General features: G+C 36.7%; 1 protein-coding gene across 1 annotated transcript; it reads right to left on the bottom strand.

The window, feature by feature from the left end:
* Positions 1-28621: 28621 nt before the first annotated feature.
* On the bottom strand, positions 28622-35599 carry LOC114293189 (glyceraldehyde-3-phosphate dehydrogenase, cytosolic). Its single transcript, XM_028237220.2, has 12 exons — positions 35216-35599; positions 35079-35102; positions 34870-34970; positions 34356-34471; positions 34092-34191; positions 30412-30558; positions 30245-30305; positions 30074-30171; positions 29717-29859; positions 29417-29500; positions 29158-29247; positions 28622-28913 (listed from the first exon to the last, which is right to left on the bottom strand). Exons 1-12 carry the CDS (start codon positions 35217-35219, stop codon positions 28868-28870), a joined length of 1014 nt encoding a protein of 337 aa, XP_028093021.1. The 5' UTR covers positions 35220-35599; the 3' UTR covers positions 28622-28867.
* Positions 35600-72089: the final 36490 nt, after the last annotated feature.

Consider the following 72089-nt stretch of genomic DNA (forward strand, 5'->3'; position numbering starts at 1 on the left):
CAAAGCAGTCCATGTTTGGCACTTCTTTCTAAAAATTTGTATTTCAAAACGATTTACCGGATTTGGACTCTTTGATGATTTATCAATCTTGTATTGCACTTTGCGAGATCAGATTAAGAATCGTGACATTGAATCCAAACTGTAGTGAGCCCAATGGACAAAGCGGGATTCTCCCGAGACGTTCGGCCGCGTCTACAGTCGCTTGAGCAGACTACTCAGTCTACAAAAGTACTGGATGTACAAAATCTAGGCTCTATGGTTGCTCGAGCCAAGTGTTATGAAAACTGAAGTCGCTCGAGTAGACTTTGGGTCGGTCGAGCAGTTAGCAAACTTCTATAAAAACTACTGGATGCATGAAATGTGCGCTCGAGCGGTGACTTCATTGCCTGAGCGATACGATCGAATTCTGTGTTTCAAAACAGAATTTTGAGTTCCAAAACTTGAGTCTTTAAATCAAAAACTAGCATGGCTTGTACACAATCTTGCAAACACTTATAAAAACATAAATATATACCCAATTTCAAGTCCTTAGCTCAAAATTCGATGATTTCATCAAATTGAAGCTTGAAACTTTATAAATTCTTTAAAAATGGAACTCAAACCTTCATGCATGTAGAAATCACTTTCAAATTCTTTTCCATAACACTCAAAACATGAAATTGAACTTCAAAACTCTTTAAATCATGGATGCGTGTATTATTTTAACTTTTAATTCAAACATAGATAACAAAACTCATGCTCAAAATGATGAAACTTCATAAAATTATGCATATATGTATGCTAAACTTCAAATTCATCATCTTTAAGCTATTTTTTATGGTTAATCTCAAATTCTTCCATAATTACGCAATTAGATGATTGATTACTTGAATTAAGGATCAAACTCTTACCTAGACTCTTGATTAAGATGAGTTCTTGTAAAACCTTGGTCTTCTCCTTCCAATTCTTTCATTCTCCAAGCAAATCTTCAAGTTCTCAAGCTCTCTCTCTCTCTCTCTAAAATGATCTCACTCTCTCTCTCTAGAATGTATTTCCAACAAATTTTAAGGTCAAATGCCTTAACTCAACTCTTCTCTTATCATATATATAGGTTAGATTAGCTTAGTTCACTAATTAAGGATTAAGCTTACTAAATTAGGACTTAAGACTAATTAATCAAGACTTAAATTTTGTAAACTGAATCAATTTTTAATCGAACTTTCCAAAAAGTACTAAAAATTATGATAACCTAATTAAGCTCATCAATTTCGGTTTCTGAAGTCATTAAGGCTTTCGATTTCAAATTCAGAACATAAATCATACTAGATAATTTACAAATCAGACAAATACATGCAAATTAAACACCAAACACATAATGAACATTCAAAATTAAAGCAATATATCTTACGAGTTGGGGTTATCACAGAAACACCCGGAGGCAGACGCAACGTGTCACTTAAGGGGAACAACCTAGCATTTAATCAATTCAAAGTAGGATTCATTTTCATAAGAGATTCGAGCGGCTTTTTTACGTGTTGGCTATCGACTACCTAACATACAACCTCCTTCTTCACCTGGGCTTGAGATTGGCAAAGTTGTTAAACAACCCCGGCGGAGTTAAATTACTATTCAGTGGTGGTAGCAAAAAATTATAATAAATTCATAGTAAAGTTTATAGTTTTAATTATTAATATGTATATTGTTTATCATCTATTTGGAATTACTTTTTCTTGGTGTGATTTTCCAACAAAAAAAAAAAGATTTTTGACAAACCGACACTTTGATTATTATTATTATAAAAGGGGTTTTAATTTTCGTAAAAATAGTTTACTTTAAAGTTAGGGTAAATTACACTCATCTTCTTGAAAGTTTGCAAAAAAAAAAAAAAAAAAAAAAATTACAGTTAGTACTACACATTTGACATAATTATATTTACCTTCTTTGAAGTTTTAAGTAACATAATATATGAGTCATTTTTTATCAATAATTTATTAGTTGTGTAAATGAAAAAATGTTATTGTGATTTATTTTTAACTAAAACATATATATTTATTTTTGTTTATTTCAATATCTAACCACTATATGTAATAGTTTTAGTCTCTTTAATCATACTAAAAGGGAGATCAATGTAATTTTGTCAAAAGTATGGGTCCAATTGTATGGGAAGGTCAGTGTAGTTTACTATGTAAAAAAAAAAAAAAAAAAAAAAAAAAAAAAAAAAAAAATTGAATTAGAGTTAAAATTAAACAAATGGGTAAGATAATAAATTTTTAATAAATCATACTTAGGTTGATTAGACAAGCAGTATTAGAGCGTAACTGATTTTGAATATCGAATTGAATCAATTTTGAATATTGTATTGAGACTAACGCCTACATAGGCCAGTATAGATTCGGGACAGATTTGACAAAATCTGGTCCGACCTAACTGCATCGAAATTTGAATCCGCTTACATAAATTCGCTAACAAACATCCGATATACGGATGTCTGACCCAACACGATGTTGTTGTAACTGGTGGTGGTGGTAGTGGTGGTGGTGAGAAAAATTGATGGGTCTTGAGAGTTGAAAGAATCAAAGTGAAATTCTATTGTATACCCCTTACTTCTACACTCTTCCTCTTTCAATATAGGGTTTATAGTTTCTCTACATATGTATGTATGAATAATGATACATTCCTCTAATTTTAGAGTTCTAATTGAGCTCTAATGATGTGGGAGAGAATAAAAAAAATAAAAATAAAAATAACCAAGGTCAAAACATCACATTACAGTGGGGTCCACTCCTATTAGAGCTCCCAATCATTTTTCATGTATGTATATTATAGTTACAATGATATTATGTATAAATTTCAATCCTCACAGATGAAGAACAGTGATGATCGAACTCCAGCCCATCTTATCTCTTCAAGATCTATATCCATTAGCAAACGAACCTCAGATCTTGGCTCTAATTATTAGTTCTCGATAGCAAATTAGGTGGAGCAAAGTTCTGAAACTGCATAGCTAACGAATTGGGCTCCGCCGAAGGACCTATTGGTAAGAAAGACTTGATGGTGTCGGCAATGGCGTCGGAGTCCATCGATAGTGGCAAGAAACCCAAGTTGTTTACATTTTCATTGTTGGGCATCTGCTGATTTTGAATCTCACATCTTGCAACAATCCGTTTTGTACCCATCAAAGCATTTATCTCCCTTCTAGAAGAAGAAGAAGAACCGCCAAGTTGTTGTTATTGCTCGTGAGGCTCTTGATTTTGCCCAAAACTCACATTTGTTGATATGGGTTTCCAAGTGAGAAACTCAGTGAGCTCGTCAATGGTGTCCTTGGCTTTTTTGATGAGCCAATCAATTGCATTGCTAGTTCAGTCGTAGCTGAGGTGGTATAATCGATCACTTTGCTAGGTCAGTTGTAGCCGAGGCGATCCTGAATGTCGTAGAACTGAATGGAGTATGGGCAACCAAATGGACATGATCGGATTTATTTGAATCTGGTCCGTTTCAAATCAGGCTATGCAGATATGGATTAAACGAATATTCAAATTTGGATTTGTATAATGGACCGAGTTAATCGGATTGAATTCGAATCAGATTCGGGTTAAACCCAATTCGTTGACAAGCCTAGTGTGATGACCCCACCATGTAACATACTTATATTTATTTAATTTTAAATGCTTATTATGTGTTTGGTGTTTAATTTGCATGTATTTGTTTAATTTGTGAATTATCTGTTATGATATGTCCTGAATTTGAAATTGAAAGCCTTAATGACTTCAAAAACCAAAATTGACGAGTTTAATTAGGATACCATAATTTTTAAAACCTTTTGAGAATTTTGATTAAAATTTGACTTAGTTTAGTAAATTAAGTTTTGATTATTAATTTTCCTAACCTCTAATTAGTAACTAAGCTAATCAACACACACACACACACATACACACACACACACACACACAGATATATATATATATATATATGAGCCTTAAGAAGAAGAATGAATTTGTTTGTACTAAAAAATCTACTGGAGCAAGTTTTAGAGAGAAAGAGATAGATAGATAGAGAGAGAGAGAGAGAGAGCGCTTTAGAACTTGAAGTTTTTGCTAGGAGATTGAACGTCTATGACGAGGAGACCAAGAATTTGCAAGAATAAGTATAGTTCAAGACACTAGGTAAGAGTTTGATCCTTAATTCATGTGATCAAGCCATCTAGCTAATGAATTCAAGAAGAATATGAGTTTAAACACAAGAAATAAGCTTAAAGATGATGAATTTGAAGCTAGGCATACATACATACAAGATTTTATGAAGTTTTGTCATTTTGAGCACAAGTTTTGCTATTACGTTTGAATTGAGAGTTGCATCATACATGCACCTATGGTTCTTAATGTTTTGAGGTTCAATTTCATATTTTGGAAGTTATGGAAAAGAGTTTGTGAACAATTCATACATACATGAAGATTTGAGTTTCATTTTTAAAGTATTTATGAAGCTTTGAGCTAAGGATTTGGAATTGGTCATACATTTATGTTTTGGAGGTGTTTTCATGGTTTGGTGCGTGTCATGCAAAGGTGTTACACTTTGGACTATGTTTTGAAGCTCAAAATTTTATTTTGAAAACTCAGATTTTGACTGCTTCGCTCTAGTGGTGAAGTTACCTCTTGAGCGCACTTTGCGTGCATCAAGTAGTTTTGCAGAGTTTTGCATACCGCTCGAGCGACCAAGTGTCCGCTTGAGCAACCTCAATGTACTCTACACTTGGTTCAAGTGGCCATTGAGCCTAGATTTTGTGTATCCGGTACTTTTGCAGACTATGTAGTCTGCTTGAGCGACCAATTGTATGCTCGAGCGAACGACCCTCTTCCAGTACAATTTTGAAAGTTATATTTTGCTCATAATTGCATTCTCATTTCTTTCCAAGAATTTTTAGGCATGAATTAAGACTCATAAATGAACTAATAATCTAGAAATGAATTTAAAGGAATTGATTAAGGAATGAATAATTCGATTAAGTAATGTGTTCCAATGTGTGTACATGTCTATGTATTCTGTAGGTTGATCCACGGAGACGTGACAACAATCTAATCACTGTGAATAATATCTTAGTAAAGATATTTTTGTATAAACTATTTTCTAATGTTTCATTGTGATAAGCTTTTCCGAACTTATGATTTTGTGAATATGAACGAGTTTCTATCTGTCCGATTAACATGATATCTGTTAATGGAATTGATTAAGTACAAACGTGTGAGATAGACCCAAGGTCGTTCTGTGTATTTGATATGGTAGACCTAAGGTCGTTCTGAATATCTGAAAAGTTTGTGATATCTGTTGGTCATTGTAATGATCTGATACAACTATAACAAATTGAACCTAAGGTCATTTTGTCAAGTTATGATCTGTTCTATTTTGTACTTCTGTTATATGTTAGACTAGAGGTCGTTCTGTCATATATTGGACCAGAGGTCTTACCGTTATGTAATGAATATGATATGGTAATAATTATGATTAAAATTTGGAACTCATTCATGAAACCCTTTACTTAGATATTATTCATTAGGCTCTAACTCACTCTTATATATATGTATGTAAGTGAGCAGCGAGATGTTCGACCCTAGAGTTTGCCTGGAAGTTTACCCAAGCTTTGTGATGTCCACCAAGGAATGCCTCGCAGATGAGGCTTTTGTCTTTTTGTTTTTGTTAGTCATGTTTGACCATCTTTTGTTTACAACAAGTTTTGTAAGATGATGAATTGTACTTGTACATATAAGTTTTTGAATATGCAATTTGTAATGAATGTGTGTTTGTACGAATGTGAGTTATTAACGTATAAGATGTTTTGTTTATGCCATATATGCACAGCTCGTTGGACAATTTTATTATTCTACTTCCGCTTTTAGTTCCATATACTTATTTATGTTTTGAATTTATGTCCGAGGCCGTAAGTAATCTCATGATTTTTGGCAGGTTTGATCCAAATCTCTAGGGGTGGGTTCGGGTCGTGACAAAGTGGTATCAAAACATGAGTTAAAAACTCACACACTTGTCCAATTGAGCATTAAGGTATCTAGAAAAGACTTAAGGTTTCATTCATTTGATATGTATATGCTTATATGCATTAAGATTATGCAAATATGAGAATATGTGAAATATGAATTGTTGTGCCTATGTGTATATGTTCTGTGTCTATTATAATATGAGTTTATCTAGATCATGGTGAGGACAGTAGCTAAAGAGATAGAAGAATATTCTACCGCCCGTTTGGATATAATGGAAAGAATGATCCGGGATATGGCCAAAACAATAGCAACAACTGCCACCACCGCCACCAATCAAACAGTAGCTGAATACGAGGCACAGTTCATCGAGTTATCTAGATTTACATTGCACATGGTCGACACTGACAATAAAAAGGTGAGAAAATTTAAAGGTGAGAAAATTTGAAGGCGATCTTCATGGTTCAATCCAAGAAAAAGCGAATGTTTTGAAGTTGTCCAAATATGTGAATGTGTTAGACAGGGGTTCTGATGTCTGAATCAAATATGGCTTCACACAACTGACCATTTGAATGGAAAATGAAGAGACAAGGCCCTTATTCAAATACGGGGTCAGCATCTTTTAAGAAGCAAAATTTGGGAACCTCAAGTACTTTGAATTCCACAAGGGATTCGGCACTAACATGTACTGAATGTGGTAAGAAACATCGAGGAGTTTGTTACCATACTTCTGGGGCGTGCTTTAGATATGGTAAGATAGCAAACATTGTGAGAGATTGTCCTCAAAATGAACAAAGTGGAGGAAGACCAGCCACTAGTTCAACCAGATCGATTCCTATGCCAAAAAATACTGCTGGACCCATTGCTACAAGAGATACACTCAAGCAAGGGAGAGTTTTTACACTCGTCCCAGGACATACTAAGACTACCGAGGCCGTTGTCTCAGGTGCTCTTTCTAGTTTCAATCAAGATGCGTATGTGTTAATTGACTCGGGTTCAACACAATCCTTTGTTTCTAGTTTATTTGCTCATAAACTGAATAGACCTATGGAATCATTGGATTGTGTTATATGTATCTGGATATGCTACTTGTGAAATTCTTGTTGGGAATGCTACGTTGTATGTGAATTTACTACCTCTTGATATGAGGCATTTTGATATGATTTTGGGAATGAACTGATTGTCTAAATATTGTGGTATCATTGATTGCGTAACAAAATGAGTTTTGTTTAGACCTCCGGGACAAGATGAGTTTTTGTTTGAGGGTAATGGTATAGTACCTCCACCTTATTTACTTTCAGAAATGAAAGCATGTAAATTACTTAAGATGGGATGTCAAGGTTATCTATGTAGTATTTTGAATGTTGAATGTACATATGCTACTTTGATACTATTCCAGTGGTTAAAGAATTTCCAGATGTGTTTTTGAAAGAATTGCTAGGGGAATTGATTGAGCGGGAAATTGAGTTTACAATTGAAGTTATGTCGAATACTCAACCTATCTCAAAGACCTCGTATCGAATGCTGACAACGGAAATGAAAGAGTTGAAGGTTCAATTGCAAGAATTGCTTGATAAGGGGTTTATTCGACCTAGTACTTCACCATGGGGTTCATCGGTTCTATTTGTGAAAAAGAATGATGGAACGCTTCAATTGTGCATTGATTATCCGGAATTGAATAAGGTAACAATTATTTGACCAATTACAGGGTTTGCAAGTGTTTTCAAACTTGATTTGAGATCCGGGTACCATCAATTAAAGGTGAAGGCTGAAGACATTGAGAAAATAGCATTCTGAACAAGGTATAGACACTATGAATTTTTGGTTATGCCGTTTTGGGTTACAAATGTGCCTGCAGCTTTTGTGAACCCAATGAATAGAATTTTCAAATCTTACCTTGATGAGTTTGTAGTTGTGTTTATTGATGACATTTTGATTTATTCAAAAAGTGGAGAAGAACATGAACAACATTTGAGAACTATTCTGCAAACACTAAGAGAGAAGAAATTGTATGCAAAATTGAAGAAATGTGAATTCTGGTTGGATGAAGTTGTATTTTTAGGGCATGTGATTAATAGAAATGGAATTTTAGTGGATCCGCAAAAGATTAAGACAATAGTGAATTGGCCTACACTAACAAATATAACAGAAATCTGGAGTTTTATGGGATTGGCAGGGTACTATAGACGGTTTGTGAAAGACTTCTAAAAAATAGACGTACCGCTGACTCAACTTACTCGGAAATGAGAATCATTTGAATGGACAGATAAAAAAGAATTTGTATTTCAAGAACTAAAGACAAGGCTAACTACAGCATCGGTCTTGACTTTGCCATTAGGTACGGAAGGTTTTGTAATTTGTAGTGATGTTTCATTTAAGGGTTTGGTTATGTGCTTACGTAGAATGGAAAGGTGATAGCTTATGCATTCAACAACTAAAGCCACATGAAAAGAATTACCTGGCTTATGGTTTGGAGTTAGCTGTTGTTGTGTTTGCTTTGAAAATTTGGTGCCGCTACCTGTATGGAGCTACTTGTGAAGTTTATATTGACCACAAAAGTTTGAAATACTTTTTTCACACAAAAGAAGTTAAACATCTATCAGAGGAGATGGTTGGAATTGATTAAAGACTATTACTTACAGATTCAGTATCATCCGGGCAAATCCAATACCGTAGCCGATGCTCTTAGTAGAAAGTCAACAGGAAACTTAGCGTGTTTACTTACCAAACAAAAAGAATGATTGAAAGACTTAGAAAGATTTGAGATTGAAATGATGTTACATGAACAAGGCAGAGTGTTAGCCGCAATTTTACCACAACCGGCAATAATTGAAGATATCAAGCAAAAACAAATGGAGGAAGAATTTCTCAAGAAAGTGTGTTTGAGATAGAATCAAATCCAAGACCAGGGTTCAGTGTTGATAATCAAGTGTTGAGATTTTAGGGAAGATTGTATGTTCTTAATGTTTTTGACCTTAAAAGAAGAATCATGGAAGAAGCTCACAAGTCCAAGTTTACTCTGCATCCGGACAACACTAAAATGTATCAAGATCTGAAGCAAACTTATTGGTGGCCTAACATGAAGAGAGAAATTGTTGAATTTGTGTCCAGATGTCTCCAATGTCAACAAGTTGAAGCTGAACATCAAAGACCGGCAGGGTTGCTTTAGCCTCTCCCTACTTCGAAATGGAAATGGGGGCACATAACTATGGACTTCATTGTTGGACTACCTCAGACACCTAGAGGTATGAATTCCATTTGGGTTATCATGGATAGATTGACAAAGTCTACTCATTTCCTTCCTGTTAGATCTTTCTATAATAGTTATAAACTTAATACCATTTATATCGATGATATTGTTCATTTGCATGGAGTTCCAGTATCTATTGTTTCAGATAGGGATCCTCTAAGTTTGTGTATAGATTTTGGAAAAGTCTTCAAAAGGCGATTGGAACAGAGTTGAGATTTAGTATTGCTTTTCATCCGTAAATCAATGGACAGTTTGAAAGAACCATTCAAACTCCGGAAGATATGCTTCGGATGTGTGCTATAGATTTTTAAGGTAGTTGGGAAACCTATTTGACGTTGATGGAATTTGCATACAATAATATTTTCCACACTATTATTGGTATGGCATCTGTAACAACCCCGACCTCTAATTAACGTTAAGCCATGATTAATTATGCCTAATAAGTAATTAAGATGAAATTTTTGCATTCATTACATGTGTTATGTGTTATATGAGTTTTTATATGTTCTATGTAAGAACATTTGTCTTTGATTTTGTTCTATTTTGTAAATTGAAGGCTTTATCGGTATCCGATCACGAAATTGACTTGATTTATGTGTTATTTAGGATTTTTGGAAAATTATGGTAGGTTTAATTAAAATCCGATTCGGAACGATTAAATTAAAATAATTTAATGTCTAATTGATTAGTTGATCAACAATTTAATTAAACCATTAGCCAAGCCTATATAAGGCTCCCATATGTGCCTTTACTCATTCTTTCCTTCATCTCAACACATTTTTGAGCTCACACACAAACCAAACGTGAGAGAGAGAGAGAGAGAGAGAGAGAGAGAGAGAGAGAGAGAGAGAGAGAGAGAATAGAGATTTGAGCTCAAATTAAGGAGATTACTAGAGAACTTAGAGAATTTGGCTTGGAACTTCCAAGAATTGATCATCTAGAGCATCATTGACAAGCCTAGGTAAGAATTCAACCTTTAGATTGTATAATTATGATGTGTAAGACATGAACTCTAGAGAATTATGATGGATAATGCAAGAATTAAACTAGAAATGAAGAAGATTGAACCATGTCATGCATACATGCATATATCAAACCATATTGAGTTTGAATTTCACTCAAGTCATACATGCATGTGTCCTTCTTGACTTGGTTTAGAGAATTCATCACATTTCTTACCATTTGACCTTCATTGATCATGTTTTGGAGAACCTAAGTTCATATCAATTCATGCATGTTATCTTCTAGTTATGCTCTTTGAGCTTCAAGCTTAGTTTTGTATAATTTACTTATCTTTGGACCTTGATTTTGTGAATTTATTTTGAATTCAAGTTGTTTTGCATGTTCACACTAGTTTCCTTTAGTTTTTGGCCCAAAGGATCATGAATTTCAGTTTACAATTGGAGTTTTGAGCATGGGAGCAAATCTAGAAATTCCAGAATTCTGCTCCTACGCTCAAGCGGAGGAACCTATGCTCGAGCGACCACTCTAAGTGTGTGTACTTCCGTTTGAGCGACCTAGAGTTGGTTCAAGCATGAAATGCATGCTCCTAGAAGTTTACCATTTTTGCAAACCGCTCTAGCCAGGACCTGAGTCTTACGCTCGAGCGACCGTCGAGCGTGAAAATCACACAATCAGTACTTTGCAGAAGTTTACAGACCGCTCGAGCGGAAGAAGTTATGCTCAAGCAACCACTCATGTTTTGCATGTCCGCTCGAGCGAAGGAAGTTGTGCTAGAGCGGGACCCCTATTTTCAGCAAGTTTTGTTAAGGGTTCCAAAATGCATTTTGGCATCCACATTGCATCTTAGGCATTCCTAGGCCATGATTAAGACATAATAATGAGGATAAGAAGTAGAAACACACAAAGGTAAGAAATGATTAAGTTTATGTTTCCGGGTGTGTAATTCAATATATGTTCGTTCTATAACAGTGTAGGTCACGCGCCACAAGACGTTTGATTTGCCCATTCTATCTGTTGCCTTGAAGCCATATGTTAATTGTGAGTAATAACTTAGTAAAGCTATGTTTAACTTTATTTATTTTCTGTATAAGGAGTAAGATCTGTTCTATGAAATGTTATGTTTGTACTATGAATGATTGTCCAATTTTGATAAGCATTCGGGCTCAAGTAAGTTATCTGTTCCTGGTTTGGAGGTTCCTTTATGGAACTGACAAGTTATCCGTTCCCAGTCTGGAGGTTCCTTTATGGAACTGACAAGTTATCTCTACCTGGCCTCAGGTTCCTTTATATAACTGACAAGTATGACTGTAGACACCCCATTTTTGACTAACCTTAAGACTCAGACGTCATCGTTTGAGTGCTCGATGATTGCGCATGTTCGCGCTCGTTTGGAGTCTCCGAGGTTTTTGGCTGCGCGCCTTGCCCTTGAGTCTTTGAACTCTCTTGATTTTGTGCTTGTTTTAAGCCAAACCTTGGTGCGCCCTTTTGCTTGGAGGGAGAAGTAGAGGTGTAGACCACTTTTCTCCCCCGCCAGCCAATTTTCTCCCCTGTAGACCACTTGTGGTGGTCGGTCAGCTAGGGTGGGTGGTCGGTCGACCACCTCAAGTGGTCGGCAGCTTGCCACCACCTTCTTCTCTTTGCGTAGACCATCTTTCCCCTTCTGTCTACTAGCTTTTGTCCCTGTCGACCACTTTAACTGGTCGGCGGCCTTTCTGCACTTTCTGCAGATATTTTTGGTGCTAGCTGTGAGGCACAGAATGCATCCTCCCTAGGGAGGGATTTGAGCAAGCTTTTGCTTGTATCTCTATATAAGGGGAAGTGCTTCCCCCTTAGAGAGGGTTCAAATTTTTTAGAGGAAAAAATCTACTCTCTCTCTAGAATTCTCTCTCTATATATATTTTTGTGCTTAAAGTGTTTGAAAGTGGGGTTTCTTGATGGATTTGCAAAGGAACTCTTGATCAAACACCACCATCATTGAGCTGAGGTTCTTGGGAGTGATATTTGAGTTCTACAAGCTAGTTTTGGGCTGAAGAAGTTGTTGTTTTGTTGAGGTTCTTCAAGGGTGAGCATCTCCCTCTTTTAAGTTTATTTTTGTACACAATTTTAACCACCTCTGCATGCTATTTTAGGCTTAGCTTTCAACTGAAAAAAGTCTTGTTTTAAAGTGTTTTAAATGGTTGTTTAAGGCTTTGTTTGAGTTAGGGGTGGTTTACCCCCTTTGGTAGCTTGTTTTGCCTTGTTTTGTGCCATCTTTTAAGGCCTTTGAGACCATCTCTTTTTGGCTTTCCCACCACTGAAACTCAGAGGAATTTCAGTGGTGGAAAAGTGGTTTTCAGGTTCCAAATGGGTGGGGGTGGTCCCCCACTCCTCTTATCTTGTTTGCATGTGTTGATGGCCCTCCAAAAGAGCATGTGTTTCTACTTCTTGGAGGCTTTGTTTAGGCTCATTTTTGTGACTTTTCAGACCTGCCATAACTCTTTTTTGGGCTGTCTTGGTCACCTCTTGCATGCTTCTTGTACTTGTAGTGTAATCCTACTTGTAGCCTTGCAAAGTAGCATGTCTTTGTGCTTTGAATTTGCTTAGTTCAAGCATGTTTTTAGCCATTATTTGACATGTCATAACTCTAATTTGTGTTGGTTTGGTTGCCTCTTGCATGCCCCTTGCACTTGTTGTGCAATTTTGGTTCACTAGCCTAGCATATTTGTTGTTTTAGCCTATTGATCTAGCATGTGTATGCTCTACTCCAGCACATTTTTGGCTTTGATTTAACATGCTTGAGGTCTGATTTAAGTGGTTTTGGTCATGCATGTTTGGCTTTGCATAGCTATAGTGTATTTGGCTTTGTTAGCCTTGCACTTTGGGACCCCTAGCATGTCATATTTGAGCCTTTTGCATGGCATGGCATCATTTGGTATGTAATTTCAGACCATAAACTTCTTCCATACTCTCATGTTTATCACTCTTTCATTGTGTTTAAGAGTTGTGCCTTTATGCCTTGTTTGTAAGCTAATACGGGAGCCTATCTTTCTTGCCATCTATGTTGCAAGTCTAGCATGTTTTTGCCACCATCTTGACCTGCCTTAGGTCTGTTTTGAATGCTTAAGGTCATTTGAGCATTGCTTAGTATGGTTGTAGTGTAAAGCCCTTGACTAGCTTTGTATTTCAAGTCTCTTGGCATGCTATATTTGAGCTATTTGCATGATATGACATCACTTGGCATGTAATTTTAGAGCATATGTCATTGCCACACTCTCACATTTTCCACTCCGTCAATGTGTTTGGGAGTTGTGTCTTCATGCCTTGTTGGCGAGCCATCAAACGTGCATACTTTCCTTGTGTTATATGCCTTGATCTTAGTATATTTCAGCCACTGTTTTGGTGTATTTAACCTCTGTCCAAGGTTGCTTTGGTCATTTAGGCTTAGTATTGTATGCCTATAGTGCTATGCTCTTTGCTAGCTTTGATGCCTTAGCTTCTAAACATGCCATGCATGCATTGCTTACATGATAGAGCCTTGTGCATGCCACTCTAGCATTGATAGATGAGCATGTTGTTTGCATATGTGTTGCATTGCATTGTGTTTGGATCGGACGTTAATCCAAACACAAGAAATGAAGGGTGTTTCATACTTGAAGTGATGAAACGTGCCTCATTTCTTGGTCGCCGTCCCCCTTGATTGTGCATGATAGGGTAGAGGCCTTTCGAGTCTTATGTGTGCATTCATTGAGTTTTGTGCAAGCTTGATCCTTTGGCCACCATGCATAAAAAATGCTTGGTTATTGGCCCGAGAGTCAAGTGCTATACTCCTTTGAGCTTGAGATATGACAAGGAGTGTGGTAGTGCATACATTTTCTTGCAAATACACTGTCTTGCCTCTGTCTGTGCTCTGTTGCAGCAACAGGAGGAATTTCAGCCCTCAAGGTGTTCTTGAGATCAGAAAGAAGTAATATGGAAATCGGTGTAATTTTCAAAGATTCAAAAGAGTGCAAACAGAGGTGTCTTGAGGCAAGGCGGTGGATTTCCGGGAGGACCCAACCAAGCATGCATATCTCCCTCGCCCGTGAGGCCATTTATCGCTTTTGTTATCTAGTTGTAGTTGATTACCTGTGTTGTAATTAATTTAGCTTAGTGCTTTGTAATATTCTAATTAGCTTAGATTGGCTAGTTATTCAATTTGGTTTGTAATAATTAATTAGCTAGAATAGTTAGTTAATTAGTTGGTTTGTAGTAGTTAGCTTAATTAGCGTAGCTAGTTAGCTCTCTTTCATTCGGACCTTCCGTCGAGAGGGCAAATGTTGTAATAAGTGTGTGTGTGTGTGTGTGTGTGTGTGTGTGTGTGTGTGTGAATGTTTTCCAATCCCACGTCTTTCTCCCTTTTACTTATCCACTTTCGGTGGTTAGTTTAGGGCATATTTCAGTTAGCATACCTTATGCTTTGCATGTTTGCATCATCCATTTGTCTTGCATGTACTGAGCTCGGCGTATCATTCAAACTGCATCGTATTTCAATATTTACTTGAATACGTGTTTCAAAGCATGTTATCAAGTGTTGCATTCATATGCCATCTTAGCTCGCCGAGCCTACTTAGTTGCATTTTGCATGTGTTGCATTAGGCATTGTTGATATAGCTAAGATCATGCATTGATTACTAACTAGCTTCTGTTTTGGCTCGGAGTACACTGTGAGTGTTTATGCTTTAGCATCCTTGCATGCGTGTAAGTGATTGCCATGACAGCATGCTTGCCATGAGGCTATGTGCTTAAGGGTTTAACTACCTGAATGCCTGTGGATGAAGGCTTCATTGCTTGAATTAGAACAATTCATCAAAATGTGCGTTTTAAAGCCCACTTATTTGTGGCAAATCATGTTTTAAGCCTACTTGAGGGTGGCAAATCCACATTTTAGCCTACTTAAGGGTAGCAACTTCAAACCATTTTCGAAAAATAAACATGAGATGTTTTGTTCCAAATTGAGTGATTTAGTCTATACTTGTGTGCTGTGCGCATCACATAGTAAGTTAGGTTAATAAACCGAAATAAGAACACATGTGTTTTCAAAAACAACATACCATGTTAATAGAGGCCGATTTTTGATCGGGTGAGTGGGGGTGTTCATTTCAGGACCTTCCCCTCTTGTACCCAAGTTCCTGAGCCGAGGCAACTTTGGTGATGACGGACACGTGGCCTTAGGCACCAGTTAGAGTTTCCTAAATTTCCCAAAATAAAATATTTAGGTGGTGACTCTGAAATTTGGCAAAGCAGTCCATGTTTGGCGCTTTTTGATTAAAATCAATTTTCCAAAATGATTTGTCGAATTTGGACTATTTGGTGATTTATCAGTCTTATATTTCACTTTGTGAGATTAGATTTAGAACCGTGATAGGAGTCCGAACTGTAGTAGCTAGAACCCCAATATGCGCCCTCTCCGAAAGGAGGGCACGCGGAGGACGTTCGGGCAGTCTACAATGACCTTTGAAGCTTTGTATGTGATTTGTAGCGCTAACGGATGTGAGATTAAGTAGGTATTCTGATTTCTGTTATTGACTTGAAAAAGAATGTGAATGTAAATCTATTTCCGATATAAATTCTGACTTCTGATTATGTTATGGACATCATCATTCATCAAAACCCTTTACTCCGTTATTATTCACTGGGCTCTCGCTCACTATTTATTTATTATGTATGTAGGTGAGTAGGCGTGTGACCAGGCCTAAATTGCTGCTTGGCGAGTTTTGGTGTCAGCCAACCATTGTGCCTCCTGCAAAGGTTTCATTTTGAAATCTGATCAAGTTTTTTAGTCTTGGGAATTTTTGTATCTTCTGATGTTTTTGTTTTGTTTGAATATGTTTTGGAAAGTTCTGTATATGTAGCTTTGGTGACGTAAGACTAATGCATTTATGATGTCACATATGTATATAAGTTTGTTTTAAAGACTTCTGGCTCACATACGTTAACACAGCTCTATGGACAATGTATATTTCTATATTTGCTTCCGCAACCCCTTATAATATGTCTTTCTGTTAAGAGGCCTTTGGTAATCCATGGATTACTGGCCGGTTACGACGCTAAACCTATAGGGGTGGGTTTGGGTCGTGACAGTATCATATGAAGCTTTGTGTGGTAAGAAATGTAGATCTCTAGTTTGTTGGATAAAAGTTGAGGACAGAGTTTTGCTTGGTCCTGAAATTGTATAAACAACCACCGAAAAGATTAAGATCATTCGGCAAAGGCTCAAAACTGCACAAAACCGATAAAAGAGTTATGCAGATCAGAGAAGAAGGGCTTTAGAGTATGATGTTGGTGATCACTGTTTATCATGGTGACTCCAATGAAAGGTCAGTCAAGATTTGGGAAGAAAAGTACCTCGGTATATTGGACTGTTTCAGATTTTGGAAAGGCTTGGTCCTGTTGTATACCAAATAGCTTTACCGCTGGGAATGGAACAAATGCATAATGTGGTTCATGTATCGACGTTAAGAGGTTACCTTGGGGATCTGTTTCACGTTATTGATTATCACGGATAGCTCTTGACGATAATATGGAATATGAAGAGAGACTAATGCAAATTATCGACTAACAAGCGCAACAATTGAGGAATAGAGCAATTCCTATGGTTAAGGTAGAGTGGAATGAACATTATGGCACAGAAGCCACATGGGAGAAAGAAGATGAGATGAGGCAAAGGTATCCCAAATTGTTTCCGAAACAAGGTAACGTAAGTTTGGAGGACCAAACTTCTTCAGGGAGGAAGACTGTGATAACCCCACCACATAACATACTTATATTTATTTAATTTTGAATGTTCATTACATGTTTGGTGTTTAATTTGCATATATTTGTCTGATTTTTGAATTATCTGTTGCGATTTCTGCCTTGAGTTTAAAATTGAAAGTCTTAATGACTTCAAAAATCGAAATTGACGAGTTTAATTAAGATATCATAATTTTTAGAACCTTTTGGGAATTTTGATTAAAATTTGATTCAGTTTAGTAAATTAAGTTTTGATTAATTAGTCTTAAGCTTTAATTAATTTTCCTAACCTTTAATTGGTAACTAAGCTAATCAACGCACACACAGATATATAAGCCTTAAGAAAAGAATGAATTCTTTTGTACTAAAAAATATGCTAGAGAAAGTTTCAAAGAGAGAGAGAGCTTGAAACTTGAAGTTTTTGCTAGGAGATTAAAGGTCTAAGAAGAGGAAATCAAGAATTTGCAAGAACAAGTATAGTTCAAGACTCTAGGTAAGAGTTTGATCCTTAATTCATGTAATCAAACCATCTAGCTATGAATTCAAGAAGAATATGAGTTTAATCACAAGAAATTAGCTTAAAGATGATGAATTTGAAGCTAGGCATACATGCATGCATGATTTTGTGAAGTTTCATCATTTTGAGCATGAGTTTTGCTATCTATGTTTGAATTGAGAGTTGCATCATGCATGCATCCATGGTTCTTAATTTTTTGAGGTTCAATTTTATTTTTTGGAAGTTATGGAAAAGAGTTTGTAAACAATTCATTCATGCATGAAGATTTGAGTTTCATTTTTAAAGTATTTATGAAGCTTTGAGGTAAGGATTTGGAATTGGTCATACATTTATGTTTCGAAGTTGTTTTCATGGTTTGGTGTGTGTCATGCAAAGGTTTTATACTTTGTTCTATGTTTTGAAGCTCAAAATTTTGTTTTCAAAGCCTATATTTCGACCGTATTTCTTGTGTGGTGAAGTTATCACTCGAGCGCACTTTGCCTGCATCTAATAGTTTCGTAGAGTTTTGCATACCGCTAGAACGACCTCAGCGTACTCTATACTTGGCTCGAGCGACCATCGAGCCTCAATTTTGTGAATCTAGTACTTTTTTGTAGATTGTGTAGTCTGTTCAAGCGACCAATTGTGCGCTCGAGCAAATGGCCCTGTTCTAGCACAATTTTGAAAGTTATATTCTGCTCATAATTGTATTCTCATTTCTTTCCAAGCATTCTTAGGCATGAATTAAGCCTCATAAATGAACTAATAAGCTAGAAATGGACATAAAGGAATTGATTAAGAAAGGAATAACTCGATCAAGTAATGTGTTCTAATGTGTGTATATGTCTGTGTGTTATATAGGTTGATCAACATAGATGTGACAACAATTGAAAGTAATATCTTAGTAAAGATTTTTTGTATAAACTATTTTCTAATGTTTCATTGTGGTAAGCTTTTCTGAACTTATGATTTTGTGAATATGAATGAGCTTTTATCTGTCCGATTAACATGATATTTGTTAATGAAATTAATTAAATACAAATGTATGAGATGGACCCAAGGTTGTTCTGTGTATTTGATAAGGTGCATGTAATAACCTGACCCTCGTACATGATTTTGGTATCTTTTCAGCCCTCTATTCTGTGCTTTTGAATGCTTATTGTGAAGCTCTATATGAAATTACGTTGAATTAAGTGAAACCTGGAAATATGGCTTCCTATCTGTTGAATAAGAAAATTATCTGTCGCACTTAAACTATTTGAATCCGAAATTAGACGCCTTAGAGACTTAATTTTCTGAAATTGATTTGACATCTCAAATCTGCATGATTTTTAAGCTATAATGAGATTTTCTGTGTAATTTCAATTTGGGATGATTAAACGATTGAATTTTGTCTTATTAGAAATATATATATCTATATTAAGTCTTAGGCATCTGTGACTTAGAAGCTCCATGAATATCTCCTGGAGGAAAAAAACTAGAGAAGGGTTTTGAGAAGTGGGGAAAGACAAGAGCATCAAGAAGGTAAAGAATTGAAAATTTGAGGGGCATTTAGGGAAGGAAGTTTAAGGTATGTTCAATTTCTCTAATTCCATCCTTTCTTTTTAATTTGGGGAAGGAATTGCTTAATATGGTGTAACCTAGAGTTGTAATGGAAAATTAGATGGGTGTGTTGATCTATTGGTAAAATAATGCTACTATTTGATGATTTTAACTTAATATGGGTCATCTAAGAAGAAATCTACAACTCATGTCTTGAATTACCATGTTGATACTTGTGTAAACATATGGCTATACATGTGTGTATATAAGTTGTGGTGGTGATTACTGGATTTTCCATGTTCAAATGGTGGTGTTTATAGTCTTGTTTACCCAAATTTTGAACCATGTTTTGGTATGTAAAGAAGCTATTTTAGACCTCTTAGATGATCACCAAAGAAGGGGATTTTGTATGATTTTCGGACTGCCAAACAGGGGCCAGACCGCACGTGCGGAGGCCGTGGCCGCCCGTGTGGAGAAGAGGAAAAAATTTGGGAAAGCATACTATTTTTGGCCGCACGAGCGGAGGGTATGGCCACACGTGCGGCCCAGGTCGGAAATCCCGTTCGCTCCGTTTTACGTGTTTAACCCTCAGCTCTTTTCGGAATTTGTGTTTGATACTTTTTGATGATTGTACATGTAATTGAAATGTAATAATGCAAGAAATGGTTTAAAAGGAGAAAGAAACTAATGTGTGTAGGACACACCACAGGAGGAACCACCGCTCCGCAATAATACTGTGAGTAATAGTACAGGAATCGCAAATTTGATTACCATTAATAATTCTTTTGTTTAATGTTCTGCTCTTCACAAGTAGTTATGTTAATCGTATGTTGGGAATCAGTGGGAACATTGCAAGATTTTGGGTGTGCATTGGTATGACTCTGAACCTCCTCTGTATTTTGCTTATGACTAATGGTTGCTAGTAATGTACCATCCTAAAAATTACCTATGATTCCGTATCAAAATGTCATACAAAGTATCAAACGGTGAAGCCAGTTAATAGAAAGGAATTGAGTATCAACGACATTGTTATGTGACTCATGTTGTGATATAATTGTTCTGACCTACTGATATACTGGTACCTTTACCCTCAGATTATTGTTAATGTTAAGGTTCTGTTAATTACGAGACAAGTATGCCGAATTTCAAAGAACCATGAAGAAATCTAAGTGCATCATTGCACTAAACGTTTTGTTTGCTACGGATAATGGATATGCGCATTATGTTATCTGCTAGTTAATAGTATTGAAACATGATAAGCACATGGGAGGTATATGCATTATGGAACTGTGGTATCTACATATTTCTGGAAGCGTTCACTCTGTAAAATATATTTACCTTTTTGCGAATAATTATCAACAACATTCTGTTAAACTGATATTATCTATGATAATTCACATGAATAAAGGGAAGAATGTGTGTATGTTCTATATGATCCTGAAGTTAATCTGTTCTGATATATTCTGGTATGGAACAAAGTGCTACACCTTGGTGGGAGCCACCTCTTGAGTCTATACATAGATATTTCTGGGCCGAATGGCTATTCTATATATATTACTGGGCCGAAAGGCTGTTCTGTATATATTTCTGGGCCGAAAGGCTGTTCTGTATATTTCTGGGCCGAAAGGCTGTTCTGTATATATTTCTGGGCTAAGAGGCTGTTCCGTTATTTCTGGGCCTATGGTTGTTTTGTATCTGAAGACCTATGGTTGTTCTGGGCTTAAAACCACTCTGTTAAGAAAACTGGATCTGTGGCTATTTTGGAATAATTACATAATGAAATCAATCATATGCCTCTGCAGTTTTATGCTTTATTATTCACGATAAACCTTACATTATTTATGTACTATTATTCACTGAGTTTCACTCATTCTGTATTTTTTCTGTTTCTGTAGGTAATCAACTGAGAGGCCAGTCCTAACCCTTAAGATTCGTCTCCCTCTTGTCAACCTCGGTGTGCCCAGGCACTAACTGAAGCCCGTGCATTTTGTAGCGTGTTGTTAGGTTTTTGGGATTTATGCTTTGATTATCTTTCGTTAATATGTTTTGTCATATACCCAATTATGGGCTGAGTCGATGTATGTGTGTATATTTCCTGTATATTATTTATTTGATATGATGTTGTGATCCTGGCATAATAGTAATAGCTCAATGGCATATAATTTTTTGTTATTAGGTGCTTCCGTTCAGGCCCCATGCGTTACGTATATTGGTTTTTGTTTATTTCTGACGTGGTCATGTCCAAAATCTTTAGGGGCGGTTTTGGGTCGTGACAGGTGGTATCAGAGCACAAGTTGCTACCTCACACACGAATCCATTGAGCTTTAGGATGTCTAGAAAAGACTTAGGTATGATGCATGATATCCTTAGTGCATATGAAAGAAATTGGTGGCAATGCTAAATGTTCTACCTGCTAACTCTGATGACTACAATGTATGTCTGTTGTATGTTCTTTTATTGCCTCTGTTTATCTTATCTAGGCTGGTGAAAATGCAAGACATGCAAATGTGAATATTGCACTGCGGAAGCGTGGTAAGGATTTGAGCTGATCGATAAGAATTAAATAAAACTTGTATTATCGGTTTATGGTTAACTGTGGAAATAATGATAATATGGTTGGGCTTTTAGCATTTGTTTAATTTCAAATCAAAGGAGATGCTATATGAGTTATTCTAACTTATCTGATATAGTTATGTCTTCCTTGCCATAACCATGTCTAGATCCGTGATTTTACGAAATTCCTGTGTTTGACTATTTTGACTACTAATTGGAACTGTGAGAAGAAGAAGTCATACACATAGTGATCCCCTTAAAATTGGGGAAATGAATCAATTAACTGTGATTTTGTTTTTCCTTGTTTTATTGTTGGGTTAGATAGATAAGTTATGCTAAGGAATTGGTTAGTGACCTTGAAACAATATGATTTCGTGAACTAAGGAAATTACCGACGACTTCTAATAGGAAGTATTGATGGTGCCTAATGAGTATGGTTTATGCGTAATTGGGATTTGATTGTGCGAATCTGTACTCTGTACTGTATTCCGTATTCTGACCTCTGTAATCTGAAATCCGTAATCTGTAATATGTTCTGTCTATGTATAATCTGCAATCTGTAATTGGAACTTTCTATAAGTAATAGTCGATTGACATCAAACCTGAATGATTGGTAATCTAATAAGTTACTGCAAGAATGAGAATCTTGCCTCTGTGTATTAAGAATTTACGATTGTCACCTCCGTGATATAATTTTGTGTGAATCTAGTAACCTATTTCTTCCTTTCTACTTCGTATTTAAAGGCTATAAAGAAACCTGATTTGCGTGGCACTGTGAATTTTGATGGAAACAAATGGTTATAGGGATATCCTATATTCATGATGGGTTAACGGGTATCTACCTCCTTTTTGCATGTTTATACGGATTTGTGTAATCCGCATGATGTAAGTCCGCATTGATTTACTAGTATGTTGAACTGTTTTTATCCCAAATTCTAAGATTAAATCATTTTACTGTTTTACTGTTGAACTTATAGACATTATGAATCCGATAGAATCAATGTGCGAGAAATAACTAGATACTCAGCTTATGTTATAGGGCTAAGCCGCATGACTAGTTTGTGATGTTTAAGAAACGATTTAATGACCACTGTATTTCTAAATCATGGATATGGAACAATGTAATTGATTTTATGCTCCATACAATAGAACTCTGTAGTGGAAAAAAAAATCGAAGTATTTTTTTATAGCAACCAGAAAGACTGCTTAACAAGAGGGGATGTGGTGCTTCACCGCTATGCTTGACTACTGGAATACGGTTCTAAACTTGATTTATAACTCTATCTTTGAATAGTTCTCTTTACTTGAAACGACGGTTGTCGTATTTGTATCTATTGCTCAGATTTGAATTTATGACGGTATGACTAGGTGTCCATGGTACTATGTCCGTATGAGGGTGTAAAACTGTATAATGTCTATTGTAATATTATTGTAATTAGTGATTCAGAGTATGGTCCGCTATGTGTTATCGTACTTAAAAGTAATGTTACTGGAATTCATCTCCCTATCATTCTGGTCAATAATTAGTATATATGATTTTGAACTAATAGAATGGTGTGATTTTGATATGTTTTTGGGAATACAGGAACACTAAGAATAAATTGTGAAGCTAGTGACTACATGCCTACGTGACTTATTTAAGCCAGTTGAATGATGTGCACCTTATTAAATAGGCAAAACCTTGTTGGTGGGCTTTAATACCCAATCCTATTGTGCATTATACGATGTGAATTTAACTACCTAATTGACTTCTGTGACGATAAGATACAACTTACCGAGTAATGAGATTTGCATATGAACTATAATATCGGGTCAATCTGGATATAAACATAGTAAAGAACGTATCGTGATTGAAATTAACGTATGCTGTGGAATGTATGAATTCTATACCTAAAGAAACGGAATCTACTATATTTCTATGTTTAAGAATTGTATGTTCTACATTTGAGAGTTGACATAGGGGAAATACTGTAATTATCGACCCTGCCTACTAAGGATTTTCTTCCTTAAATATTTTGTAATGGACTTTTGTAATCTTATCTTACTTGGCACATGATTCTATGAAATAAATGAATGAAGTAACTATCCTTATTTCTGCATGCTTGAGTAGACCTCAAAACAACTAGTTGGATCAAATTGTGAGATACATAATATGTTAAGACCTTTGGACTAATTCTGGACCGTCAAGTGAAACAATTATGGAATCGAGAGATCCTAATAGTAAAAGTTGAATGGCAAGAACATTACGGAACCGAAGCAACGTGTGAAAAAGAAGAGGAGATGCAACATCAATATCCACATTTATTTTGATCCGGAGGTAAAACAAGTTTGGAGGACTAAACTTATTTAAGGGGGGGAGAGTGTAATAACCCGACCCTCGTACATGATTCTGGTATCTTTTCAGCCCTCTATTCTGTGCTTTTGAATGCTTATTGTGAAACTCTATGTGAAATTACGTTGAATTAAGTGAAACTTGGAAATATGGCTTCCTATCTGTTGAATAAGAAAATTATCTGTCGCACTTAAACTATTTGAATCTGAAATTGGACGCCTTAGAGACTTAATTTTCTGAAATTGATTTGACATCTCAAATCTGCATGATTTTTAAGCTATAATGAGATTTTCTGTGTAATTTCAATTTGGGATGATTAAACGATTGAATTTTGTCTTATTAGAAACATATATATCTATATTAAGTCTTAGGCATCTTTGACTTAGAAGCTCCATGAATATCTCCTGGAGGAAAAAAAACTAGAGAAGGGTTTTGAGAAGTGGGGAAAGACAAGAGCATCAAGAAGGTAAAGAATTGAAAATTTGAGGGGGCATTTAGGGAAGGAAGTTTAAGGTAAGTTCAATTTCTCTAATTCTATCCTTTCTTTTTAATTTGGGGAAGGAATTGCTTAATATGGTGTAACCTAGAGTTGTAATGGAAAATTGGATGGGTGTGTTGATCTATTAGTAAAATAATGCTACTATTTGATGATTTTAACTTAATATGGGTCATCTAAGAAGAAATCTACAACTCATGTCATGAATTACCATGTTGATACTTGTGTAAACAAATGGTTATACATGTGTGTATATAAGTTGTGGTGGTGATTAATGGATTTTCCATGTTCAAATGGTGGTGTTTATAGTCTTGTTTACCCAATTTTTGAACCATGTTTTGGTATGTAAAGAAGCTATTTTGGACCTCTTAGATGATCACCAAAGAAGGGGATTTTGTATGATTTTCGGACTGCCAAACAGGGGCCAGACCGCACGTGCGGAGGACGTGGCCGCCCATGCGGAGAAGAGTAAAAAATTTGGGAAAGCATATTGTTTTTGGCCGCACGAGCGGTGGAGAGAGACCGCACGTGCGGTACATGTCCGCACGAGCGGAGGGTATGGCTGCACGTGCGGCCCAGGTCAGAAATCCCGTTCGCTCCGTTTTACGTGTTTAACCCTCAGCTCTTTTCGGAATTTGTGTTTGATACTTTTTGATGATTGTACATGTAATTGAAATGTAATAATGCAAGAAATGGTTTAAAAGGAGAAAGAAACTAATGTGTTATCTATGTGTGTATGACACACCACAGGAGGAACCACCACTCCGCAATAATACTGTGAGTAATAGTACAGGAATCGCACATTTGATTACCATTAATAATTCTTTTGTTTAACGTTCTGCTCTTCACAAGTAGTTATGTTAATCGCATGTTGGGAATCAATGGGAACATTGCAAGATTTTGGGTGTGCATTGGTATGACTCTGAACCTCCTCTGTATTTTGGTTATGACTAATGGTTGCTAGTAATGTACCATCCTAAAAATTACCTATGATTCTGTATCAAAATGTCATACAAAGTATTAAACGGTGAAGCCAGTTAATAGAAAGGAATTGAGTATCAACGACATTGTTATGTGACTCATGTTGTGATATAATTGTTCTGACCTACTGATATACTGGTACCTTTACTCTCAGATTATTGTTAATGTTAAGGTTCTGTTAATTACGAGACAAGTATGCCGACTTTCAAAGAACCATGAAGAAATCTAAGTGCATCATTGCACTAAACGTTTTGTTTGCTACGGATAATGAATATGAGCATTATGTTATCTGCTAGTTAATAGTATTGAAACATGATAAGCACATGGGAGGTATATGCATTATGGAACTGTGGTATCTACATATTTCTGGAAGCGTTCACTCTGTAAAATATATTTACCTTTTTGCGAATAATTATCAGCAACATTCTGTTAAACTGATATTATCTATGATAATTCACGTGAATAAAGGGAAGAATGTGTGTATGTTCTATATGATCCTGAAGTTAATCTGTTCTGATATATTCTGGTATGGAACAAAGTGCTACACCTTGGTGGGAGCCACCTCTTGAGTCTATACATAGATATTTCTGGGCCAAAAGGCTGTTCTGTATATATTTCTGGGCCGAAAGGCTGTTCTGTATATATTTCTGGGCTGAAAGGCTGTTCCGTTATTTTTGGGCCTATGACTGTTTTGTATCTGAAGACCTATGGCTGTTCTGGGCTTAAAACCACTCTGTTAAGAAAACTGGATCCATGGCTATTTTGGAATAATTACATAATGAAATCAATCATATGCCTCTGCAGTTTTATGCTTTATTATTCACGTTAAACCTTACATTATTTATGTACTATTATCCACTGAGTTTCACTCATTCTATATTTTGTCTGTTTCTGTAGGTAATCAACTGAGAGGCCAGTCCTAACCCTTAAGATTCGTCTCCCTCTTGTCAACCTCGGTGTACCCAGGCACTAACTGAAGCCCGTGCATTTTTTAGCGTGTTGTTATGTTTTTGGGATTTATGCTTTGATTATCTTTCGTTAATATGTTTTGTCATACACCCAATTATGGGCTGAGTCGATGTATGTGTGTATATTTCCTGTATATTATTTATTTGATATGATGTTCCTGGCATAATAGTAATAGCTCAATGGCATAGAATTTTTGGTTGTTAGGTACTTCCGTTCAGGCCCCATGCGTTACGTATATTGGTTTTTGTTTTATTTCTAACGTGGTCATGTCCAAAACCTTTAGGGGCAGTTTTGGATTGTGACAGTGGAGCTAAGGTTGTTTTGAATATCTGAAAAGTTTGTGATATCTGTTATATGTTTGACCAAATGGTTATTGTAATGATCTGATATAGCTATAATCAATTGAACCCAAGGTCATTCTGTCAAGTTATGATCTATTCTATTCTGTACATCTGTTATATGTTGGACCAACGGTCGTTCTGTCATATATTAGACCAGAGGTCGTTCCGTTGTGTAATGAATATGATATGGTAATGATTATGATTAAACTTTGGAACTCATTCATGAAACCTTTTACTTGGATATTATTCACTGGGCTTTAGCTCATTCTTATATATATGTATGTAGTGAGCAACAGGATGTTCAGCCCTAGAGTTTGCCTGGAAGTTTACCTAAGCTTTGTGATGTCCACCAAGGAATGCCTCTTAGATGAGGCTTTTGTCTTTTTGTTCTTGTTAGTCATATTTGACCATATTTTGTTTACAAGAATTTAAATCTTTTGTTTACAAGAATTTATGTTTTGTAAGATGATGAATTGTACTCTTATGTATAAGTCTTTAAATATGCAATCTGTAATGAATGTGTGTTTGTACGAATGTAAGTTATTAATGTATAAGATGTTTTTGTTTATGCCATATATGCATAGCTCGTTGGACAATTTTATTATTCTGCTTTCGCTTCTGATCCCATATAATTATTTATATTTTGAATTTATGTCCGAGGCCCTAGGTCGTCTCATGATTATTGGCCGATTATGATCTAAATCTCTTGGGGCAAGTTCGGATTATGACACCTAATTGACATATTTAGGCTCATGTGCTTGATTGTGTGGCTAAAAACTTGTTTGGGAACCAACCAAGAAACATCAAACAAACAAACAAACAAAATCACTACAGAACATAAAACCATTCTCTCTATTTTTTGTACATGTCTTTTCTTAAAAAACTAAAAAATACCAAAAATAACCAATTTCCAAACACTTCTTAAGGACCTCTATCAAACTAGTTAAAATTTTGTTACATTTTCAATTAAAAGTTATATTTTCTATTTTAACTATACACCTTTTTACATACGTTGTTTAACAAACTCTCTATTTTTTTTCTATATTATTTCTATTCATTTAAAGTTAGAACTATTTTTTTATGAACTCAAAATAATTAATTTCAAAATATTTGAATGTTTGACTAGGTGAAATCACTAATTACATTTGTTGAGCCAAAACAATTGACTTTTTTTTTTATTAAAAAAAAAAGTAAAAATAAAATAAAGAGGTGATATGACCCCAAAGAAGACAAAAAATCAAAAAAATAACTTTTTAATCCAATTGCCAAAATAGACCTAAAATGACCAACTGTAAGTGATTTGATGGAAGTGAATTTTAATAATTTACTCACTATTTTAACTAAACAATAAAAAGAAAAAATAAATAAATAAATAAGTTGATAAAGTTGCTAAGTGTTAGAAGTAGTCTATATAATTTAATCGATTGTCTTACAATGGGACTGCTTGTTACAATTTTTGAAGGTGATTATGACTTATTTTGATTTAAAAATTTATACTAAACTATTTGATACAAGTTCTGTTTATAGCTTATTAAGTAAAAATAGTTTAAGTTAAAAAAAAAATTGATTATTTGAAACATTAAATGAGAATGTTTTTCGCTTCTACTTTTTAATTATCGACTTTTAACTTAAAAAAACTCCACCAAACAGCACCAATGTTTATGTTCACCTACGTTATATGTCAAACATGTACAAAATTTAGAAACCTTCACATACACGTGTGACTTGCATGTTATATTGACACGTCCAAGGATTTCGGTAGAGATTTAAAAATGAAGAAGAAAAAGAAAAAAAATAGACAAAATGTAAACGAAATATAATTATACTTTATCTATATTTCACACGCATTTTTCATTTCTTTCTAAATCTCTTCCCAAATTTATGAACCAAATACTACCTAAGTAAATTGGAAATTAGTTTGCTTTCCTTTTATGCCGTGTAGAACAGCCTGCCATGCGAAATAAAAGATCTAGAAATAGAAATAGAAACAACACAGATTTCAAATTGGAAAACCGGTACTCAGGGACCTTAGTTAAAAACATGGGCTGATCTGATACCAACCCCAGTACGAAACCCTAAAAACCATGACAAATACACTTTCAGACAGCATTAGTCTAGGGAGCCATGTCCCAAAATTCATTTTTATTCAGATTCTCGCATCACTCATAAAGCAAAACAACAACACAGAAGCATATATGCGTATTAAAGCCAATCCTTCCACACACAACTTAGCAAGTGTTTGCCATGTGAACGATCAAATCAACCACACGCGTGCTGCAACACAACAAAAAGAGAGCAAAAAATCAGCAGCAGATGTTGGATAACAATTAACCAACCCCATGACAGTGATATCTATCCATGATGCCCTTGTGCCAAGGATAAGTTAAAAAAGTACATGTCAAGACTACAATAAAAAAGTGTACCACCACATGAAATTAAAGGTATGCCAACCACAAAATATAAAAGTGTAGGGTCACATATCATGCAACCATATTTAACAAGAAAGCTAGAAAGTTACCTGTAACCCCACTCGTTGTCATACCATGCCACCAACTTAACAAAGAAATCATTCAAAGCAATCCCAGCCTTGGAATCAAAGATGCTCGACCTTGAAATTCAATAGCAAATGAATTAAACATCACAATCTAAAGGTCATAATATCCTACAAAAATAGCAGCTACTTTGAAAATGATCGTCAATTATTACTTTTTACAAAGTGTCAATGAAATAAATAAAATAAAATAAAAAGAACCAGGCGTGGCTTTCTGTAACTTTACCTGCTGTCGCCCACAAAGTCCGTGGATACCACGTCATCTTCGGTGTAACCCAAGATCCCCTTCATGTTTCCCTCAGATGCTGCCCTGATAACCACCCAACATATAAATAAACACCAACAAAAATAGACTTCAAATGAGTCAGTTGAAAGACGAGCATATCACAACACTTGTAAATACTCGAGGAAACATTGGAAAAGCATGGAATTAACATTAACACCTACACACATAAATATCACCTCTTTTTTTTTTCTCAGAAAAAAAAAAAAAAAAAAAAAGAAGAAGATTATTCTTCATCCTTACTTGATAGCAGCTTTGATTTCATCATAAGTAGCCTTCTTTTCCAGCCTCACAGTGAGGTCAACCACTGAGACATCGACAGTGGGAACACGGAAAGCCATTCCAGTCAATTTCCCATTAAGTGCAGGCAGCACCTTACCAACAGCCTTAGAAACCACAAATTTTCGCATACAATAAGATAGGGGTTAGGAACCAAATATAACTGGAACAGGAATCCAAATAAGCAGAACAAGAAAAACTTCAGAATTCTCAATAGTGTTATCCACAAACAACTAAACAAACATCTGTTGATAGAGTGTTTTCCACAAAACAAATACATCATTAGTTGAATCCAAACAGCTCCATAGAGCCCTTCAATACCTTGGCAGCTCCAGTGCTGCTAGGAATGATATTGAATGAAGCAGCTCTTCCACCTCTCCAGTCCTTGCTTGATGGTCCATCAACAGTTTTTTGTGTGGCTGAATCACAAAGACACAGAATGAATATACATTGCAACTATGACAGGCTAAACAAAAATTTATAAAAACTCACCTGTGATGGAGTGCACGGTAGTCATGAGACCCTCAACGATGCCAAACTTGTCATTGATAACCTGCACATTAACAAGTAACGTTAGATCAATCACATGACTTCTTCATTTTACTCGAGAAATTTGGGAAACAGGGCCACATAAGAAAATTGAAAACAAGGAACAGGACCTTAGCAAGGGGGGCAAGACAGTTGGTAGTGCAGCTAGCATTGGAAACAATGTGAAGATCTGGCTTGTAATCCTTCTCATTGACACCCATAACAAACATGGGAGCATCCTTACTAGGGGCTGAAATGATAACCTTCTTTGCACCACCCTGATGATCAAAGATACGAACTCAAATTAACGCAGTTGGATGATCAATATATTTAATCTCTGAAAATGTTTAAATAATGCAAATGAGGGAGAAGAGTCCAAATTGATCACAACCAGTGTCTAGAATGTTTTTGACAGCTTGAAGGCAACCCAAACGATTTACATGTACATGGATGAAAAACACACACTACAGGAACCAACATGCTTGGCAAACCACCCGGGATCTATATGTTATAGTGAAAACTGATGACAGTTGCCACAAAATAACAATAGCTAAAAACAATAGAGCCAACAATTTAGAATTATCTGATTTGAAAATTGTTTTAGAATAATAATTGAAACTAGAAAAGCACTATCAACAAAAAAAAATTTTTGTACTGGTACAAAAAGGGGGTGTCTATTAAAATAAAAAGCGAGAGTACATGAGAAGACAAGAGGGTCCTCTAAGATTAAACATAAAAAACAATAATCCAAAATCAATCCAGCAACAAAACAGAAAATAAGACAAAAAACATGAAAATCAAAAAATTCAAAACAAAAGTTTGAAATAACAAACCAAAGCAAACACTATAAACTTTTCTTTTTTTAAACCTTTCTTCACGAATCTCTAATTTATGTGAATTTAATAATCTAAATAAAAATAATGCATACACACAAAAATATAACACTAAACATCTACATAATGACCAACTATTTAATTGTAAATAATTAACTTCTCATTGTTGCCTTATCATACTGTTGTAAAAGATTTCACATTATTTTTGTGATATCTTATACATGTCAATGTCTATATATAAATACATATAAAAAAATATAAACATAAAATTACATATGTAATTGTATACATGCATTGTCAATCTGTAATGTTATATTACCATCGGATAATTTAATTTTCTAATATGTATTGTTTTAGTAATATAGTTATATTTTTACTAGAAAAAAACTGTAAAATTGTGTATTATTCTCCTATTAACTTATGTTCAATAAATATACATACATATCATACAAACAAGTGTCCACATCAAACACTTTCAATAACAAGTCAAGACTTTGGAAAACACGTACATCATGATAATAATTGTACTTTGTATATTTATTTTTTTTCACGATAATTATTTAGCAACTGTATATACTAATGACTAATGTTATATTTTTCATCATCCAAGATATTCGTGACACAGGAAACTCAACTCAACTCTTGATGTATAAAAATATATTACATATTGATATTAATGAATTCTTACACCAATATTATGCAAATAATATGTAATAGTAGACTCAATATATTTGTATTATAAGATGAATTATTAAACAAAATTGTGTAATTGTACAATTAATTTTATACCTTCAATTGTATTATAGGTATGGATTACAAAAAATTAAAGTGGAAAGTTGATAGAAAAAGATTTGTGTTAAATTATATATTTAAAGGACCTATTTATTGTTTATTGTTTAAGATAAGATTGCGATTTCAACAATTTAACTATAAATTAATGTTTATGTTTATAAAATTTATCCTCTTATCATTTAAATTCTTCAACCGAGTATGTATTTATTTTTTACTTAGTTGTATTTTGGATACAGATCAATTTACCCATACAAGTCTCCATACTTTGTATACATATCACATACCAATTTAAGAGACGCATAATTACAATACTACAAGTTGATGAAAAATCACATACTACGTGCAACCCACATGCCCAACCATTAGTGTATATATAAACTTAAACCATATATATATAAAAAAAACATAAATGACAAAATTTTCTTACCATATATTATTTCTCTCATTCCTATATTACTAACAACTTAACAAGCATTAGTGGTGATATTCATTAAACTAATACGATATTGACAGAAAGGTAATAAACAGATTATGGTAAGAAAATAGGGGAATTTGGTCAAAAACCCCCTCATAATAAAACTTTAATCAAAACCCCCCTCACAAAAAGTTTTTCTTAAAAAGTCCAACACATACCACTATTACCAAAATATTAAACTCTAAAATAATATAATATAACTTTTCATCTAGATGTCGGTTTTAATAAATTAATATTTTTAGAATCTTCATTAAGATCTATCAAATAAGATTCATGTTAACTATGAAATTCTTAAAAAAAATAAAAAATAAAAAATAAAAAAAAAATATTACCATTGAAATTGATGTAAGCTCTCTCACAGTAACATATTACTTTGATAATATTGTCTAAGAAAAAAAAATGATATTTTACTTTGGAGGTGTTTGGCAAAGGTTTTTTTTTGGCTTTTTGAGCTAAAATTCACAAAATGACAAAATAAGCTAAAATAGCTAATAAGACAATGTCACATAAAACCCATAATTGTTTCACTTTTTCTCTCACAAACATTACATCTAACTAAAAAAAATCCAACTATCTTCCCAAGCACACAAATTTTAGCCTATTAAAATAGCAACTTCTCAAACACCCACTTTGTCCTTACTCAATTATGCGCCCCCTCTTTAGAGAGTTTATGAAGCAAAATAAATTGAGCTGTCATTTTTACCAAACAAATGTCCAATGGAAGGTTTGACTAAATTTCCCAAGAAAATATGGCAATCTAACATTATTGTTTTAAGAGTTCATGGGCTATGAATTTGGTGTTCAATGAAGTGGGGTGAATGCTTAACCAAGTGAGTTGGGGTGGTTGGGTGTTCAATGGGGAGAGGCAGGGGATTCAACTTAGAGAATGAAAAATTTTAACACACACATATATATACCAGTGAATTAGGCCCGTGCGACTTGCATAGTTCCTTTTTTTTTTCTTTTTGTTAATATGATTTTTTGGTAGAGGTTAAAGAAGAATATTCAATTCAATTGCATTTAACCTTCATTTCAATTAATTAAATAATATTTAAAATTATTATTATGAAAAAGTTTGCTTTCCGAAAGTGAATGGAGTAGAAGATTAAACAAATGCAATCGTTTACATTGTAGGGTTCATGGAGCATATTATTTATTTAAAAAATAAAAATAAACTTAATCAGATGTGTAACCCCATAATTAGGTCCTAATTGTGTGTTTTGGCAAAATTAATTTAACTTTCATCATTCGAATTACCTTTTAAGATTGGATGATTTGGGGAAAAAATTGATACTCATAATTTACCATATCATTATGAGTAAATTGTAATACTTAAATTGTAAATCTCCCCAACATTTTTCAAATAAAAATATGTAATTATTTTTTGAATACAAACACAAGTTGTGAATACCACCACATAATGCACAAACCCACAACATATAACTATCAGTAGGGCTAAAGTAGTAAATTTAAATAATTAATGTTGTGTTTGGTTGGAGGATTTGGGGAGGGATTTGGAAAGGGAAAGAAAAAAGATGTGTGAGACTAGGTGAAATATAGACATGTTTTATTCACATTTCACCTATCTTTTCCATTTCTCTTTTCAAATCCCTCACCAAATCCCCCAACCAAACACAGTATAAAGCTATCAAAACTTGTCCACAAAGGGTAGAGCCGCCCATGTGTATGCATATGAATAGGACAAGCAAACCTTCAAGTGGGCAGCAGCCTTATCCTTATCAGTGAAGACACCAGTGGACTCCACAATGAATTCGGCTCCAGTCTCAGCCCATGGGATCTCCTCTGGGTTCCTAACAATCATCCATCCCATCAACGAAATAAGTTCAACATCTCTTCCAAACTTAAAATTGTACATACATAGATATATATATATATATATATATATAGGCACCCTTTTTTACATAAATGGGAATGGATCTATCGTATGAATGGAAAGAGAGTTGGGAATTTATACCTAAGGCCAAAAACAGCTACTGCTTTCTCACCAAAGAGAAGGGTCTTGGAATCCTTCACTTTGAGTTCATGATGCTTCCATTGACCGTGAACACTATCATACTTGAACATGTAAGTCTGCAACAACAAAACCAATAAATATAAACAAACACCCTACTTGAACATGTAGGCCTGCAACAACAAGACAAATAAATATAAACAACCACCTTACTACTACTACTAGTAGCTTAACAGAGACAGAAGACCCCACTACTTCAGATCATACACTTAAAAACATCAAAAGCATTAACCCAAATGCAAATAACTCCAAAATTCAACAGATCGGAATCATATCCTAACAGGATCATGTTTTGTATTCCGATCGGACAGTTTAAACTTCAGATCCACTTATTAACTTGAGTACAAATTAAACCCAGAGCACATACAGACTAATTACAATACAAAGTAGTACTAAAAATAATACATAGATATGAAACCCATGATTATGAGATTAAAGAAGCAGTTTTAAGCAGAACCATGTAATCAGTGGTGATGAAGGGATCGTTGACAGCGACGAGCTCAACATCATCTCTTTGCAGAGCCACTCTGGCCACCAACCGGCCAATCCTTCCAAAGCCTGTAGGAGAAAGAGTTAATTTTCACCATTTCATGATTACAACAAAACTCCTATAATAATAATAATATTGGGAACATAAACAAAAGGATCCAAGTTTAGATCTAGTACCATTGATTCCGATCTTGATCTTGCCTGTCCATAAATCCCCCAAAAAATAATTAAAAAAGAGAGAGACAATTAGAATACGACCGTCAAAAACTGAATAAAATGATTGCCACAACAAAATTGAAGAAAGAAGTGCTCACCCATGATCTTAAGGGAGGAGAGGGAACAGACTGTAGAGAGTGAGTGATAAAGGGAGAGAGGGAGAGAGAGAGCTGCGGAGCGGAGGAAATGAAACTTGTAGGGTTTAGTAGATAGACAAAGAAGAGCTGTGGTGGAGGAGTGGGAGACCGGAAGGAACGGTTGGTGCGTAGGTAAATGATGGGTCGACTATTACGAATGCAGGTGCATGGTAACGTATCGTGCTACCACCATGTCCGGTGTCCGATTCGATGATTTCCAAATGCGGTGATGAGGAGAACGCTATCTGTACCGTTCGATTGACGAAGCGATAGGCTGAGCACGGTCTGATTTAGATCGTTTTGGAATGAAATAAAGATCAACGTCTTGTTTGGTTTGTGTTTCTCAAAAATTTTTGGAAAAAATTCTCCACAAATAAATTTTTAAAAGTAATTAAACTAAACAAATTTTTTTAAAAAAATTTCTCAAAACTTGTTTGGTTTACAAGTTTTTCAAACAAATCTCTCTCTCTCATACACATCAAATCAATCACTTTTTTTAAAACTCTCTCTCAAAATAATTTTTTAAAATATCTTTTGAAAAAAATCAAACCAAATAACTTTTTGTACTTTTTATCTCTAAAACTCATTTCTCAAACTCAAACCAAACATACTTCAAATTATTGTTTATAATTTCATAAAAATTAGTGAGGGTGTACTTTTTGGGTGGATAACCTAATAATTTTATATATACATAATGGGCGTTTAGAAAACGAGTTTTTTTTTTTTGGTAGGTTTTTTTACTTGGAAGATATTATTGAATAAATTTTTTTTTTTTTATATTTGGAAAGATAGTTAAAAATTTTTATGGTTGGATGTGATATTTATGAGTGAAAATGTGAAATGATTATGAAATTTGATGTGATATTTTGTTTGAATTTATTTATTTTTAATTTTATAATCAATTGTCTTTTAGTGAAAAAAAATCAAAAACAAACGTCTCAAACACCACCAGATACATACTTTTTGTATATACATATTTTATGAATTTTAGGTTTTGTAATAGTTTTTTTTGTTATAATTATTTCGTTTTTTTTTAATATTTAATATTTATGTTTAAAAGTCTAAAAAGTTAAAGTGTTTAAATATTTAAATATTTTGTCGTTGATATATTTATATACTTTTAGGTAATATTTAAATAAAATGATTTTACAAATGAAATTAATATTGTTATACAATATAAATAATAAATATATATTTTTATTTAAATTACACAAATTGCGCATGTGAATGGCCAGTGTGAATAACATAAAACGTGTAGATTTATGTATGATAATTTGTATGTAGGCGTTGTTTGTGTGTGGTGGTATTTAAACTATGGATAGGACTCTATGTTGATTCTATGGAGTAGTGCATTGTTTAGAGTATCTCCAACAGTAATAGATATTTTACCTATTTAAACATTACTATAAAATATATATTTTATTTTGCTATTAACAATTATATTTCTATTCCAACCACACTCTTTATTTTAGTTATTCATCTAAATACTATTAATTTTATAGAATGTCACATCAGCAACAAAGATGGAGGGAAATAATTCTAATGATTAAATACATTTTGTCTAACCTTGAAGGTTAGCTACATGTAACTAGTGAATATGAGTTGAGCTAAAATGCTCAAATGCATTGTAGTTGAAAAAGTGGGTCATACTGGGCATTTTGACTAACAAGCTTTATATGCTTAATGGGTTGGAGATACTGTTAGTTGAAAATTAACAGGTCAGATTATGAGTCCAACCAAACTCCATGTCCTTCATGTGTGGAATTTTTTTGCCAATTTAAGAAAATAATGTATCAATTCGTACGTATGGAGGGCATTTATATTTCTGTTTAAGCATTAAAATTCAAAAAGTAGATTCAAACAATCACATCAAATAATTGTAGTTCGTATCACATGGTTGACTTATTACTATTAAATATAAAATTCACCATGTTGTTTCACTTTTGTTATATATATGTATTTAGAAACCATTTTGTAATTAAGAGATGAACAAATAAAATACATAACTAACATTGTAATATTATTATTTAAGGTGAAAAAATAAAGCATCCAACTGATATTGTATTATTATTATTATTATTTTGAAATAAATTAAGTAAAGGAAATTGAAAGATAAAAATATCTTTACAAAATTCATTCATTCTCTAGTTTGATTCTCTTTGCGGTTAAACTTTGAAAATTTATTGTATTTCTATTTTGCCATTTCATATTGATCTTCGTCATTTTGTACTTCTTCTGCAACAATCTTTTCAGATGTGCAATCCTTATCATTCATCTTGTCTAGCCTTGTGATAAATATATATGTATGTCCATAAACAAGTTTTAGCATGTTGTAAAGTTTGTTATTCTTACCTTCTTGCAATAACAACAACAATAGTATATTTTAACTTAAATTATTTCCTTTGCTATGTATTTATGTGACAAATGTGACACTGTTTATGTATTTGGTAAACTTGTGACAATTGAGTTTTGAGGACCACTTGAGCAATCATATGATCGGTCGAGCGAAGATTTGTAACTCTCAGTAGTTTGCTATTTTGCAAGCGAGACCGCTTGAGTGGTGAAGTGGTCACTTGAGTATAGATTTCATGATCCTAGTATTTTCACTGTAGTTCTGCAAAACTTCCAAAACATCTTCTTTTTTGCTCGAGCGGTAAAAAGATCGCTCGAGCGATCTCCTCGAATTTGTGTTGTTTGCTCGAGCGATAGAAAGTTCGCTCGAGTTGTCTGTTCAAGATAGCTCAATTAAAAGTCGATACAACTCATTCTTTCCTCACTTTTTCCAATTGCTCTCTCTCTCTCTCTCTTACCCATTCTAAAACCCTAGCCCCCAAACCACTTGATTTTTTAACATTTTGCTCTAGATTCACCCAAGATCTTTCAAGATAATTGAAGAGCAAGTCAAGTTCAAGCTTTTCACTGATTATTTTGCGAATTGGTTGAGGTTTTGCTTGGATTCTTCACTTCACCTTCTATGTTTGGGGTAGGGGTGTCCTTAACTTGTTATACCTTTAAATTGGAACTCATATGTGGTAATTTCATTAGTTATTCATATAGTAGATACTTATATATATATATATATATATATATACGTATATGCATATATCTATAAGTTATGTTTGCTATTGAATGATTTGGAAGAAGATGAGTAATGATTCATGATTAAGGATGGAATTATGGATATCTTTGATGATTATTGTTGTTGGTGAAGAAATTTAGCCTCTAATTCATGAAAGAGAGGAAACCTCTAAATTTTCTATAAACCCTAGTTTTAAAACTTGTTTTAAAAAAAGGGGTTTTGTTCAATTGATTCTTAAAACATGAAATTGAGGGTGATTTCTTAACCTTGGGGTTAGAAATATTTGTTTTCTACATACGACTTGTGTTGGTGATAATTGTTGAATGAACCATGGTTAATATTGAAAGGTGAAATAGTGAATTGGGCTTATTGGAAATCATTTTAGGAAAAAGGAGTATTTACAAATTCATGCATCATATGCATGACTAAATTTCCTTTGTGATTCAATGGATGGTGCAAATAGTGGAAAGCTAAGAAGGGAGTAAATAGTCTATGAGTCCGAGTAGTGAGTCGGGTGGTTTTGAGTTGTGTATTGTATTTGGTACCTGCATGGGGAGTCAATGTGACGACCCAAACTCGCCCCTACAGGTTTAGCATCGTAACCGACCAGTAATCCTTGGATTACCGAAGGCCTTTGTATAGTATAACATATAATTAATGGGCTGGCAGAAGCAATTATACAAAATACAACGTCCATAATGCTATGCAGACATACATGAAATAGAAATTTAGAACTTTATATACACACATGTGACGTCATATTTACATTAGTTTTACGTCACACACATATATTGATAAAACCAAAATGGGACTTGGCCCAATTTATAGAAAAACAGAAACTTGTTCAAATTTTACGAAAATAAAACAAAGCCTTAAACTTAGTTCACAAAACACGACCACACGGCTTTATTCCGGAACCTTCTTGGAAGGCACAAAGGTTGGCCAACAAAACAAAATTCCAGGCAATCATCATTGAGCCTGGTCGCGCGCCTGATGACCTACATACATAAATAATACAGTGAACTAGAGCCCAGTGAATAATAACAGAGTAAAGGATTTAATGAATGTTATCCATAATTGATAGGAAAATCAGAGTTCATATCAGGAACATATTCATATTCATATTCTTGCACAGAAATCAGTATTCACAATAGAAATGAAATCATATTCATAATCAGAATGCACAGTTAATCGCATGTGGTACATCCATTAGCACTAACAGAAATAGTTGACCCATAAAGGGACGACCATAAAGACATACAATTGACTCACGTGCACGGAGATGGTACAGTTGACTCATGAGACGTACAGTTGGCCTATAAATTGGACTTATATAGAAGGATCCATAACAGTTGGCTCATGAGGCGTACAGTTGGCCCATAATTGGGACATAACAGAATAGATAACAAACGTCACATAAAGCTAATGATACCACAAGTACTTTTCAGAAACATTGGACAACCATTCATTCATACAGAAAACAAGATTTCAGAAAATAGATCATTTTATATCATTCAGAAAATACTTATAAATTGAACATAACTTTACAAAGTTATTACTCACAGATGGCTCTAGAAGCAGACATACATAGCAGACAGATCGACTAGCTTACGACGCGTGACCTACACAAATAGATAATGGATGCACACTAACACAAACGCTCAGAAAATGCTTAACTTATTACGTTTTGTTCTTAGTGTGTTTCTAAGTCTTATCCTCATTATTATGTCTTAATTAGGGCTTAAGAATGCCTAAGATGCAATGAGGATGCTAAAATGTAACTTGAAACACTTAGTCAAATTTTAAAAAATAGGACAGTTCGCTCGAGTGCAACTTCGGTTGCTTGAGCGACTTGCAAAGTTTGCAAAATATTGGTTGCGTGATTTTTACCCTCGACGGACGCTCGATGGTCACTTGAGCCAAAGACAAGGTCTTCACTCGAGCGCAATTTCCCACGCTTGAGTGGTCTGCAAAACTCTAAAAAACTTCTGGGAGCTCAAATTCTTTGTTCGAGTGCAACTTCCCACGCTTGAGCGAAGAGTATGAATTCTGGAATTTCCAAATTGCTCTTCCAAGTTCAAAACTCAAATTCAAAGCTGTAAAACAAGTTCCCGTGGGCAAAAAATTTAAGGAAACATGTGCAAACTCGTAATTCATCTTGAATTATAAATCATTTCGCAAAATCATGTCCTAAAAGCAAATAAATTATGTTAAGTTCAGACTCGAAACTCATGATACAAACATGCATGTAATTTCTTTGAACTTAAACCCTTCAAACCATGCTCAAACAAGTTAAATTGATGGAAAACATGATGAAGTCTCAAAATTAAGTTGAAAACATGACATGCATGGAAGAATTACTTGAAATTAACTTCAAAATACTATGAAATACACATGCATGCATGCATGAATTGATTCTCAATTCCATTCTTTAGCTCAATTCTCATGTTAATTCACTTATCTCACTTGATTCCATGCATTAACCAACTAAATTACAAAACTAGAGGCTAGAATTCTTACCTAAGGTTTTCAATTCTTTAAGGTTTAGAGATAATCTTGAGCAATTCTCCAAGTCTCCTAGCAATATCCTTCTAAGCCTCAAGCTTGATCTCAATTCTCTTAGTCTCTCACTCTCTCTCACGTTGGTTGCCTCGAAGATGAAGAAATAAGAGTGTAAAGTGTATTCTAGAGCTCACTTGTGCCTTATATAGGCTTGATTAATGAGACTTAAATAAGCTTAGCTTAAACTAATCAAATTGGCATTGATTATCCTAATTAATTTGCTCTAAATCGAATTTTAATTAATCCTACATGTAACATGCCCGGGGGGTACCCGTGCGCGTTAAACAGTTCGGACCCCCGAGATCTCTTTGATCTATTCTCACGAGTGCAATGTGAAACATAGATGAGAGTCCAGATTTGGCAACTTTTATTGAAAATCCATTTTATTGCAATTTTGTCAAAAATGGACTGCGTCATCAGATCTCAGAGTCGCCACCTAATATTTATTTTGGGAAAATTAGGAAACCCATGACTCGTGCCAAGGCCACTGTTCGTCGTTACCAAGGATGCTTGGCTCGGAACCTTAGGTATGAGAGGGGAAGGTCAATAATGAGCACCCCCGCCCACCCGATCAAAGATCGGCCTTTACTAACCATGATATGAATTTTATTTTATTTATATGTTCATGTTCTGATTAGTTAATAAATCCTAAAATTTACTATGTGAGGCATACAAGTATAGACTATGTCACCCATTTTGGAACGACTTGATTTCATGTAGTTTTGAAAGAGTTTCGAAAATGTATAACCCAAATAAATTGAGTTTACAAACATGAAAATCAACATCATTCCAAATTAAACGACACAACCTCCATCCACTGGCATTCATACAATTATATCACATAAGCAAATAGCCACATGGTAGAATGCTTAAACATAGTAAGAAAAACATACACAAACGGGATGCTAAAGCATAAAAACTTACATGTTTGACGACCCGCGAACAAGCTACAAAACAAAGTTAGTAAAACATGCATGATCTTATATACAAAATCCTAATGCAATTCACTCATGAGATGCAACTAATGATTCAGCCTCTAAAATATGATATGTGAATCATCTCAAGAACATGAGGTAGCGCACATAATCACATAGGAATTGATTAAATCCACAAATGCAAACTTAGCCGAATCAAGATGCATGAAACATGGATGCAAAGCATAACTATGATGAAAAATAAATATGATGTTTATGTACAAATAAAGAAAGCAAGTAAAAGAACGGGATAGAAAGAAGCGGGGCGGGGAATTATTACAACGCTCTGAATAAATTATTACAAACCAGATAAGAGAGAGAGAAAGGAATATTACAACAAAATAAAAACCTCACAAACTCTCAAAAATAAAATAAAATAAAATAAAGAAACTTTATGTGCGCCGGAAAATATTTTGCTTGACGTAGGAAGACTGCTCCGTTCTGTTCGGGAAAACTTATTTTTGCGGGAGCACTATTCATCCCGAGATACTATTCACTGCCGGAAGTTACTATTCATCACGACAATTACTATTCACCTTTCTTGATCGTTATTCATCTTACCAGGCATTTTTTTCATCCGCTGTTACTATTCATCGCCGGAGGTACTATTCATCGCCGGAGGTACTATTCATCGTCGGGGTTACTATTCACCGCCGGAAGTTACTATTTACCGTCGGAGGTTACTATTCACCACCGATCACTATTCATTTGGCGGGGTCACATCTTTTAACAAATTAGGTGGTTCGACCAACCATTTAAAGTGATAAAATTACAACAATTTATAAATAGTAAACTACAACATTTTATGTAAATTACAACAGTTTATATACAACCGTAAATTACAGCAGATAAAGTAATAAAATTAGGTGGTTCAACCGACCATTTAAAGCGATAAAATTACAACAATTTATAAATAGTAAACTACAACATTTTATGTAAATTACAGCAGTTTATATACAACCGTAAATTACAGCAGATAAAGTAGTAAAATTAGGTGGTTCAACCGACCATTTAAAGCGAAAAAAAATATTATGAAAAACAATAAATAAAGTACTTAAACAAATTATATCACATTTTGAAATTAAATGAAAGTTTGCAAAAACTCACCTTTCGGGGACATGATGAATTTTCTGATTCACAAACTTTCTTTTGATTACCCTAAAGTCTGTGGAATGTGTTCTCAATTCTCAGTTAAAATTTGGAATTACAACTTTAACAGTTCCTTCTTTCTGATTCTTTTTCTCTCAATATTCCCTCGCACCAATCCCCATTTTTTTTATTCTCTCTCCCAATTTTTTTGACTCTCCTGATTTCTCCCCTGCCAAAAAATTCTTCCTTCCTTCTCTGATCTTCCCCCTTTTATAGAAAATAATTGTAAGAAAAGGACAAAAGAAGAAACGGTGGTAGGATTTGTTTTCAAAAGATGCACAGTAAAATTACTATGCACTTTATAATATAATAATATATAAAAGAGATTATTAGCATAAATACATGTACAAATACCCAAAAAAATATATAAAAACACACAACTACGTAAAATTAAAATACATGGACTAATAAAATATATTTTAGTAGGCCAAATATGCAACATAATTTGACCAAAGCGGGTCTAAAGGCACAGAAAACAAAAGATGCACGATGGGAGTGTAGTGAATTTTTTTTTTTAAAAGGAGGAATAATACCCTTATATAATATAATATATATATATATATACAAAAGTATGGTGCGTGGGTGAAACCAGGCTACTGAATAAATTTAATAAAATATTATATAATAATATAACATAATATATATATATATATATAATATAATACATAATAAAAGGAAAGAAAATGGAGAAGGAGTCTAAAATAATTTGGCAAAAACAGGTGTAAGACTAGGATTAAAGTTTATATTCCATCTTTTTACTGAGAATTTTGTGAGATAGCATATTCCTGTTTTCATCATTGAGTAATCAAAAGAAAGCGCCCAAGTCTTAGGGCCGGTCAAAATGGGGTGTCTACAGTTGCCCCTCTTTGACAGAGCTCAAAGTCATTTCATGACGTGAGTGAATGTCAAAGCCCAAAGACGACCCTTTTGACAAGGCCGTAAGACTTGGGCAAGCAAACAAGATGCAATGCAAGTGGTTGAACCCGAAGGTTGCCTACGTATCCTTTTGCAAGGAATCAAACCAGCGTAGTTCAGGGGCAGAATGGAAATGATATGCTCAAAATGCAGTTTGAAGGTTGGACTTACACGCTTCGCGAAGCCAGTTGTTTGAAAATTCATGATTATGCAATGCAATACAATGCCATGGAGTGATGATAAAGAGATGAAGATGACAACAATGAAAAGGCAAGCTTCGTGCAAATGATATGAAACATAACAGGGGGTGCATTGCATTAAATGTGCCACAAGATCACATACAAATGTGTCACAACATAATTTTAACCGAGTGAAACAACAGCCTAACGCGTCTCACGCGAAAGGAGGAAAGATGGTGTAAACACCAGACGCACTTGATGTTTTTAACCGAGTAAACTTGTAATCCCAACGTGTTTCACGCGATAGGAGGAATGGCAGTATAACCAACAATCTCATACGGAGAGGAAGAAGGTATTAACCAAGTAGAAAATGACAATGGTGTAACCAACAGGCGTATCTCAACGTATTTTATACGAAGAGAGGGAAGGTTTTAACCAGAGAAAATGACAATGGTGTAACCAACAGGCGTATCTCAACGTATTTTATACGAAGAGAGGGAAGGTTTTAACCAGAGAAAATGACAATGGTGTAACCAGCTGGCGTATCTCACCGTATTTTATACGGAGAGAGGGAAGGTTTTAACCAGAGAAAATGACAATGGTGTAACCAACAGGCGTACCTAACCGTATTTTATACGGAGAGGGGGAAGGTTTTAACCAAGTAGAACAACAATGGTGTAACCAACAGGCGTATCTCAACGTATTTTATACGGAGAGAGGGAAGGTTTTAACCAAAGAAAATGATAATGGTGTAACCAACAGGCGTATCTCAACGTATTTTATACGAAGAGAGGGAAGGTTTTAACCAAGTAGAAAATGACAATGGTGTAACCAACAGGCGTATCTCAACGTATTTTATACGAAGAGAGGGAAGGTTTTAACCAATGAGAATGATAATGGTGTAACCAACAGGCGTACCTATCCGTATTTTATACGGAGAGGGGGAAGGTTTTAACCAAGTAGAAAATGACAATGGTGTAACCAACAGGCGTATCTCAACGTATTTTATACGAAGAGAGGGAAGGTTTTAACCAACGAGAATGATAATGGTGTAACCAACAGGCGTACCTATCCGTATTTTATACGGAGAGGGGGAAGGTTTTAACCAAGTAGAACAACAATGGTGTAACCAACAGGCGTATCTCAACGTATTTTATACGAAGAGAGGGAAGGTTTTAACCAACGAGAATGATAATGGTGTAACCAACAGGCGTACCTATCCGTATTTTATACGGAGAGGGGGAAGGTTTTAACCAAGTAAACGTCACATCCTAACACGTTTCACGTGAAAGGAGTAAAGGTGGATTTGAAATCCAAACGCGTCTCACGCAAGTGGAAGAAGGTATGGTAGAATGACAAGGGGTAACCTCTACATGTAGAAGCCACCGATACTGCTTTTCTTCTTGATCATATTCACAACTTTCCCTATTCTCCAACGGGGTGACAGACTAGTTTGGTTCAGTATCCAGAATTGAGGCGCATACACGCTACCTCAACCTATGGGGCTGCCATACAGATTTCAAGCCGGGGATACACCCCTGGGTATTTAAACCAGACTTTAGTCTCGGAAATTCCAAACCTTTTGCATTCTAGGCATCGCCATTCGAACTCTAGTTTCCACCGTCGCAGTTGGTCTCCTAGGAACTCATTGCAATCACAGGCAGGTGGCTATACCAGACCATCTGAAGTCGTTCGGGCACGACAAACACCAAAGGAATTGCACCTTCATAGGATTTGAGGTCTCCTAGACCTAGGGAGTGCACAAGATGGTGTGATGCGCAAGATAGCGCGATTAAATTGAAATTGCACGAGACAGTGCGATGGAATCGAAATTGTGCGATATGTGCTTTATTATGCGTTAGATGCACAGAATGAAAGAAGGAATTGTATGCTCGAACCAAATACCGTATGCATATACTATGTACAGACAAAATACATACAAATACGACAATATACACAGACATGCATGTACGGTATACATACATAGATTTGGGGAATATTCTGTTTGCAGCCATCAACGGAAAGATACCGTTACTGAGAAGGCATATTCCGTTTGCTGACGTCAACGCACGTACGCAAAACACGCAAAAAAAGAAAGGAAAAATGGAAAATGCATAGACACGGGGGTTCGACCCTCTGATCTCAAGTTTGGCCTTCGAGTCCTCGACCACTGAGCCATGCCACTCTTGTGACAAAATATTCAAACAAACATATATATATAGGTATACGAGACATATATATACATAAGACCAAAACAAAACAAAAGAAACATTTGTATTGTAGGGTTCGAACCCCTGACCTCGGGCTCAACCTTCTAGCCTTCAATCACTGAGCCAAACCACTGAACCCAAGCCACTCTTGTAACCAAAACGTTCAAACAAATATATATAATACATAGATATACAATATATATACATATATGTATAAATATACAATTCTCCCGCCTCTCTCTCTGTTTTTGTCTCACTCTCTCTTCCGTCATCTTCTTCGAGCGTTGTGTCTGGCACACGATTTCAACAATCGCGGCGCCTGATCGACAGGCTATCCAATTGTGCCCCGATTGTCAATGATCATCTCAGCCTTCTTCCCTCTTTGTCCTCTCCTTCGCTCTCTTCTTAAGTTGAGGCCTGCGAGAGAGAAGCAGAGCCAAAGCCTGCAAACTTTCTCTGCCACCACTTTGCAACCTCTTTCTTTTGCATTACTCTCCTCTGTTATGGCCTCTTCACATGGTTCTCTCACTCTTTTTCCAGACCTGAATGAGTCCACGATAGAGATGACCAATTCTGACTCCCCTGAACCTCAACCACGGGCTCCTCCTCCTTCCCCTGTTTTCAACTTTCCAGCGATGTCAGTTGATCAAATCATGGCGGCACAGTCTGATATTGAAGCAAACTCGTATACGCTGAGGTCATGTGTGGAGACCGTGACAGCGGTCTCCAACTTGTCCCGTCGACTGCAGAACAGGATGTGTGAGGTACATCGGTTAAATGCACAACTCTCCCTCCTCCAACGTATGTACAAAGACGCTCGGGTAGAAATTGGTGTGCTGAAAAAGCAGAACAAAGAATTGAAACGACTGACGACCTCCGTGACTCGATTCGGAGTTTCTTCGCACAACCAATTTGATGGCCGGCGAGGAATAATTTCCTTTGGAAGTTCTGCCAAGGCTGAGGCAGAGTCTTCAAAAGCTTCGAAGGAGTAAAGATGAAACGAGGCAGCTGATGGTAAAGTTAGGCAATGAAACTGTGTGCAAATGAAGCCGGTTGTAATCTTCTCCGCCGAGCTGCTGCCGAAAAACTGAGAAGATGCTACTCTCTCTCTTTTCTTTTTTTTTTTTTTTTGCTTTTGTTTTTTTTTGTTTTTGTTTTTGTTTTTGTTTTTTTTTTTTTTTTTTTGTGTTTTTTTTTTGTTTTTGGAGTGAGCACTTATAGCTTCAACTCCTTTTTGTACAACTTTGATCGGGGTTGATCCCTGGCATTTAATAAAACAAGTTTGTTCTGTAAATCTGGATAGCATGAATGGCACAACACCGAACATAAAAATCATTTTGTTTTGACAATGGTTGTATTTTAGTGAATTCTGAGCCTATCACTGACCTGAATCAAAGAATGACTTAACGAAACAAGAACGAAGCAAAACGATCCAAACACACTTATATACACTGACTGGTGTGAATACGCCGACTGGTGTAAATACATTGACTGATATGAAAGGAACACACTTATATACACTGACTGGTATGAATACACACTTATATACACTGAATAGTTGACTGGAGCGATGGAGAAGACAGAATCTCTAACTCGACTATGCCCCTAGTTCATTGCCTTGACCCTTTTTTGTCTCTTGATTTTTTGTAAAAATGTTTTGATCAACATAAGAGTTAGATTAGCATACTTATTCCATTTTCTACCTTGAAATCATATAAGCCAAATTATGAGCACTGAAAATTTTCTCTTTTTGGTCCAAAGAATGGTCTGAGTTTTGAAAAATGGAATAATTTTTGAGAAAATCAGTCAACTTCATTAAAAGTCCTCAAAATCTATTTTTGCAAATGACCACTACTCGATCAACATGAAATCAACCCTTGAGATGTACACTTGAATTCATTTTGTGACTGAAACTCATCTGAAGAAGAAATAGGACAACTGAATCAAATGGGGACGAGCCATTAAATATGGATAGCCGAGCCGAATAAAGATTCACCAATCAAACATGAGTGAGTTGACAAATGATTAAGGCCGAACTTCAAGATGAAGCTACCTACGTATCCCAAAGATAGGAATCAGGCCATCGTAGTTCCGGCTAAGGTTCACTCGGGTATTGACATTCTCCTTTTGTGCTCTAACTTTTGCCAAAGTCGCCCTTTCGGGTTTTCAACCTTGCGAGCTTTTCATCATTTTCATCATTTTTTTTTTTTTTTTTTTTTTTTTTATGCTCTAACTTTTGCCTGGGTCGCCCTTTCAGGTTTTCGGCCCAGTGAGCCTCTCAAGGGTAGTACTTCTTCAGCTTGTCCATGTTGATTGGTTGTGAAAACTCCAAACCATCCAAATCCATGAGAATGACTGCTCCTCCCGACCAGATTGATTTAATGATGTAGGGACCCGTCCAATTGGGTCTAAACTTGCCCCTAGGATCGTGAATAGGAGCTCGGTTGTCTTTCAACACTAAGTCCCCTTCCCTCAAATTCCTGGATCTAACCTTTTTGTTGAATGCTCTGGCAATCCTGCGTTGATACCCCTGAATGTGGTATAACGCCTTCAACCTTCGCTCATTAAACAAAAATAGTTCCTCAAATCGGTTCTGTTGCCAATCAGCTTCTGTTATCTGACATTCAGCCATAATCCTTAATGAAGGCACTTCCAACTCAATCGGCAAAACAGCCTCCATTCCATATACCAAAGAGTAAGGGGTTGCCCCTGTAGATGTTCGGATTGATGTCCTGTATCCCCAAAGTGCAAAAGGCAACTTCTCTGGCCAATCTTTATAAGTTTCTACCATCTTACACAGAATATTCTTGATGTTTTTATTTGCAGCTTCAACGGCTCCATTGGTTTGTGGCCTGTAAGTTGATGACTTGTGAAAAGCCACGTTATACTTCCCAAGTAGAACTGCCACTTCTCCTTTGAAATGTGAGCCATTGTCTGAAATTAATTCGTTTGGCACCCCGTATCTGCAGATAATGTTGTTCTTGATAAATTTGGCCACATGTGATGTTTTCAACACTGAATATGACTGTGCTTCAACCCATTTGGTAAAATAGTCAATGGCGACCAAGATGAACTGATGCCCATTTGAACCTTTCGGTGTGACTGCCCCGATGACATCTATGCCCCAGACTGAGAAAGGCCAAGGCGAAGTCATGTTGTAGAGTTTTGATGGCGGGATGTTCACGCGATTGGCATGGATTTGACATTTGTGGCATCGCCTAACAAAGTTGATGCAATCACTTTCCATGGTTAACCAGTAGTATCCTTGTCTAAGGATTTTTCTAGCTAGCATTATACCGTTCATATGGGCTCCACACTCTCCTCCATGGATGGCCTCCATGATACGTTTTGCCTCTTCTTCTTCTACACATAGCTTGTGCATTCCCAGATGCCCTCTCTTATATAACTTATCTCCACAAATGACAAACTGAGTGGCAAGACGCCATATCCCCCTTTTGTCTTTGGTGTTTGCCCCTTGTGGATATGTACCGCTTTCCAGAAAATTCCAAATATCAAAGTACCAAGGGTTTTCATCTTGAACTTCTTCCGTTGCGGCTATCATTTCATATGCGGGGGTGTACCTTTGTTCTATAAGGATCGGACGCATCTTGACCCCGACCGGTATATCTATCATTGATGCTAAGGTTGCCAACGCATCAGCAAATCGGTTGTTCTCTCTTACCAAGTGCGTAAAAGTCAGTTTTTCGAACCTCGGGATCAACATGTCCAAGGTTTGATGGTAGACTTTCATTTTTTCCTCTTTAACTTTCCAATCTCCGTTGGCTTGAGAGACGACCAAGTTTGAGTCCCCGATCACATCCAACCTTATTGCCCCTAGTTCCAGGGCTGCTTCCAATCCAGCAATGCATGCCTCATACTCTGCTTGGTTATTAGATACCCTGAATTGGAGTTTGAAAGCTAAGGGGATATGGGAATCATCCGGCGCTATGAGCAACACGCCTATTCCATAGCCAAATTGATTAGACGCTCCATCAAAGTACAACTTCCAAGTGTCTTCTTCTATCTGCATGACCTCTTCATCTGGGAATGAGTACTCCACATCTTCTTCTCCTTCAATTGGGTGATCAGCCAAAAATTCTGCTACAGCTCTTCCTTTGACAGATTTGCGAGTGACATACTTAAGGTCAAATTCAGAAAGCAAGAGTAACCAACGAGCTAGCCTACCGGTAAGAGCTGGTTTCTCAAAGAGATATTTGATGGGGTCTAATCTTGAAACCAGAATTACCGAATGAGCTAACAAGTAGTGTCTCAACTTCTTGGTGGCCCAAACCAAAGCCAAGCAAGCCTTTTCCAAGGAAGTATAGCGGATCTCGTAGTCAAGCATCTTCTTACTCAAGTAGTAGATGGCTTTCTCCACTTTCTCATCTGACTCTTGCGCGAGCATACATCCCATGGTTGATTCAGTCACTGATAAATACAAAATTAGCGGTTTTCCTGGCTCGGGCGATGATAACACAGGTGGATTCCGCAGATACTGCTTGACTTGCTCAAATGCAAACTGACATCGATTATTCCATTGGAACTTCTTCCCTTTCTTTAGGAGACCAAACAGTGGTTCACAAGTCAGGGTTAGCTTTGAAATAAACCTCCTTATGAATTGCACCTTTCCTAGAAAACCCCGCACCTCTTTTTCAGTCATTGGTGGCGGCATTTCTAAGATGGCCTTAATTTTAGATGGATCAGCTTCGATTCCCCGTTGTGTGATCAGAAATCCTAACATCTTACCTGCAGTTACCCCAAAGGTGCATTTTTGTGGATTTAGCCTTAGCTTGTATTCCCTAATTCTCTCAAAGAATTTCTTCAATGCAGTGTAATGGCTTTCCCGATCTTTGGACTTGACAATCATGTCATCTACGTACACCTCAACTTCCTTGTGGATCATATCATGCAAAAGAGTGGTAGCAGCTCTCTGGTAAGTAGCCCCGGCATTCTTCAAACCGAATGGCATAACCCTGTAGCAGTATGTCCCCCATGGTGTGGTAAATGCTGTCTTTTCTCTGTCCTCTGGAGCCATAAGGATTTGGTTATACCCTGAAAAACCATCCATGAATGACAGTAAAGCATGTCCTGCAGTGAAGTCTACCAATTCGTCGATATGTGGTAATGGGAAATCATCTTTTGGGCTAGCCTTATTCAAATCCCGGAAGTCAACACAAACTCGGATTCTGCCGTCTTTCTTCGGAACTGGCACAATATTGGCTAACCAAGTAGGATATTCTGATACTAGCAAAAAACCAGCGTTGATTTGCTTAGTAACCTCTTCTTTAATTTTTAAGGCCCAATCAGGACGAATTCTGCGAAGCTTCTGTTTGACAGGTCGGGCCCCAGGGTCGAGAGGGATCCTATGCTGTACAATCTCAGGGTCAATTCCTGGCATGTCTTCGTAGGACCATGCAAAAACATCTTTGAATTCTGTTAATAAAGCAACTAATTGTTTACGTTCCTCTGAAGACAATGTAGAACCAATTTGAATCAAGCGAGGATCTTTTTCAGTACTCACATTTACAGAAACAATTTCATCCACTAATGGCTTAGCACGCCTTTCTTCCTCCCAGTCGATTAAATTTTTCAAAGCCCGAGGGATTTCTTCCTCTTCGTTTTTATCAAAATTTTGAAAATTTTGGTCAATATTATGAACTATGGGCACAGAAAAGTAAGCGGAAATCACATCTTCATTCAAAGCCTCGGGCTCACAAGTTGCAACAGACTCAAAGGAGAAAGAAAAAGAAGACTCAGACATTTTAGACAAACTTAAATCTGCTTCTAACCCCACAGGCCCACCAAACTCAAACTCAACAGCCAATTCAGAACTCTCAATACAACTCTTTTCAAAATGCCAATTTATTTGTGAGCCATTCACCGCATCCATGATGAAGCTTGAACAGTCAGCAGGTACCTCTTCCCCGATCACGGCAATGGTCATATCCCCCAACTTCATTGGTTCAGCGTTAGTATGTGATTCTATCAGTAAGTCAGCCAGTGTTAGACCCAGAACTTCCTCTGTGCTGCTTTCGGAGCTGGCTTCTCTATCTTGTCTGATGTCGATACTAGGATCTACCCCTTCCTCATCACTGTCAGAAAGCTGATGATCGAAGAAGATCTCAAACCCAGGGTATCTCTTTTTCTCCACTTGATCAATCCAGGGCTCAGGGAAACCACAGAAAGGGAAGTCTTCTCCTTGGCGGACAAAGCGTCCGTTCAAGGTCCCACGAATTGGCTTATGAACTAACTCAAACTGCTGCCCGGTTCTCTTGGCCTTGATCCTCTCCCTGATCTCTTCAGTTTTCCTTTTCCAGTCATCAACTGTGGGTGCATACCCCAGTCCGAATGCATGTGGGTTATGAGGTACTTCACTGGCTGTAGTAATACTTTTCCTGCCACTTTGTCCCAATCCCATCCCTGGAATGTGACCTAGTTTACTCATGAAATAGATTGATTGGGCACTGACGTATACACCTTCATCTTCTGCCATGAGCGTTTGAACTAGCTGGGCCTCTGCCAATGTAAAACCTGATAGGAATACATCTTCTTCCCCATGCTGTATTTCTAGCAGTGGTGTTGTGACTTCTGGGGGAGGATGAATGGATGAATTTCCGAAGACAGTGGCAATTCCTCCGCCGTATGGGTACTTTACCAATTGATGTAATGTGGATGATACAGCTTTTATCTGATGAAGCCAGGGCCTTCCCAATAGCAAGTTGAATGTTGCGGGAACATCCATGACATGAAATTCAGCTTCGTGCTCAGATGGACCCACTGCTATTTGTACCTTGATTGTCCCCATCACTTCCCGACTAGTATTATCATAGGCCCGGATCAATTGAGTAGTGGGCGTGAAATCTGCCGGCTTTAGCCCGATTGCATAAGCAGTGCGTGTAGGGCAAACATTGATAGCTGATCCGGTGTCAATCAGAACAATCGGTATCCATTTCTTTCTGCATTCCAGTGATACGTACAGAGGCTTATTATGTCCCGATCCTTCTTGTGGCAACTCTTTGTCAGCAAAAGTTATTGCTGGGATTGTTTCTCTCGGGCTGATTAATGACACTAATTGCTCAGGAGTGGTGTCAATTGACAGCTTAGACTTGCTCAACATTGACAACATTGCCTGCCGATGTTCTCGAGAAGCCATGAGAAGACCCCAAATAGAAATGTTTGCTTGGATCTTTTTCAGTTGTTTTAGAACCAGGTCTTCTTCTACCTCTTTCTCTTTTTCTTTCTCTACCTCTTTATCTTTGCCAGAGGGTTCTCCTTGGTCTAGATGTGGAGGCTTGAAGTAGCGCCCACTCCTAGTCAAATGATCAATTTCGTCTGCATACCAAGTCTCATCCGGCGCATGGTTTACCCATTCATCATCAGTATGGGCCAGCTGTAGGTCATTATCATCCCACCATTCGCCTTCGTTGACTGAAAGGCAATTATCTAGCGCTGCTTGAATCATCCCAACAGTATGCTCTAACTGGCTTTCTGGTTCTTCTTCTCTTCCTTTGGACCTCTCTCCTTTACCACATTTAACAGGTTTCCCGAAATCAAGTCTTTTTCTTTCAGTTTCCTCAGCAGAAGTTTCATCATTGCTTGACCAACTGTGACTGTAATTCTCCGGTTCCCACCATGCCCTCTGCACATTCTCAAGATCTAATTCTTCGAAGAAATGAAGATTAGCCAAGTCCTCCTCTGGGTCGGCCAAATCATCCAACCCCTTTTCAAGTACATCATCTCTGACAACATTGATAGAAAATGAGTCAGGCAGATCAACCTCAAGCTTTAGTTGACCATCGGGAATAATATACCGGCTAGGATCATACTTTTTCTCTGATAGTTTGCCAGCCTCAAGCATAGGTACTACCACCATAGGGTTTTTGGGTTTTGGCTGGGTTGGAGGTGCATCCATCATGCATAACTCAATGCCTTCAGGAATATATACCTCAGGTTTTGGTAAATGAGTAGGTGTGATATAGATACTGGGGTTGAAGGTGGATGAAAGTGTATGGATGAGGTTAAGATGAGGAGGTGATGGAACTCTGTCATGGGGTGGCAACGAGTTGGTAGTGACGTTGGGTTTTGGCGGTTGTGGGGGAGCTATGACTTTATTGTCTATGAGATCTTGGATCTTATGTTGGAGACGAAAGCAACGATCCGTGTCATGTCCTGGTTGTTGGTGGAAAGCACAGTGTTTGGTAGGGTCATGTTTGGCTGGGAGAGGTTCGGGAAGAGGTCGGGGGTCCAAAGGTGTCAAGTACCCTCTTTTTATCAAGATGTTCATTGCTTTAGAGAGTGACATATAGAGAGGAGTGAATGTTCTACTTGGAGCTCGGGTTGTGTTTTGTAGGCCAGCATGAGCAAATGGATCGGCTATTTTAGTGGTGGTAGTAACCAAGTTGATTTCAGAGGGTTTCACAGCTGTGCTACCACTGGTGGTAGTATTGGAACTGCGACCAAAAGGTTTCCGAACAGGTTCCTTATCATCGATAATTCCCTGTTTGATGGCATCCTCTATCTGAACCCCTATCTCTTTTAAGTCATTAAAAGTGAAGAGCGGGAGGACTATCATTTTTTGTAACATCTTTCCATGTAGATTTCTGACTATCATACGAATTTGGTCCTTTTCAAGTGGTCTATTGGTCATCATTGCTGCTTTTGCCCTCCATCTGGTGACAAAGGTCATGAAACTTTCATTGGGCTCTTGACGGGTGGCTTCTAATTCCCGAGTAGTCACTTCAATCTGGGTGTTATAAGCATACTGGGTGATAAAGGCCCCGGCTAACTCTTCCCAACTTTGTTTTACCGAGTCCTCTAACTTGGCGTACCAGTTGGCAGCCACTCCTGACAAAGTTCGTCCGAATAAAGAGAGCTTTTGCGGACGAGTCAGACCCATAGGCTTTAAGACATCAGAGAATAGGCGAATGTGCACCATTGGGTCACTGGAGCCATCAAACCTATCAATGTGTGGCATTTTAAACCGTTCTGGCAACTTCACAGCTGTCTCAGTGTACCCGTCTTCGATGTCCGGGATTGAATTGACTCCTTGTGCCTTTTTGAAAAGTTTTTCCAACTTAGCCAGCTTCAACATAGTTGAGTCAGACTCAGGTGCTTCAGAGGGATGGAGCCCTCCCACTGGTTGTGGAAGAGGAAATGATCCTCCTGAAGTTTGTGCAGGAACCCTCAGATCTTCTGGCGAATTAGGTTCGGGAAACTCGTCAACCGGTGGAGGTGGAGGTGGAACTGGCTGAGTCACCGGAGGTGGTTGAGTAATGGATGCCCCAGATGAGCGTTGCAGTTCAGCAAGAGTATTGCCTTGAGCAGCAAGAGTAGTGCCTTGGGCAGAAACCGTAGTGGCAACAATATCCATGCTCCGTTGAAGGCCCAGTAGTATGTCTGCTATATTTTCTGGAATCTGAGCCATCACTGATTCTGGTGAGTTAAGTGGTGATAATCTAGCAGGTGAAGAAGGGGTATTCTGGACAGTTGATGAAGCTTTTGCTTTTCTTCGTGTAACCGGTGGCAAAGAAACTAACACTGGCTGACCCTGAACCAAATCTGTACTTTTGCAAAGTCTACCAACGCGGGTCCACAGAACTTGGGGGATATTAGACCTTTCGGAAGCTATAGTGCTCGACTACCTTGCTGAAACAAAATGGGACCCCCAATCAGAATTTCATCAGCATCCCAGCTCAACTGATTACTGCTAACTCATGTTGAAAAAAACTGAACTCAACCACACAAGCTGAAATGACTGAACCATTCATCTGAATCTAAGAATCCCCATACATTGCGCATAACACATAGCATGAAAGAGAACAAACACCCCTATGGGGGCTAGGGTTACCCTGTCCTAACTTTGAAATGATCTAGGGTTTCACTATTCAAACAAGCGGCATCATACATCCTAGAAATGGGAGAGCATCCTGTCCTAATTTTGGAAGGTACTATAGCTCATTATATGCACAAGGTTGGCTCTACTCTAGGGGTTGAAGTCAAGGTGACGTTACCAAAGAGTCCTTCGGGTCATAACCAATAAAGATCCCAGGAAATCAGAAGAGTCAAATAGCCTCTCTTCGTAGTCTGAGAACCTTAGATAGCAAAGCTAGATAGCAGGGCTACATAGCAAAGCTACCCTTTTGACAAATCTCAAAAGGTTACAACACAAGGCCTCTAAAGTATCGTAAAAATAGGTGTAGTGTCACAAAAAGCTTACCTGTGCTCCCACCAGTATCTGGGTAACACAAGGACTTGAAGTGCACCAATGATGGCAATGCAATGAACATATAATTGAAAATACAGGTCATATCATGGAGTTCGAGTCAAGGTTTCATAAAATCCCCAGCAGAGTCGCCAGAAACTGTAACATGCCCGGGGGGTACCCGTGCGCGTTAAACAGTTCGGACCCCCGAGATCTCTTTGATCTATTCTCACGAGTGCAATGTGAAACATAGATGAGAGTCCAGATTTGGCAACTTTTATTGAAAATCCATTTTATTGCAATTTTGTCAAAAATGGACTGCGTCATCAGATCTCAGAGTCGCCACCTAATATTTATTTTGGGAAAATTAGGAAACCCATGACTCGTGCCAAGGCCACTGTTCGTCGTTACCAAGGATGCTTGGCTCGGAACCTTAGGTATGAGAGGGGAAGGTCAATAATGAGCACCCCCGCCCACCCGATCAAAGATCGGCCTTTACTAACCATGATATGAATTTTATTTTATTTATATGTTCATGTTCTGATTAGTTAATAAATCCTAAAATTTACTATGTGAGGCATACAAGTATAGACTATGTCACCCATTTTGGAACGACTTGATTTCATGTAGTTTTGAAAGAGTTTCGAAAATGTATAACCCAAATAAATTGAGTTTACAAACATGAAAATCAACATCATTCCAAATTAAACGACACAACCTCCATCCACTGGCATTCATACAATTATATCACATAAGCAAATAGCCACATGGTAGAATGCTTAAACATAGTAAGAAAAACATACACAAACGGGATGCTAAAGCATAAAAACTTACATGTTTGACGACCCGCGAACAAGCTACAAAACAAAGTTAGTAAAACATGCATGATCTTATATACAAAATCCTAATGCAATTCACTCATGAGATGCAACTAATGATTCAGCCTCTAAAATATGATATGTGAATCATCTCAAGAACATGAGGTAGCGCACATAATCACATAGGAATTGATTAAATCCACAAATGCAAACTTAGCCGAATCAAGATGCATGAAACATGGATGCAAAGCATAACTATGATGAAAAATAAATATGATGTTTATGTACAAATAAAGAAAGCAAGTAAAAGAACGGGATAGAAAGAAGCGGGGCGGGGAATTATTACAACGCTCTGAATAAATTATTACAAACCAGATAAGAGAGAGAGTAAGGAATATTACAACAAAATAAAAACCTCACAAACTCTCAAAAATAAAATAAAATAAAATAAAGAAACTTTATGTGCGCCGGAAAATATTTTGCTTGACGTAGGAAGACTGCTCCGTTCTGTTCGGGAAAACTTATTTTTGCGGGAGCACTATTCATCCCGAGATACTATTCACTGCCGGAAGTTACTATTCATCACGACAATTACTATTCACCTTTCTTGATCGTTATTCATCTTACCAGGCATTTTTTTCATCCGCTGTTACTATTCATCGCCGGAGGTACTATTCATCGCCGGAGGTACTATTCATCGTCGGGGTTACTATTCACCGCCGGAAGTTACTATTTACCGTCGGAGGTTACTATTCACCACCGATCACTATTCATTTGGCGGGGTCACATCTTTTAACAAATTAGGTGGTTCGACCAACCATTTAAAGTGATAAAATTACAACAATTTATAAATAGTAAACTACAACATTTTATGTAAATTACAACAGTTTATATACAACCGTAAATTACAGCAGATAAAGTAATAAAATTAGGTGGTTCAACCGACCATTTAAAGCGATAAAATTACAACAATTTATAAATAGTAAACTACAACATTTTATGTAAATTACAGCAGTTTATATACAACCGTAAATTACAGCAGATAAAGTAGTAAAATTAGGTGGTTCAACCGACCATTTAAAGCGAAAAAAAATATTATGAAAAACAATAAATAAAGTACTTAAACAAATTATATCACATTTTGAAATTAAATGAAAGTTTGCAAAAACTCACCTTTCGGGGACATGATGAATTTTCTGATTCACAAACTTTCTTTTGATTACCCTCAAGTCTGTGGAATGTGTTCTCAATTCTCAGTTAAAATTTGGAATTACAACTTTAACAGTTCCTTCTTTCTGATTCTTTTTCTCTCAATATTCCCTCGCACCAATCCCCATTTTTTTTTATTCTCTCTCCCAATTTTTTTGACTCTTCTGATTTCTCCCCTGCCAAAAAATTCTTCCTTCCTTCTCTGATCTTCCCCCTTTTATAGAAAATAATTGTAAGAAAAGGACAAAAGAAGAAACGGTGGTAGGATTTGTTTTCAAAAGATGCACAGTAAAATTACTATGCACTTTATAATATAATAATATATAAAAGAGATTATTAGCATAAATACATGTACAAATACCCAAAAAAATATATAAAAACACACAACTACGTAAAATTAAAATACATGGACTAATAAAATATATTTTAGTAGGCCAAATATGCAACATAATTTGACCAAAGCGGGTCTAAAGGCACAGAAAACAAAAGACGCACGATGGGAGTGTAGTGAATTTTTTTTTTTTAAAAGGAGGAATAATACCCTTATATAATATAATATATATATATATATACAAAAGTATGGTGCGTGGGTGAAACCAGGCTACTGAATAAATTTAATAAAATATTATATAATAATATAACATAATATATATATATATATAATATAATACATAATAAAAGGAAAGAAAATGGAGAAGGAGTCTAAAATAATTTGGCAAAAACAGGTGTAAGACTAGGATTAAAGTTTATATTCCATCTTTTTACTGAGAATTTTGTGAGATAGCATATTCCTGTTTTCATCATTGAGTAATCAAAAGAAAGCGCCCAAGTCTTAGGGCCGGTCAAAATGGGGTGTCTACACTACCATAAATTTCTAAAAATTCTAGATAACACGTAATCTCAGTTAATTTCGTGATTAGATGCCAATAAGGCCTTCAATTCGCAAAACAGAATAAAAATATAGACAGATATTCCTATAGCAGACAGATATAAACTCAAATAATGCAACACACATGCAATTAATTCAAAATTTCTTCTTAATTACCGATTAGGCACTCTTAATCATGGATTAGTGGCTAATCACAATTCAGGGTTGTTACAGTCAAGGTGCCCAATTGCCCTGCCTGCGCATATCGCTGGACGAATATGGGATAATGTTTTTGGGTATCCATGAGCCTGCTGTTTCTAGAGTCGACGAATGTGGAAAAACAAGGTTTTGGGTGTTCGTGGCCTTGTCGTTTCTGGAGTCGGCAAATGCGGAAGGGAAAAATGCTTTTAGGTGCCCATCGTCCTGCCGTTTCTAGAGCCGACAAATGTGGGACTATTTTAAGTATAAAAAATCTAAATCTATGTATGTATTTTGAATTTTGGCTCTTACTTGGATGGTTATAGTATATTTATCCCCCTGTCTGAATTCTGAAAATGTTTTTTTAACTTACATTTTGCATACTCATGTATAAGGGCATTCATATATATATATATATATAATACAATAATTATAGAATGATGAATTGTATGACCATGTGTTTTTCAATTAATGTTATAAAAACTAGCCACATTTCAGGAAATGAAGATGAAGTGCTCCCTAAATGAACGTTTTGGATTGAAGAATATTTTTGGGGCGTGAAAGCTTGTGTTGAATCATATTTTGTGTGTGCTAGAGATAGTTTCTAAATGACTATGTGTAGTCAGATATTTTGGTGTAACAAGGATAAAGAAATTTTTGTTGAATCTTTCCTTGTTGAATTATTTTATTTTTGGTGGTAATTGTAATGAAACAACATTATAAGGTTTGTAAATAGTTCAAAATGGAAGGAATGTTGTCAATGTGTATCATTTCTATTTTTGTTTCATGGTGTTGTCTATCTTACATTGGTGATACTCGGATGAGAAGGGAAACATGATGGTTCATTGGTATAGACACCCCATTTTTAACCACCTGCAAAACTTGGGCACTTTATTCTACGCACTCGATGATGAAAGTTACATTGTGTAAATGGTTTGAATTGTGAACAAAGGAATCCGAATTTGAGCTCTAAACAATCCCAAGCTTCTATACCCACATTGTTTTTACCTTAGAAATCCATCTTTGAGCACTGTGCCAACCTATGTTGAATTTGAAATGGAGGAACAAGGGAGCCACATTGGGGCTTGGCTGTGCTCATTTGGAGCCAGCCATGCCTTTTGGGCGAGAAACACTATTCTGGGTAGGAATCTGCCAACTGTCTATTTTTGAAGATATTTATGACCTATTTGGCTCAAATTCTATAAATACGAGCTGATGCCTCTGTGTTCGGGGTTAAAAAAATTTCAAAGAACCAAAAACACCTTTGAAAGCTCCTTCTTCCCTTGCAAGCTAACTCTATGTTCTTATATCATCCTTGAACGATATATACACACCATATACACCATTAGAGCTTAAGCTTGGAGCCTTGGTTGAGACTTTGAAACCGTAATTCAAACTTGAGAGTGCCTTATGATTGAGTTTGGTTTACAACAAAAGCTTTCACTTTTCAAGAGGTATAAGCTTGCCACCTTTTTTCTTTCTTTCATTTCAATCTTTTTCTATCTTTTTCTTGTGCTTTCATACTATTTTGGATCATTTCCAAGTGCTGAAACTTAGGGTTAAAGAGCTACCAAAGGTAGAGAGGCTTAACACCCTTTCTTGCACCTTATCCCATAGCTCATCCTCTTTGTTTTACCACTCTTTTCTTGGGTTTACATACTGACTTTCAGAGTTTAAAAGGGCTAGAAAATATGGTTTAGAAGTCCCAAAAGTGGAGGGGTTAGCCACCCCTCCTTAGTCTTGCTTACTAGCTTTGTATCTCCTTATTTTTGGCTATCTTTTGTGCTTTTTTAAACATGATTTTAGCTACTATTTTTTACATTTTAGGGGCTTTTTTTAGGAGATTTTTAATTCATTTAAATAGTTTATGCTTTGAATATTATACTTGTTGTGTTGTAAGTCCTCATAGATTTGGTTGTTTAGGCCTTAGATATCGAGTCATTTGAGTTGATAGCTTTATATGCTTAGTTTTCTTGTAAAGAATCCCACTTTTGTGTTAATCAACTTTGCATAATCATCTCTGCAACCTCCCTCCCTTCTTTGTTTTTTTGATCAAAGAGTTGTGTTTAATAAAGGGTTGTCATTCAAGCATAAGAAATAAATCCATGCTTAATGGTTTAATCTCTACGGAGGTTCATTACCAAAGGTATCATATCTCTCTTATGCTAAACACAACATTTTGTTTGTCATTCCTCTTTATCACCGGTGTATTTGCTTCTAAGGGGTTATCTTGTTAGTTAGGCCCTTGGAAATTACAAAGGAATGTCACATTATAGCTTGTTCTCAAGTTTGGGTTTAGAGTCCTTATAGCCCATTATGGGTCTGGCTATGTCATTATCGCTCTTTTGAGTTTGACTAGTCATTATCGCTCATTTTGGGTCTGATTTGGAATCCATTATCGCTTGCAAACGAGTTTGATTCCTCCTTTGTAATTTCTCTCGAAGAAAAGGGCTTGAAAGGCTCATTTCTCGGGTTAAGTCGATACTTTTTCATCTTTATTGCTTTTACACTTAGTGGATGTAACACTCACTTTTGGACAAAATGATTAAGCAATGGAATGGTAAGTTAAAAATGACTAATAAAATTGGCTTGAAATTGGATCAACCGAGTTAAGAAGATTAATAAAATTGGTTAGATTCGGTCGGACATTATACCGAATCCAATGCTTCTAGAGTCATCACATACTAATTTGTGATGCTTGATGATTCTTGAAGCATGTCTACCACCTTCCTTGAACTAACTTCCTGATAGGAGGAAGGGGTGGTGTGTCTCTCATTGCATTCATTAATTTATGTACAATCGTGTTCGAAACCATCAAGCAATCAACTTGCGACCATTGATGGTTTCGGAACCGAACCCGTTTTTCTCTTGAGTTTCTCCATGATAGAGAAGAGCATAAAGGACAAACATGGCCTAGAAAGGCTTTGTTTGCACTGTTTTCACCTCAGAGCACAAAAACATTTTTCTACAAGAAAATAGGGCACGACCGGACTTGTTTGGACCTGGCGGGGCCTCATTGGGGGTGCTGGGCTCCAATATTTAGTAACTAGAGTACTTTTGGCAGAAACAAAGGGCAGTGGATGAGGGCGAAATAGAGCAGATTCCTAGAGGGTAGACAGACTAGTTTCTGAAAATCGTCTTCATCAATGTGCATACGATCCTTGTGCATTCTTATTGTTGTTTATCTTATTGTTGTAATATTGTTATTCATATTCTTGTTGTAATACCTTTGTCACGACCCAAACCCGCCCCTAAAAGTTTGGTCCATGACCGACATGTACATAGGCCTCAAAACAGAATTTTAAAATAATATTTAACCATATATGGGGCCTTAGGCGGAAACAATATCAATAAAAGACAACATCCATTGAACTTGTGCATACATGATGGTTTAATTGGATTTAAGCATTTAAATACATTCCGAATATACCTATACAATCACAGATTTTATATAGATCTCACATACTCTTACATAAGACTAAATAATTTATAAGACTCCCAACAATAAATTAAGGCCTCTACGTAGAGACATACCCCAGGTGACTTAGCAGACAAGCGAACCTCAGTACAACTCTAGTGTCAATCCCCGATGGCTCACCTACAGAAATATACATAAAACAGAATGAGCAAGGCTCAGTGAATAATAACAACTTAAGAAGGTTAATTGAATAAGCAAAACCTTGGATAAAATAAATAGACAGATACCAACCATATACAGGTCTTATCCATAACTATATTTCAATACGGTCTCAGGTTCACATATAATACAGAACGGCCTCGGGCCCATATATAATACAGAACGACTTTAAGCCTAGTAATATACAGAACGACCATAAGCCCAGTCTTTAAACAGAATGGCTTTAAGCCCTTGAACAGAGTGGCATTGAGCCCTCAAACAGAGTGGCATTAAGCCCTTAAATAGAGTGGCATTAAGCCCAGAATGCAGAACGGCCTCAGCCCTGTTCATGCATGTATGAACCCAAGATGTGTCTCGTACGGACTCTAGAGGTGACTCATGCAGTAGCACTTAGTTCCGTACAACACTTTATTTCATACCAGAAAATACAGATTGGCCTCAGGCCTAACAGATCATACAGAATGACCATAGGCCCAGATTGGCTTTAAGCCCAGTTCATGTATGTATGGACTCAAGAGGTGTCTCGCACGGATTCTAGAGGTGACTCGCATTGCAGCACTTAGTTTCGTACAGCACTTTGTTCCATACCAGAAATCATTAGGTCTTAAAGACCGAACAATCCATATCATGTCATAACATAGCATAACCGGAACGGATAAATAGAAACAGAATAATCTTAGTTTCCTAAGAATACCATTATACAATAGTGCACATAAGTTTCTCATGGTTTAGTTACAGATGAACACAGTTGTCTCGCGTATAACAGAATAAGAATAGTAACTATTACAGAGAGCACATAATAATGTTAAACCTTTGCATTCATATCGTAGGTTCTGAATGACCTCGGGTCCATATGTAACACAACAGAATTATTTCAGATTCATACGGATACACATAGCTTTTCCAATTATTCTGATTCTTCGGAGATATCCATACTCGATGACTTATAACTGAACGGCCTCAGGCCCATTAGTAGCAAAACGGTATGCTTTCATATTTACACTAAAACCGTTATTCAAGAATGAACATAAGTTCCCTTTATTCATTAAGAAACGACGTAATTTACTTACGGAGAATAGAATGTTAATATTAACTATTAATCAGAACCATACAGAGGTATACACATTTGTTTAATCTTTCATATACGTTAACATAGTTAACCTGCAATTAACAGAGTGCTAATGGTAATTGTTAGTTGTAAGTAAAGCATACTACGACGGTACTACTACTCACAGTGATCAGCTCCCGGTAGTAATGGGACGATGTCCTTGTCTCGACCTACAAGTACAGTGCACAACACATAATATGAGATTATACTCGATCCTTTACTTATTCTCTTTGATCGTTCAATCAATTAGCCATGGTGGTACCAAGCTCATTATTCCTTAATAATTTATAATCCATGTCTCAGAAAACAGGAGAAATCGATGGGAAATGGTTTAGGTGAAGAAATGATACAAAACTGGTTGACATAAAGTGAACAGTCGTCACTATTTTGGGCATAACTATTTCTGTATTTATAATTTGGGAGTAAGACTACCTCCATTGGAAACTAGACTTCCGGTACTTGATTTTAGGCTCAAGAATCACTCAAAAAGGAGTCCGGATGCAAAAGATATGCTTGTTCAAAGTTGGATGGATAGAGCTGTCTCCGCACGTGCGGGAAACAGTGCCGCACGTGCGGCCCTGGACAATTTACAGTCCGAAAATGGCTGAAAATTTGGGACTTCTCATTTTCAAATCAAACCTTAATTACATGTAAATCAAAGCCCAAAACCCTTTAATACATGACCAATTTCACATTATTAATCTCCATCAAACATCATAACCTCAAAATAAACAAACATAATGACTTTAATTCTTCAATCAAGAAATTCTTAGAAAATCAAGGTTCAATCAAATATATACATAGAACCCTAACTCAAATGGGTTCAAAGCTTCCCTTATTATCATGATTTCATGAAATTGATGCCTCAAACATAAGGATTCAAGATAATTTATCTTACCTTAGTTCACTCTTTGACTTTCTCATAGTTCTCTTTAATTTTTCCAAGCTTCCATGGTTGATCTCCTTCTTCTCTCTTCAATTTCTTCAAGTCATCTTCAAGCTCCCAACAATGGTGAACTCTCTCTCTCACTCTCTCTTGGCCTCTCTTTCTCACGGGTCTTCCTCTCTTCTTAGATATTTTTGGGCTCCAAAAGATGAGTCCTACTCATATAACTCATATACACCTATATATTTAATTATATAAGCTTTATCACCAATAAGGAGGGCCAAACACGCCCTTACGAATCGCACAAAATTAAATTTCAATTAAACTTTCCAGATGACTCGAAAAATTATGATAATCATAAATATGTCCCCTGTTCTGGTTTCTGAAGCCTTTAAGGCCTTCAATTTGCAATACCAAGTTAACCACCCAAACGTACATTAACGAATCAGACAAATTAGATTTCCAATTAAGTTTTCCAAATAGTTCTAAAAATTTCCATTAACACATCCAAGTCCTCAATTGTGATTTCTGAACCCGTAAAGGTCGGTAATTTCAATTTTAAAGCCGTGGCTCAACAGTTAATTCCTCAATTTGAACACATATCATTAAATTAAAATGCATTAACCCACAAGGCCATAAAGGTAATCTCTAATACGAATTTTGGGGTCGTTACAATCTTTGTCGTAATAAACTAGATAGTTAGTTAGTCCCTCATTCATTATTCATTTGGGTTTGTAATAGTTAGTTTAATTTGGACACTTGGACATTTAGAGCCTCTTGCATGATGGCAAAATATGTAGTAATTGTGTATGTCTTCCAACCCTCATTTCTTTCTCCCTTTTATTTACTCGCTTATAATAGGTACATAGAGCATCATGTTTCCTTAGCATTTTCCATGATTTGCATCCATTCGTCTTGCTTGCATACATTAAGGTTCGGCTCATCATACTAACCAACATCAATTTCAAATTCTTTACTCGATTACGTGCTTTATCACATGCCTTGAATTGACTTACATGCCATGATAGTAGCCGAGCTTATTAATTGCATGATTGCATGCATTGCATTAGTCATGTTGCATTGTTTAGGAACATGCATTTCCTCTAATTATTTTAGCTTTATTTGGCTTGCCTTGGAGTACTAGGTGAACGTATTTTGCTTTAGCATATTGCATGTATATTTGTGTTGCCATACCGAGCATGTTTTCCATGAGGCTAAATGCTTAAGTGATATATCTGTTTGAATGTCAATGGATAAAGGCCTTTTACTTAAGTTGGAATAATTTGATTAATGTAAATATGAGCTCACTTTTTCAAGTGACACGCAAATGCTATTTCAAAACAAACATAAAATCAATGTAGTCCAAATTTTGTGAGTTGGTCTATACTTGTGTGCATCACCTAGTAAAGATAGCATAAATAATCGGAACGAGAGCATATAATGTAAATAAGAATCACATCATGATTAGTAGAGGCCGATCTTTGAACGGGAGAGTGGGGTGCTCAATCCATGACCTTCTCCTCTCATACCTAAGTTCCTGAGCCGAGACACTTTAGTAATAACAGATTGATAACCTTCGACACGAGTCACAGGTTTTTTAAATTTTCTAAAATATTTAGGTGGCGACTCTGTAATTTGGCAAAGCGGTCCATTTTTGGCATTTTTTTATTCAAAATCGACTTTCCAAAAGATTTGTCGAATTTGGACTCATTTGTGTTTATCTATTTCACATTGCACTTGTAAAATCATATTCAAAACCACGAGAGTCCGAACTGTAGGGCTAATCGTATCTAAGAGGAGCACGAAAAGCAAGCTACAATTTCTGGTGACTCTGTTGGAGAATTAGAGAACTTGACTCGAAATTCATGATGTGAATTTTTTTATCTATACTTATATGTTCTTTGTTTTGCATTTGCATTGTTACTTTAAGTCACTGTGTTTTTCATCTGCTATTCCTGAACAGTTTGCCGGAGGCTTGCCCAAAAGCTTGCCAAAAGGCTAAGCGGTCGTGGGCTCTGCTATGTTGGAAACACAACCCTTGGGTTTGAATCACCGTTGTATCGCTTGATCCACCTTTCATTTCTCAGTGTTAGGTATGAGAGGTATATTAGGTGATGTTGCTGATGTATCCCTTTTGACCATTTGGCCTAGCTACATGTAGTAAAGCCATAGTGACTTTTCCAAATTAGGACATGATGCTCACCCATATACAAGATGTTATGAAACTACTTGCTTGAAGTAGTGCAACCTAGATTATGTCAAAATCTAGGACAGGGTAACCCTACCCCCTCATAGGGGTGTTTTGGTTCTTTTACCTGGTATGTGCTTTTATAGTGAAACAGTACAGGAACATATCATATTAGTGGTTCAAAAGTTAATAAATAGTTTTGGGGGCAGAGATCAATGAGAAATATAGTTGTGATTATATCTGTTGCGATTTGGGCCAAAGTGCTGTCCAATTGTTGATTGTTTTCTTTATTTTCTTTTGCTAGGTAGTTTACAATCATAGCTTCAGAGAGATCCGATATCCCCCAAGTTGTGTGGACTCGCTCTGGCAGACTTTGCAAAACTCAAGACCTTGTTGGTAGATAGCCAGTGTTAGTCTCACTTCCACTGGTTGTTCGACGAAGAAAGAACATGCAGTTAGCAGCACCAGCACAGAACGCTCAACAAATGCCTGTCCATTCCCACATATTTAGCTCACCAGTATCTAGTTCACCCATACCAGTAATGGCACAAAGCACAGAAGAAGTTACTGCCATGATGGCAGTATTCCAGAGAACCATGGATACTATGAACCAAAGGATGGCTGCACAAGATGAAATTATCGCTGATCTACGATGCCCATCTAGGCCATTTGTATCTACTGTGCACCCAGTCTCGACTGCCCAACCAAATCCTAATCGACCACCACCAGTTAAAAACATACAGGTCCCGGATCCTCAAGAGATGTTTGCACAGGCTCCAACTTAGAAGCCTCTAGCACAGCCCCAAGGGGGACTCCTTCCTTTTGACATCAACGATATTGATCCGACCATGATCAAAATTGCCAGGCTAGAGAAAGCGCTGAAAAAGTCCCAAGGCTTCAATTTCATTCTGGATTTTGAATACGGGTATACTGAAGCCTCGGTCAGATTGTCGAAAAAATTCAAAATGTCTCATATTGATAGATTTGATAGGAGTGAGGACCCAATTGTGCATGTTCGCCTATTTTTAGATGTGTTTAGGTTGATGGGCTTGTCTAGGGCTTAAAAACCATCGTTGTTCAGAAGAACTCTATCCGATGTGGCAGCCATCTGGTACGCGAAGTTAGAGGATTCTACAAAACGAAATTAGGAGGAGCTGTCTGAGGGGTTCGTTAATCAATATTCATATAACACTCAGATAGAGGTAACCATCAGTGAGCTAGAAGCAACTACGCAGAACCCCAAAGAACCCTTCATTGACTTTGTCACTAGATGGAGGGTAAAGGCGGCCAGGATGACAAACAGACCCTCGAAAAATGAGCAAGTCTGGCTGGTGGTCCAGAATCTTGAGCCGGATATGTTACAAAGAATGATAGTGGCGCCATTGTCCACATTTGCTTCTCTACACAAATTGGGGGTCCAGATTAAAAGTGCATTCAAGAAAGGCATCATCCATAGAAGCAGTGAACTTGTAACAAAGCCGTTCACCAAGAATACTAATGCTAGCAGTAGCACTATTCCTCGGCCTACAGATGTCAACACCGTCACTGCAACAGCTAACATGGACGATCCCTTTGCCAGTACAACTTCACAACCTACTAGCCTAAACCGAAACCAAAGAACCTTTACCCCCTTCCACATGAGCTCGGTGTAGACACCCCATTTTTGACTGTCCTCAAGACTTGGACGTCATCGTTTGAACACTTGATGATCATCCATGCTCGTGTTCGTTTTGAGTTCCCGAAGGCCTCGGCTGCGCGCCTTGCCTTAGGATCTCTCAACTTGTCTGTTTTGTGCTTGGTTGTGGACCAAGGACTTGTGATTTTTTCTTCTGAGGGAAGAGGGTGGTTTGTTGGCCATCCCTCCAACCCATCGGCCAAGGCCTTGTGCCATCGGCCTTGTTTCCCTGCCATCGGCCTTGTTTCCCTGCCATCGACCATAAGTAGTGGCCGATTGGCACTCTTTTTGGTCGATTGGCCATATTTTCTGGTCGAGACCTTTCCACCTGCTTTTGCAGATATTTTTGTGCCAGCTGTGACAACTGGTGAGCACAATTCTCATCCTCCACGTGTATGGAGGGATTGAATAAAGACTCAAGCTTGTTCAACAAGCTTGAGAATTGATTTTCTATAAGAAGGGAGACCCCTCCCTTTCCAGAGGTTCTGAAATCTTGATATACAAAACATATATCACCCTCTCTCTATATTTTACCTCTCTCTCCACATTTGCTCTTGTTTTGTGCTCAAAAGTGCACTTTCTTCACACTTTTGCACTAAAGCACCTACTAGAACACCATCATTTTGTTGCTGAGGCTTCTTGAAGTTGGTTTTAGTGTTTTTGGATTGGTTTTGGTCAGAGAAGAGTGCTGGAGTTGTGTTCTTGAAGGTGTTCTTCAAGGGTGAGAAACTACCTTTTAATCCCTTATTTTGGCTTAAGCTTTTAGACCTATTTGCATGCTGATTTAAGCTTAACTTTCTACTATAAAAAGTTCTGGTTTTTCATGCTTGTAATGTTGTTTAAGGTCACTTTTGTGCTGGGGGTAGTCTACCCCCTATTAGGCCTTGTTTGGCCTTGTTTTGAGCCATCCCTTTTGGCCTTTGTTCTAGCCTTTGCATGACCTTTCTACCACTGAAATCTAGAAGATTTTCAGTGGTGAAAAGGTGGTTTTGGAGTCTTGAATAGGAGAGGGTCATCCCCTTTCCTTGTGTCTTGTATGCTAGTATAAATGGCTCATAATGGTAGCATGTTTGCTTAGCTTGTTTTGGCTCCATTTTAGCAATTATTTGGTGATATTTTAGCATGCTATACCTTTGTTTTAAGTTGGTTTGATAGCATCTTGCATGCTTCACATACTTGTAGAGCCATCTTACATGCTAGCATAACATGCATCTTGTGTTTGGACTATCATTCTTGCATGTTTTGGCTCAACTCAAAGAAGCTTTTAGCCTTGTTTTACCATACTTAAGCTCTTATTTGTGTTGTCTTGGTCATGCATGCATTGTTTTGTATAGCCATGGTTCAATCTAGCTTGTTAGCTTTGTGTATCAAGTCCACTAGCATGCATTGCTTAGACTATTCTCATGATTTGGCATAATTTGAAATGATATTTCAGTGCATGTTTCATGGTCATACACTGGTGCTTGTCACTCTTTTAATGCCTAGGAGAGTTGGTGTTTTATGCCTTAAGAGTGGATCATTGTGCATGCCTCTGTGCTTAGGCCTTTAGGATGCCATCTTAGTGGGTTTTCGGGCTTATTTTGACATGCCATAACTCTTATCTTTATTGGTTAAGTCATGCCATGTTTGGTTTTGATAGGTGTAGTGCAATCCCCTTTGTTGGCCTTACTTGCATCATGCCTTATGCCTTTCATGTTGACTTGTCATGGCTTTGGTCCATGCATGTTTTAGACTTACTTTGGTATGCTTTAGGACTATTTTGGTTTTCTTGGGCCATTTGCTTCATGTTTTGCATAGCCTTAGTGCAAGTCCCTTTACTGACCTTGAGCTTTGAGCCTCTTAACATGCTATACTTGTTTTGTTTGGTTAATTTGGCATCATTCCATGCATGATTTCAGAGCTCATAGTGTTGTTACATGCCCATGTTTGTCCCTCTTTGAGCACTCTTGAGAGTTATGCTCTTATGCCTAGGTGATAAGCCATTACATGTGCATGCTTTGTCTTGCATTTGATGTTATCATTTCTTCATTTTGGCCACTGATTTGGGCATGATTGAGGTCTATCCATTTTGGTTTAAGTCCATTTTTGCATGTTGTTGCATGCTTGTCCATTTTGCATGTCGTTGCATGCTTGTCCATCTTTGCATGTTGTTGCATGCTTGTTCTATTTTGCATATTGTTGTATGCTTGGTACATTGCATGTTTGCATGTTTAGGTTGCATGGCATTTTGCATGCTTGTTACATTAGCTTTGTTTGCGTGCTTAGGTTGCATTGCATCGAGTTCACATGCCATTAGCTTTGTTAAGTTGTGCATGCATTACATTGTGCTTAATATGCTTGCTTTGCATTGTTGTTTGGTTTGGGCGTCAAGCCAAACACGAAGAACGAGGGACATTTCATACTTGAAGTGATGAAACGTGCCTCAGTTCTCGGTCACCAACCCTCTTGATCAAGCATGATAGAGGTTAAGGCATTTATGTGTTTTTGTGCATTTCATCTATATTGATTTGTGCAACTTGGCCTCTTTGGCCATCATGCATCGAAATGCGTGATTGGCCGAGCACTACACACCTTTGAGCCTTAGACATGATAAGGGTTGTAGTTACACAACATTTTCTTGCAAAGGTATTGCCATGCCTTTGTTTGTACTCTGCTGCAGCAAAAGGAGCAGTTTGCAGGAAGAGATGGCTGATCGGCTATTTGGTGTGCCGATTGGCTAAAAATGTCTGGCCGATAGCATCAAAAGTGGTCGATGACCCTTATCCCTTGGCCGATGACCATACCATTTGGCCGATGGCCTCTCAGCATGTCTATGAGGTGGATCAGAAGTGTTCTGGAGATTTGTACAGTTTTCAGAAGTCTAAAACAGTGCAAACAGAGGCAACATGAGGCATGGCAACGGATTTCTGAGCGAGGCAATCGAGCATGCATCATTCATCATTTTGAGGCAAAGTTGTGGCAGCTCATTTTAACTTCTTT

This window comes from Camellia sinensis, chromosome 15, assembly GCF_055761805.1.
Source record: "Camellia sinensis isolate YWXY chromosome 15, ASM5576180v1, whole genome shotgun sequence".
Lineage (NCBI taxonomy): Eukaryota > Viridiplantae > Streptophyta > Magnoliopsida > Ericales > Theaceae > Camellia > Camellia sinensis.

Bases quoted from the DNA above. Each gene is read 5' to 3' on its own strand.
- LOC114293189 (XM_028237220.2), bottom strand. The intron at 30,306-30,411 runs GTCCTGTTCCTT...GTTAATGTGCAG, and splicing joins GTCTTGCCCCCCTTGCTAAG to GTTATCAATGACAAGTTTGG. The intron at 30,172-30,244 runs GTGAGTTTTTAT...TTTGTGATTCAG, and splicing joins TACCGTGCACTCCATCACAG to CCACACAAAAAACTGTTGAT.